We start from the raw sequence: 70,000 nt of genomic DNA, 5'->3' as shown, positions 1-70,000 counted from the left end.
CACACACACACACAGTGAGACACACACACACAGTGACACACACACAGTGACACACACACACAGTGACACACACACAGTGACACACACACACACACACACACACAGTGAGACACACACACACAGTGAGAGACACACACAGTGAGACACACACACACACACACACACACACACACACAGTGAGAGACACACACAGTGAGAGACACACACACAGTGAGAGACACACACAGTGAGAGACACACACACACACACACACACACACACAGTGAGATACACACACACATTGAGAGACACACACAGTGACACACACAGTGAGACACACACACACACACAGTGAGACACACACACACACACACACACACACACTGAGAGACACAAACAGTGAGACACACACACACACACACACACACAGTGAGACACACACACACAGTGAGACACACACACGTCACCTATCCTTCCGTGCGCCGCCATCTTAGGTGCCGCGTGTCCCCCGCCGGGGAGGGAGGTGAGTGCGGGAGGAGGTGAGTGCGGGAGGGAGGTGAGTGCGGGAGGGAGGTGAGTGCGGGAGGGAGGTGAGTGCGGGAGGGAGGTGAGTGCGGGAGGGAGGTGAGTGCGGGAGGGAGGTGAGTGCGGGAGGGAGGTGAGTGCGGGAGGGAGGTGAGTGCGGGAGGGAGGTGAGTGCGGGAGGGAGGTGAGTGCGGGAGGGAGGTGAGTGCGGGAGGGAGGTGAGTGCGGGAGGGAGGTGAGTGCGGGAGGGAGGTGAGTACGGGAGGGAGGTGAGTGCGGGAGGGAGGTGAGAGCGGGAGGGAGGTGAGAGCGGGAGGGAGGTGAGAGCGAGAGCGGGAGGGAGGTGAGAGCGGGAGGGAGGTGAGAGCGGGAGGGAGGTGAGAGCGGAGGGAGTGGTGCGGCTTCCGGGCGCGTCTTAGGTGGCCGCGTGTGCCCCCGCCGGGGAGGGAGTGGAGCGGGAGGGAGGTGAGTGGAGCGGGAGGGAGGTGAGTGGAGCGGGAGGGAGGTGAGTGGAGCGGGAGGGAGGTGAGTGGAGCGGGAGGGAGGTGAGTGGAGCGGGAGGGAGGTGAGTGGAGCGGGAGGGAGGTGAGTGGAGCGGGAGGGAGGTGAGTGTAGCGGGAGGGAGGGGAGTGGAGCGGGAGGTGAGTGGAGTGGGAGGGAGGTGAGTGTACCGGGAGGGAGGTGAGTGGAGCGGGAGGGAGGGAGGTGAGTGGAGCGGGAGGGAGGGGAGTGGAGCGGGAGGTAGTGGAGCGGGAGGTGAGTGGAGTGGGAGGGAGGTGAGTGTAGCGGGAGGGAGGGAGTGGAGCGGGAGGGAGGTGAGTGGAGCGGGAGGGAGTGGAGCGGCTTCCGGGCGCCTATTAGGTGGCCGCGTGTGCCCCCGCCGGGGAGGGAGTGGAGCGGGAGGGAATGGAGTGGAGCGGGAGGGAGGTGAGTGGAGCGGGAGGGAGGTGAGTGGAGCGGGAGGTGAGTGGAGCGGGAGGGAGTGGAGCGGGAGGGAGGTGAGTGGAGCGGGAGGGAGTGGAGCGGCTTCGGGCACCTATTAGGTGGCCGCGTGTGCCCCCGCCGGGGAGGGAGTGGAGCGGGAGGGAATGGAGTGGAGCGGGAGGAGGTGAGTGGAGCGGGAGGGAGGTGAGTGGAGCGGGAGGGAGTGGAGCGGGAGGGAGTGGAGCGGGAGGGAGGTGAGTGGAGCGGGAGGGAGTGGAGCGGGAGGGAGGTGAGTGGAGCGGGAGGGAGTGGAGCGGGAGGGAGGTGAGTGGAGCAGGAGGGAGTGGAGCGGGAGGGAGGTGAGTGGAGCGGGAGGGAGTGGAGCGGGAGGGAGGTGAGTGGAGCGGGAGGGAGTGGAGCGGGAGGGAGGTGAGTGGAGCAGGAGGGAGTGGAGCGGGAGGGAGTGTAGCGGGAGGGAGGTGAGTGGAGCGGCTTCCGGGCGCCTCTTAGGTGGCCGCGTGTGCCCCCGCTGGGGAGGGAGTGGAGTGGGAGGGAGTGGGAGGTGAGTGGAGCGGGAGGGAGGTGAGTGGAGCGGCTTCCGGGCGCCTCTTAGGTGAGGGAGTGGAGCGGGAGTGGAGCACCGGGGAGGGGGGGAGGTGAGTGTGATGGGGGTGGGGGGAGAGGACAGAGAGAGAGAGGTGTGTGTGTGTGTCGTGTGTGTCGTGTGTGTCGTGTGTGTCGTGTGTGTCGTGTGTGTCGTGTGTGTCGTGTGTGTGTCCGCCCCGTCACTCCGCCTCAGGCCAATGAGAGGTGTGGGGGGCGGGCCAAGGGGGTGGTGTGAGTGTGTGTGTGTGTGTGTCCGCCCCTTTGGCCCGTCACTCCGCCTCAGGCCAATGAGAGGTGTGGGGGGTGGGCCAAGGGGGGTGGTGTGAGTGTGTGAGGCCAATGAGAGGTGTGCGGGGGCGGGCGGCCCAAGGGACCAATGAGATTGCCGCTAGGGACACAGGCCATGCAGACATACAGTGCTTTCAGAAATATATAGTAGATATTGTGTATGTCTATATACTGTGTTTGTCTATATACTGTGTGTGTGTGTGTGTGTGTGTGTGTGTGTGTGTGTGTGTGTGTGTGTGTGTGTGTGTGTGTGTGTGTGTGTGTGTATACTGTGTGTGTGTGTGTGTGTGTGTATACTGTGTGTGTGTGTGTGTGTGTATACTGTGTGTGTGTGTGTGTGTGTGTGTGTATACTGGGTGTGTTTATACTGTGTGTGTGTGTGTGTGTGTGTGTGTGTGTGTGTGTGTGTGTGTGTGTGTGTGTGTATACTGGGTGTGTTTATACTGTGTGTGTGTGTGTGTGTGTGTGTGTGTGTATATACTGTGTGTGTGTGTGTGTGTGTATATACTGTGTGTGTGTGTGTGTGTATACTGTGTATGATTATATAGTAACCCCTGTCTCCCCTCTCTCCCCTCTCAGACGTTCCCCTCGCAGGCAACCGCCTCCCTGCCCCCTGGCTCGCTGCATCTTCTATAAGTATAACACTGAGGGTCTCTTCCAGCGCAATCTCTTCAACCTGCAGATATACAACGTGGTGGGCTTCCTGTGGTGCCTGAACTTTGTCATCGCGCTGGGGCAGTGCGTGCTCGCCGGGGCCTTCGCGTCCTATTACTGGGCCTTCCACAAACCCAAGGATATCCCCGCCTTCCCCGTCGCGGGCTCCTTCATGCGGACACTGCGGTAATGCGCCCCCTATATCCCCTATATCCCAGCCTTCCCCGTCGCGGGCTCCTTCATGCGGACACTGCGGTAATGCGCCCCCTATATCCCCTATATCCCAGCCTTCCCCGTCGCGGGCTCCTTCATGCGGACACTGCGGTAATGCGCCCCCTATATCCCCTATATCCCAGCCTTCCCCGTCGCGGGCTCCTTCATGCGGACACTGCGGTAATGCGCCCCCTATATCCCCTATATCCCAGCCTTCCCCGTCGCGGGCTCCTTCATGCGGACACTGCGGTAATGCGGCCCCTATATCCCCCTATATCCCCGCCTTCCCCGTCGCAGGCGCCTTCATGCGGACACTGCGGTAATGCGCCCCCTATATCCCCCTATATCCCCGGTGTGTACAGTAATGAGACGTCTATAGGGTCTGATTCTGACCTTTTTTTTAAATTTCCCCTCTCTCTCCCTGCCCCCTCTCTCTCCCCTCTCTCCCCCCTCTCCCCTTCTCTCTCTCCTCTCTCTCCCCTCTCTCCCTCCCGCCTCTCTCTCCCCCCTCCCCCTCTCTCTCCCCTCTCTCTCTCTCCCCCCTCTCTCCCCCCATCCCTCCCTCTGTCCCCTCTCTCTCTGTCCCCTCTCTCTCTGTCCCCTCTCTCTCTGTCCCCTCCCCTCTCTCTATCCCCTCTCTCTCTCCCCCTCCCCCTCTCTCTCCCCATCCCTCCTTCTGTCCCCTCTCTCTCTGTCCCCTCTCTCTCTCTCTCTGTCCTCTCTCTCTCTCTCTCTCTCTCTCTCTCTCTCTCTCTCTCTCTCTCTCTCTCTCTCTCTCCCCTCTCTCTCTCCCCTCTCTCTCTCCCCTCTCTCTCTCTGTCCCCTCTCTCTCTCTCTGTCCCCTCTCTCTCTCTCTGTCCCCTCTCTCTCTGTCCCCTCTCTCTCTGTCCCCTCTCTCTCCCTCCCCCCTCTCTCTCCCTCCCCCCTCTCTCTCCCTCTCTCTCCCCTCCCCCTCTCTCCTCATCCCTCTCTCTCTCTCTCATCATCCCTCCCTCCTCATCCCTCTCTCCCCTCTCTCTGTCCCCTCTCTCTCCCTCCCCCTCTCTCTCCCTCCCCCTCTCTCTCTCTCCCCCTCTCTCTCTCCCCCTCCCCCTCTCTCTCTCCCCTCCTTCCCTCTTCTCTCTAACCCTCTCCCTCTCTCTCTCTCCCCTCTCCTTCTCTCTCCCCCCTCTCTCTCTCTTCTCTCTCCCCTCCCCCCTCTCTCTCTCCCCAGGTATCACACTGGATCCCTTGCGTTTGGCTCTCTCATTCTCACCATTGTTCAGCTCATCCGAATTATCCTGGAATATCTGGACCACAAACTCAAAGGTAAAGTCTCCCCTTTAGGGCGCTGTATATAGAGTACCTCCCCCTTATAGAGAGCTGTATATATGATACCCCCATAGGGTGTGGTACATATGTTCATTTCCCCTATAGAGTGCTGTACTATGTATGCATTTCATCTCGCCAGCAGAGGTGCTGGATATAGATTATATCTCACTTTATGACACTGTATATAACGTGTGTGCCTCTCTTATAGGGTGCCTAGCCCTGTTAGGGGCTGTATGTAGGGCAACTCCCTTTATAGGGTGCCTTCCTTGTAAGGCGGTGTATATAAGGTTAATCTCCTGTACAGGGGTGCTGTATATAGTAACCCTCCTATATGGCCCTGTATATATAATGTGCCTCGCTCATCTATATGGAGCTGTATGTGGTGCTTTTATAGGTTGCGCTATATAAGGTTAATCTCCTCTGTAGGGTGCTATATATAGGAGCAGCACACGCTTCCTCTATAAGAGGTGCGTGTGTATGCGTGCACATATATATCTCCCCCATGTAGGAGCACAGAACCCGTGCACACGCTTCCTCATGTGCTTGCCTCCGATGAGTTAATATTAACCCCTTACTCAATTGCAATCATATCTACTGCATACGCTGCCACCACCGGAGAAATGAAGCAGATAAAAGATGCGCAATGAATATCTGCCAGGGTCTCATTATTAATGAGAAACCTATACACTTAAACCACACATCTGTTGTAGCCAAATGTATCTGAAAATGTAAATACTCTCTCTCCAGAGCGGGCAATCGGTTCATTCAGAGCCCGAAGCATCACTTTTATTAACAGAGGAGTATCTGTTCACCGATTCCTGCCACTATTATACTTCTGTATGCAATAGACAAAGCAAATTGGTCCAGTATCAATTGGAGAAAAAGAACCCAGTCTTATAGCACTCATTCACAACAAATGTATAGTGATAAATTTAAAATACTTTATTAATAACTATGAATAAAAAATAGGGTGTTAAAACGTAATTAAATACTGTACAGAACAGCACGTGACTGTATCCTTTAGTAACCCACCCTGGTATAGGTGGGTAGATATGGTGTGATCCCTGATTAGTACTTGAGATCAGATGCTATAGATTATAGCTACCTAAAATATAGGAGAGGAGCCAAAGAGAGCCCACCGAAAGGACTGTCTCTATGTGAGTGTATCTAGGCGTGTAGTGCGCTCTAGAAGGATACACTCATAATAATAAGGCATGTACTGCGCTTGGTTAGACCTATAAGTATCTCCCCCAGATAGAGATTGCACTGGTTTCTATGTAAGTTCACCAGCACTATCAGAGCTAAATCTCTATTAGTGACATATATTGCCCGTTCTCTTGGGTGCAGACTATTAGGCAAGCACTCAAGTATATTGTCTAGTGTTAGCAAGCTAGAGCAGCTAGAGGAGATCACCAAACCACCTTGGAGGTGATGTGAGCCCAGATAGGCACTCCTTCAGTACTGTAAGTATGGTATTGGTGATGTCTGCTGTTCTACAGGTGTTGGTGCATTGCCCCTTACAGTTATAGCACAGTATAAGCTTGGCTGCCACACATATACACTTTGCGCACATAGGTAATCACCCTTAGCATAACAGGGTCATATAGTGCGCAGAAGGTGGAGGCTAATGTAGGAGCAACCTCCACAGTGTTGCGTGGGTGAGTATGATAGTTGCGCTAACTGTTAGGGTTAATATATGCACATAAACAGCTTTGAAGCTACTCAGCAGGTAAAAAATGGATGCACTTGCCAACAATAACAGCTATTACTGGAGTAGGGTACACAGGGGGTTAATAGTAAAGTGAGGTCAATGCCCCAAAACACCCCATCCCCCCTCTCTAGGAGTATAGAGCAATAGTATGCACAGAGTTGTGAAGTGGGGAGCCGGTCTAACTGATGATCGCAATGTCCCTGTGACAGAGTGAAGTCAACTCCTATCAGTTACGCCTGGGAGACATATGTCTGAGTGCTTCATCCAGCACTCATAAGGGTTAACTCAGTTGGAAGTTAGGAAATCAGAACTCTTTAGCTGACACCTGAGAGCCAGCAAGGTAGATAAAGGATCATGTGACTGGCAGTAGCTGCCAGAGAGAGAGAGAGAGAGTGAGAAGCACACTGCTGCGTGAGCCCTTAGCCAGAGGGATTTCACCAAAGACTACTTCAACTAAAGTAAGGATTATTCATTTGTTTACTGACTGCTTAAAGTACCCTTATGGTTTGGTTCTGGTTTAGCCAGCCAGCCTGCTAGATAGGTCTACTGTGTTATTAGTCAGTTTTTCTCCCAAAGTGGAGCAGGATTTATTTTGTTAAAGGGACAGTGTACCCACATGTTATGTTACTGTGGAGAAATAAAGCCACTGAACGTTTTTATTTATCCTGAAACTATACGTGTGGACTGTTCCCTGACCTCGGCTACAGGCCGTCCTGCCACAGGTGGTGTCAGAAGTGGGATGTCGGACGGCCCCTGTATCTGAAGGGCCACACAAAAAAAAATGGAGAAATTTTTTTCTCAGTTCCTTGAGCAACAGCTCCAGCTAGTAGAGAAGCAAGCAGAGCGACAAGCCCAGCAAGATGAGCGACAAGCCCAGCAAGCTGAGCGACAAGCCCAGCAAGATGAGCAACAGGCCCGGCGAGAGGAAAAGCTACTCCAACTGCTGGTCGAAGGCCCAACCCCAGGCAGACCAGGGATTCCAAATAACCCACCGGTGATGCTGCCTAAAATGAAGCCAAACGAAGACCCAGAGGCATTTCTCCTCACTTTTGAAAGGGTAGCCACGGCCCACGGCTGGACAGTTGATCGCTGGGTAACGACTCTGGCTCCACTCCTCATAGGGGAAGCTCAGGCAGCCTACCAGGCTCTTCCAGCGGACGAGGCCATGGACTATCAGCAACTAAAGGCTGCTATTCTGGATCGCCTAGGCCTCACGCCAGAGACCTACCGACAGCGGTTCCGGACAGTCAAATATACAAACCGAGACAGACCCCGGGTCGTAGCCCACCGCTTAGTAGACTTATGTGCCAGGTGGATACAACCGGAAAAACATGACAAGGCAGAGATCCTTGAACAGTTTGTGCTCGAGCAGTTCATACAGATACTGCCCCCCTCCTCCCGCTCCTGGGTAAAAAGACATGCTGCATTTTCCCTGGATTCAGCGGTCCGCTTGGTGGAAAACTTCCTGGGCGACGACACCCAACAGGATAGCTGGGAACGGCCGGTGCAAACACCAGTTGCTTCCGGTGATGCTCGAGGCAGGAGAGCAGACAATCGAGGGGGCTACAACCCGCCAGCTCGGGAGATCCAGTCAACCCGATCGGAAGACCCTTTCCCATCTCGGAGGGTTCCTGGTACAAACTCCCGCAGAGACGCCCATCCTGGGTCCGAGGCCACTGGATCACTCAAGGGAGGCCGCCACCCACAGTATTCCCCAAGAACCTGGACTCCTGTCACCCACTCGGTGGAGAGGATAACCCCACCAACCAGAAGGGAGGACCCCATCCAACAGCGGAGAGGTCCAAACACCGAGCCCCGTCGAGAGCTTCCGCGGACGACCGAGTTTGCGGACTCAGGAGATGAGGAAATGGACTGTTCATATGGCAGAACCACTGCCACAGCTTGTCCCCGAGGGGACCACAATCCGTGGTTAGTCCCAGCATCTCTGGAGGGGACAAAAGTAAACGCCATGCTGGACTCGGGCTCTGGAAAAACCCTGATCCTAGAGGGCCTAATTCCAAGCAATAGACTTTCTTATGACTCTCCTTGGAATATCGAGCGTATCCATGGGGATACAAAGAGATACCCGACGGCGAACGTTACACTGCGTATCCAGGATCAAGAGGCTAGCCTACTAGTGGGAGTTGCTCCCTGGCTACCTGCTCCTGTTCTATTTGGCCGAGACTGGCCCTACCTCGAAACATTGTTGGCCCCTACTCCTACAGAGCCTACTTCTCTGGTACCGGAGAAGCCCAGAGACTTGTTCCCTTTTTCCCCAGAGATTTTCCCCCATGGACACCATGTCCCAAAGACACGTAAACAGAGACGTGCGGAAAAAGAGGACTGGTTAAGAAAGGCTGGGACTTTTGGTAACATTAGTCAGCCCAAAGGACTGCAGGTCATGGCCGGGGATGACCAGGGTGGGGAACAGATAGATACGGGAGTGTTGCCAGACCTGGATCTTCCTGACTTCCGTCAGAGGCAGAGGGAGGACCCAGCTCTGGCTAGACAATATGAGAAGGTGGTACAGGTCAACAACAAGATAATAGATGAACAAGGTGTAAAAGTGTTTCCACATTTTGAACTGTTGAATGACATACTATATCGTGTGAATAAGGTTACACAAACAGGGGAGGTCATTTGACAGATGCTAGTCCCTAAAGGGTTGATTAAAACAGTGTTTACCCTAGCCCATTCTCTCCCATGGGGTGGTCATTTGGGCAGAGATAAGACCATGGACCGCATCTCGTCCCGGTTTTACTGGCTAGGCATACATGGTGACATCATGAAACTATGTGAGACATGTCCTGAATGCCAGTTAACTAGCCAAAAAGGACAGAAGCCGGCTCCTTTGGTTCCTCTGCCCTTGGTAGCCGTCCCATTCGAGAGAATTGGGGTAGATCTGGTCGGACCTTTAGAACCCTCTGCGAAGGGACATAAATTTATACTCGTTGTTGTTGATTATGCCACCAGGTATCCTGAGGCCTTCCCTCTGAGATCAGCCACTGCTAAACAGGTTGCTCACAGGCTGTTAGAACTGTTTTCTAGGGTAGGACTTCCACAAGTAATGTTAACTGACCAGGGAACAAATTTCATGGCAAAGTTAATGCAGGATGTCCTGAAGTTATTGGAGGTAAAATCCGTCCGGACCTCGGTCTACCATCCTCAGACTGATGGATTGGTAGAGAGGTTTAACCGTACTTTAAAAACTATGCTTAGGAAGTTTGTGGACACTGAAAAGCGAGCTTGGGATGAACTTCTCCCTTTCCTGTTGTTTGCGGTACGAGAAGTTCCCCAATCATCCACAGGGTTCTCCCCATTTGAGCTCCTATATGGACGCCAACCTCGGGGTATTCTCGACCTACTGAAGGAATCCTGGGAGGAGGAGCCCTCCCCCTCCAAGAATAGCCTTCAGTATGTCATAGACCTTAGAAACCGCCTAGACATGATAGGTCGGTTTGCGAAGGAAAACCTCAAATCTGCTCAAGAACGTCAAGAGAGGCAGTACAACCAAAATGCTCGCTTGAGGGTCTTCCAACCTGGGGACCAAGTGATGCTACTACTACCGACATCAGAGAGTAAACTCCTTGCGAAGTGGCAGGGTCCTTTCCAAGTTCTCCGCCACACCGGGGAGGTGAACTATGAGATCTCTAAACCAGGGTCCAGGAAGGGTAAACAAATCTACCACGAGCACCTCCTGAAACCCTGGAAAACGATGAGATCGCTGTTCATTCACCCTCGGGAAGGAGAGACGGATTTGGGTCCAAAGCTTCCAAAGGGTAGTACGTACACTGACCATCAGGTTCCCATGGGAGAGCAGTTAACAACGGAACAAAGGTCAGACCTACTTGATGTATGTGACCAGTTCCCAGATGTTTTTTCTGAGCTGCCAGGGCAGACTGATTTAGTGTCCCATAGGATTGAGACAGAACCTGGCGTAAAAGTACGGTCCCGTCCCTATAGATTGCCAGAGGGCCGAAAAGACCTGGTAGAGAGGGAGATAATAGACATGTTGGAATTGGGCGTGATCGAGGAGTCCCACAGCGAATGGTGTAGCCCTATCGTGTTGGTCCCTAAACCAGATGGGAAGGTGAGGTTTTTGCGTGGATCTGCGAAAGGTAAATGCTGTATCCAGATTTGATGCATACCCAATGCCTAGGGTGGATGAATTGCTTGACTCGCTTGGTAAAGCAGAGTATATCTCCACCCTAGATCTCACGAAAGGATATTGGCAGATACCTCTAGCGGAAGAATCCAAATGCAAAACTGCCTTCGCCACCCCTCTCGGTTTATACCAATTCGTCACTATGCCATTTGGGTTACATGGGGCTCCAGCCACGTTCCAAAGGTTAATGGACAAGGTACTACGACCCCATAGGGCATATGCCGCGGCCTACTTGGATGACATTGTCATCTGTAGCAGACACTGGCAGTCTCATATAAAAAGGTTAAGGGCAGTCCTAACGTCCTTAAGAGAAGCAGGGCTCACTGCAAATCCAAAAAAATGTGCCCTGGGTAAATCCACTACAAAGTACTTGGGCTATGCCGTTGGGGGAGGGATAGTAAGGCCACTAGCTAGCAAGGTGGCCGCCATAAAGGAAGTCCCAACCCCACAGACAAAGACACAGGTCCGCTCCCTTTTGGGGTTAGCAGGGTATTACCGGCGGTTTATCCCCAATTTTTCAGAAATATCTGCACCCCTAACAGATCTGACAAAAAAGAGTGCCCCGACCCAAGTTAAATGGTCTTGGGAGTGCCAAGACGCCTTTGACATGCTAAAAAAGTGCCTGTCAGAGGGCCCCGCTCTTCGGAGCCCAGATTTTAAAGAGCCCTTCATCATCCAGATGGATGCCTCGGAGGTAGGACTGAGAGCAGTGCTGTCTCAGCAATTTGATGGTGTTGGACACCCCATACTGTTCATCAGCCGGAAGCTGTTCCCAAGGGAAGTGAGGTATTCCGTTATTGAGAAGGAGTGCCTCGCTGTAAAATGGGCAATTGAGGCCTTGAGACATTATGTCGCCGGAGTACACTTCACCCTGGTCACTGATCATGCGCCCTTGAAGTAGATAAACACCATGAAGGACACAAATCCAAGGTTGACCAGGTGGTATTTTGCCCTCCAACCCTTCTCTTTTGATATTCAGCATAGACCTGGAAAGGACCATGGAAATACTGATTTTTTGTCAAGGGAAGGAGTGGAGGGTCGGGCTTCAGCCGTGTGGGACACTAGCCACACACAAACAGGGGAGGTATGTGACAGAGTGAAGTCAACTCCTATCAGTTACGCCTGGGAGACATATGTCTGAGTGCTTCATCCAGCACTCATAAGGGTTAACTCAGGTGGAAGTTAGGAAATCAGAACTCTTTAGCTGACACCTGAGAGCCAGCAAGGTAGATAAAGGATCATGTGACTGGCAGTAGCTGCCAGAGAGAGAGAGAGAGAGAAGCACACTGCTGCGTGAGCCCTTAGCCAGAGGGATTTCACCAAAGACTACTTCAACTAAAGTAAGGATTATTCATTTGTTTACTGACTGCTTAAAGTACCCTTATGGTTTGGTTCTACCATAAATAGAGCACCAGTGTCTGTATTAGAGAGGGTTTGTGAGGCTCAGAGTGTCCATCGGGGCACTTTGAGAGCCTGTATATCCACACGAGCAGGGAACCGCATCACCTCGCAGTTTGAGACTGTGAATGCGGTGAAGATCAGACCCCTCCAACGTGCACGCCCCGATGGACACTCTGAGCCTCACAAACCCTCTCTAATACAGACACTGGTGCTCTATTTATGGTAGAGGTTCTATGTACTTATTAGGTCCCCTGCTTCACAGCTAGCTGCATTGGACACTATTGCAATTCAGGGATTCCCTGACAGCAGCTTATGGGGACTCTCAAGTTAACAACAGCACTCAGACTGTTTATATATGCAATTTGACTTCACAGATCCCTGGTTTTAGGAGGTATCAGTTACTATACAGGAGGATACCTGTCCTCAGGGTTACCTTATTCACAGTCTATTACCAATTAAACAGCTGAGAGCTTGCTATTGCCGAATATCGCCTTTGATTTTTATTGTGTACCAGCTCATGTACTTCGATACACTTATTGTTTCTCTGGTTGCCACCCACAGCTATAGGTGTTAGTGTGCTCTTGCCTGCATTAGCCTGCACACAGTGCTATTAACCTATGTACACCACCACTGAGGTTATTAGAGGTCATACCCTCACTACTACTCTACACTAAAGCAGGGCACTACAGGTCAACCTGACCAAGCACCGCACCTATCTTATAAGGATACTACAATTATTGACTGGAGTCATAACTCCTTACTTACCTTATAAGTACTGTGAGTGACCAGTAGCTACTTACCTGATATTCCCTGAGCACACAATAATTATCTAGCCCTACCTGGTTCGTTATAGGCGGTTGCGGCCCTTAGTACTCACCTCAGAGCCAGTGAGTATAGATTGGTTTGATCCTCATAAGGATTTATGTTTAGTGTGCTACCTGTATTTACAGAACACACTTACACTCTAGACCCTAAACCTATATGGTTCTAGTATTGAAGGTCACTATTCCTTCAGGTCGTCAGTTTTTAACACCCATTATTTTATATATTTGGTACAGTTAATAAAGTTATGTTTTAAATCATTAACTTTACACACAGAGCGTGAACCTGAGTGCTGTATTTGGGTTCTATCTCTACCCCACCTTCTATTCTGCTGTGTTATTAGTCAGTTTTTCTCCCAAAGTGCAGCAGGATTTATTTTGTTAAAGGGACAGTGTACCCGCATGTTATGTTACTGTGGAGAAATAAAGCCATTGAACATTTTTATTTATCCTGAAACTATACGTGTGGACTGTTCCCTGACCTCGGCTACAGGCCGTCCTGCCACAGTCCCCTACATCAGCACTGATCCTGGTTATGTCAGTGCCGATGTGCTCGAGGACATGCCTGTCTATTAGGTGAGTGGATCAAAGACTCCTGGGAGCATGGAGGGTCCCGCGATAGTAGTATATAGCGCGATCCCAGATGAAAACATGCACACCAGGGGAAGCTTAAATGCATTAACGCGGATCAATATCCTTGAGCTTTAATGTTTAAATAAACAAGCTTCCCGCGTGTGCAGGGAGAGAATTGCCGACATGCGCGTTTCACGTATTAAAACGCTTCTTCAGGGCACGTAGGGGGAGGTCCCTGCGTGTGGAGGTAGGTTTTTATAGTCAACGTGAGAATTGGCTGTTGCTTCACTTAACCCCTTCATTACTGGTGCATGACTGATAGAATATCCCACTTCTAGGAGTGCACTTATCGTGGTATGCACACATGTAACCGCCTGGTTGCCAGATTCAATGTGTCCATGCACTGCTGCAAATGTATCAGAGTAAATGCAAAAGTGTTATGGGCTGAATAACTATGGCTTTGATGATGTTCGGGTATGGGATGCTTTAATGTCATAATTGCTCACATAGGCTATGGGGTAATGTGTTATGTCAAATTTAATATTCATTGAGATTTGTGATGGTTAGTCACTGATAGTGATAAGGCATATTTTAGGGTCCTAGATTATACCTGTTGTAAATACACTGTAATCCATCAATTTGATTGTGAAAAGAAATAAATGAATTAAATAAATTGAAAATGTTTAAAACACACTTTGTCATTTTTTCATCATTTTGTTAATTCTTGATTTTAATAATATGATATATTATTGAATGTAGGTATGGGCGGCTGCTCTAATGTGAAATATATGTTGTATTAGATACATTGCTGTATACATGGGAGTTTTTCCATACATATATCCCTTCTAGGGGGGTGGGGGGGGGGGATAGTTGTGGTTTAATATGTACTAGGGTTATTGCATTTATATGAAGGGGCTGAAAACAAAGCCCTCATTCACTCCCCATGGGCTCAATGTTCCCAAGGTATATATCCACCTTGATTCAATCTTCAATAATTCATTGTCCCAGTCCCCACGTCTAATTCCTGGAGAAAATTGGTCTATCCCCATAAAGGTGATAGCTTTTGGGTCTCCCGGTTGACACTTATTTGCATGGGTAGCCACTGGAGTATCCAGTTTGTTTCGGATTGAGCCCACATGTTCCAGTATCCGTGTCTTTAGGGGACGACGGGTCTTTCCCACGTACTTTTTCCCACATTTGCATGTTCCCATGTAAATTACTCCCGGTGTTTTGCAATTTATGAATTTGCGTATGGTATAGTGTTTCTTATTGTTGTGGTTACTGAATGTTTTTGAAACTGTCATGTACTGGCAAGCCTTACATCTTTGGCAATGATAGGTTCCATTTACACGAGGTGGTAACCATGTGGCCCTTGGTGTTGCCACATTGTAGTGGCTATGGACCAGATGATCTCTCAAATTTTTGGCCCGTCTACTGACCATTGCTGGATAGGGTGGTATGGAGTCACATAGATCTTCGTCCGCCCTGAGGACGTGCCAGTGTTTCTGTAAGACTTCCCTGGCCACCCTCCATTGTTTATTGAAGGTGCCTATGAATCTAACTGTTCTTTGTTCTGGCTGCGGTCTCTTGTCCATGACCAGTTCTGATCTTGCTTTCTGCTTTGCCCATTTGTATGCTCTTTTTATAGTTTTTTGACTATATCCCCTCGCGGTAAATCTGTCCTTCATGTCCCTTGCCTTTTCTTCAAAGTCTTCGTCCTTACTGCAATTTCTCCTTAAGCGAAGAAATTGCCCCACCGGTATTCCCTTAATCAGTAATTTTGGGTGATGGCTACTCGCTAGGAGTATGCTGTTGGTGGCTGTCTTTTTGCGATAGATTGTTGTTTCCAGATTGCCATAGGCACCTTCAATAAACAATGGAAGGTGGCCAGGGAAGTCTTACAGAAACACTGGCACGTCCTCAGGGCGGACGAAGATCTATGTGACTCCATACCACCCTATCCAGCAATGGTCAGTAGACGGGCCAAAAATTTGAGAGATCATCTGGTCCATAGCCACTACAATGTGGCAACACCAAGGGCCACATGGTTACCACCTCGTGTAAATGGAACCTATCATTGCCAAAGATGTAAGGCTTGCCAGTACATGACAGTTTCAAAAACATTCAGTAACCACAACAATAAGAAACACTATACCATACGCAAATTCATAAATTGCAAAACACCGGGAGTAATTTACATGGGAACATGCAAATGTGGGAAAAGTACGTGGCAAAGACCCGTCGTCCCCTAAAGACACGGATACTGGAACATGTGGGCTCAATCCGAAACAAACTGGATACTCCAGTGGCTACCCATGCAAATAGGTGTCAACCGGGAGACCCAAAAGCTATCACCTTTATGGGGATAGACCAATTTTCTCCAGGAATTAGACGTGGGGACTGGGACAATGAATTATTGAAGATTGAATCAAGGTGGATATATACCTTGGGAACATTGAGCCCATGGGGACTGAATGAGGGCTTTGTTTTCAGCCCCTTCATATAAATGCAATAACCCTAGTACATATTAAACCACAACTATCCCCCCCCACCCCCCTAGAAGGGATATATGTATGGAAAAACTCCCATGTATACAGCAATGTATCTAATACAACATATATTTCGCATTAGAGCAGCCGCCCATACCTACATTCAATAATATATCATATTATTAAAATCAAGTATTAACAAAATGATGAAAAAATGACAAAGTGTGTTTTAAACATTTTCAATTTATTTAATTCATTTATTTCTTTTCACAATCAAATTGATGGATTACAGTGTATTTACAACAGGTATAATCTAGGACCCTAAGATATGCCTTATCACTATCAGTGACTAACCATCACAAATCTCAATGAATATTAAATTTGACATAACACATTACCCCATAGCCTATGTGAGCAATTATGACATTAAAGCATCACATACCCGAACATCATCAAAGCCATAGTTATTCAGCCCATAACACTTTTGCATTTACTCTGATACATTTGCAGCAGTGCATGGACACATTGAATCTGGCAACCAGGCTGTTACATGTGTGCATACCACGATAAGTGCACTCCTAGAAGTGGGATATTCTATCAGTCATGCACCAGTAATGAAGGGGTTAAGTGAAGCAACAGCCAATTCTCACGTTGACTATAAAAACCTACCTCCACACGCAGGGACCTCCCCCTACGTGCCCTGAAGAAGCGTTTTAATACGTGAAACGCGCGTGTCGGCAATTCTCTCCCTGCACACGCGGGAAGCTTGTTTATTTAAACATTACAGCTCAAGGATATTGATCCGCGTTAATGCATTTAAGCTTCCCCTGGTGTGCATGTTTTCATCTGGGATCGCGCTATATACTACTATCGCGGGACCCTCCATGCTCCCAGGAGTCTTTGATCCGCTCACCTGACAGACAGGCATGTCCTCGAGCACATCGGCACTGACATAACCAGGATCAGTGCTGATGTAGGGGACATTGCGATCATCAGTTAGACCGGCTCCCCACTTCACAACTCTGTGCATACTATTGCTCTATACTCCTAGAGAGGGGGGGTGGGGTGTTTTGGGGCATTGACCTCACTTTACTATTAACCCCCTGTGTACCCTACTCCAGTAATAGCTGTTTTGTTGGCAAGTGCATCTTTTTCCTACCTGCTGAGTAGCTTCTCAGCTGTTTATGTGCATATATTAACCCTAACAGTTAGCGCAACTATCATACTCACCCACGCAACACTGTGGAGGTTGCTCCTACATTAGCCTCCACCTTCTGCGCACTATATGACCCTGTTATGCTAAGGGTGATTACCCATGTGCGCAAAGTGTATATGTGTGGCAGCCAAGATTATACTGTGCTATAACTGTAAGGGGCAATGCACCAACACCTGTAGAACAGCAGACATCACCAATACCCTACTTACAGTACTGAAGGAGTGCCTATCTGGGCTCACATCACCTCCAAGGTGTTTTGGTGATCTCCTCTAGCTGCTCTAGCTTGCTAACACTAGACAATATACTTGAGTGCTTGCCTAATAGTCTGCACCCAAGAGAACGGGCAATATATGTCACTAATAGAGATTTAGCTCTGATAGTGCTGGTGAACTTACATAGAAACCAGTGCAATCTCTATCTGGGGGAGATACTTATAGGTCTAACCAAGCGCAGTACATGCCTTATTATTATGAGTGTATCCTTCTAGAGCGCACTACACGCCTAGATACACTCACATAGAGACAGTCCTTTCGGTGGGCTCTCTTTGGCTCCTCTCCTATATTTTAGGTAGCTATAATCTATAGCATCTGATCTCAAGTACTAATCAGGGATCACACCATATCTACCCACCTATACCAGGGTGGGTTACTAAAGGATACAGTCACGTGCTGTTCTGTACAGTATTTAATTACGTTTTAACACCCTATTTTTTATTCATAGTTATTAATAAAGTATTTTAAATTTATGACTATACATTTGTTGTGAATGAGTGCTATAAGACTGGGTTCTTTTTCTCCAATTGATACTATCACGTCTCCATCCAGTCAGCACCTCACAGGTTAACAGCAGCAGTGCGGGTTCTCTTTATGTGATGCAAATTGGTCCCCAGCTGTTCCAAGCAGCTCACAGATTGTCTCCCGTGAAAGTGTTTTATATATATATATATCTCTGCTCTCCCATGTAGGACAGCAGAACCTGTCTGTGTGTGTGTGTGTGTGTGTGTGTGTGTGTGTGTGTACATACATATGTATATATCTCTGATCTCTCCCACATAGGAGCACAGAACCCGTGCCCACGCTTCCTCATGTGCTGTATGTGTGTGTATATGTATGTGTGTACATACATATGTATATATCTCTGATCTCTCCCACATAGGAGCACAGAACCCGTGCCCACGCTTCCTCATGTGCTGTATGTGTGTGTATATGTATGTGTGTACATACATATGTATATATATGATCTGTCCCATGTAAGGGCACAGACCCCGTGCACACGCTTCCTCATGTGCTGTATGTGTGTGTATATGTATGTGTGTACATACATATGTATATATATATATGATCTGTCCCATGTAGGGGCACAGAACCCCTGCACACGCTTCCTCATGTGCTGTATGTGTGTGTATATGTATGTGTGTGTGTACATACATATGTATATATATCTGATCTGTCCCATGTAGGGGCACAGACCCCGTGCACACGCTTCCTCATGTGCTGTATGTGTGTGTATATGTATGTGTGTACATACATATGTATATATATCTGATCTCTCCCATGTAGGGGCACAGAACCCCTGCACACGCTTCCTCATGTGCTGTATGTATGTGTATATGTATGTGTGTACATACATATGTATATATATCTGATCTCTCCCATGTAGGGGCACAGAACCCATGCACACGCTTCCTCATGTGCTGTATGTATGTGTATATGTATGTGTGTACATACATATGTATGTATATCTGATCTCTCCCATGTAGGGGCACAGAACCCGTGCACACGCTTCCCCATGTGCTGTGTGTGTGTATATGTATGTGTGTACATACATATGTATATATATCTGATCTCTCCCATGTAGGAGCACAGAACCCCTGCACATGCTTCCTCGTGTGCTGTATGTGTGTGTATATGTATGTGTGTACATACATATGTATATCTATATATCTGATCTCTCCCATGTAGGGGCACAGAACCCGTGCACACGCTTCCTCATGTGCTGTATGTATGTGTATATGTATGTGTGTACATACATATGTATATATATATCTGATCTCTCCCATGTAGGGGCACAGAACCCGTGCACACGCTTCCTCATGTGCTGTGTGTGTGTGTATGTGTGTGTGTACATACATATGTATATATATCTGATCTCTCCCATGTAGGGGCACAGAACCCCTGCACACGCTTCCTCATGTGCTGTATGTGTGTGTATATGTATTTGTGTACATACATATGTGTATATATCTGATTTCTCCCATGTAGGGGCACAGAACCCGTGCACACGCTTCCTCATGTGCTGTATGTGTGTGTATATGTATGTGTGTACATACATATGTATATATATCTGATCTCTCCCATGTAGGGGCACAGAACCCCTGCACACGCTTCCTCATGTGCTGTATGTGTGTGTATATGTATGTGTGTACATACATATGTATATATATCTGATCTCTCCCATGTAGGGGCACAGACCCCGTGCACACGCTTCCTCATGTGCTGTATGTATGTGTATATGTATGTGTGTACATACATATGTATATATATCTGATCTCTCCCATGTAGGGGCACAGAACCCCTGCACACGCTTCCTCATGTGCTGTATGTGTGTGTATGTATGTGTGTACATACATATGTATATATATCTGATCTCTCCCATGTAGGGGCACAGAAACCCTGCACACGCTTCCCCGTGTGCTGTGTGTGTGTGTATATGTATGTGTGTACATACATATGTATATATATATGTGATCTCTCCCATGTAGGGGCACAGAACCCGTGCACACGCTTCCTCATGTGCTGTATGTATGTGTATGTATGTGTGTACATACATATGTATATATATCTGATCTCTCCCATGTAGGAGCACAGAACCCCTGCACATGCTTCCTCGTGTGCTGTATGTGTGTGTATATGTATGTGTGTACATACATATGTATATCTATATATCTGATCTCTCCCATGTAGGGGCACAGAACCCGTGCACACGCTTCCTCATGTGCTGTGTGTGTGTGTATATGTATGTGTGTACATACATATGTATATATATCTGATCTCTCCCATGTAGGGGCACAGAACCCGTGCACACACTTCCTCATGTGCTGTGTGTGTGTGTATGTGTGTGTGTACATACATATGTATATATATCTGATCTCTCCCATGTAGGGGCACAGAACCCCTGCACACGCTTCCTCATGTGCTGTATGTGTGTGTATATGTATGTGTGTACATACATATGTATATATATCTGATCTCTCCCATGTAGGGGCACAGAACCCGTGCACACGCTTCCTCATGTGCTGTGTGTGTGTGTATGTGTGTGTGTACATACATATGTATATATATCTGATCTCTCCCATGTAGGGGCACAGAACCCGTGCACACGCTTCCTCATGTGCTGTATGTATGTGTATATGTATGTGTGTACATACATATGTATATATATCTGATCTCTCCCATGTAGGGGCACAGAACCCGTGCACACGCTTCCTCATGTGCTGTGTGTGTGTGTATGTGTGTGTGTACATACATATGTATATATATCTGATCTCTCCCATGTAGGGGCACAGAACCCCTGCACACGCTTCCTCATGTGCTGTGTGTGTGTGTATGTATGTGTGTACATACATATGTATATATATCTGATCTCTCCCATGTAGGGACACAGAACCCGTGCACACGCTTCCTCATGTGCTGTATGTGTGTGTATATGTATGTGTGTATATATATATGATCTGTCCCATGTAGGGGCACAGACCCCGTGCACACGCTTCCTCATGTGCTGTATGTGTGTGTATATGTATGTGTGTGTGTACATACATATGTATATATATCTGATCTGTCCCATGTAGGGGCACAGACCCCGTGCACACGCTTCCTCATGTGCTGTATGTGTGTGTATATGTATGTGTGTACATACATATGTATATATATCTGATCTCTCCCATGTAGGGGCACAGAACCCCTGCACACGCTTCCTCATGTGCTGTATGTGTGTGTATATGTATGTGTGTACATACATATGTATATATATATGTGATCTCTCCCATGTAGGGGCACAGAACCCGTGCACACGCTTCCTCATGTGCTGTATGTGTTTGTATATGTATGTGTGTACATACATATGTATATATATCTGATCTCTCCCATGTAGGGGCACAGAACCCGTGCACACGCTTCCTCATGTGCTGTATGTGTGTGTATATGTATGTGTGTACATACATATGTATATATATCTGATCTCTCCCATGTAGGGGCACAGAACCCGTGCACACGCTTCCTCATGTGCTGTATGTGTGTGTATATGTATGTGTGTACATACATATGTATATATATCTGATCTCTCCCATGTAGGGGCACAGAACCCATGCACACGCTTCCTCATGTGCTGTATGTGTGTGTATATGTATGTGTGTACATACATATGTATATATATCTGATCTCTCCCATGTAGGGGCACAGAACCCGTGCACACGCTTCCTCATGTGCTGTATGTATGTGTATATGTATGTGTGTACATACATATGTATATATATCTGATCTCTCCCATGTAGGGGCACAGAACCCCTGCACACGCTTCCTCATGTGCTGTATGTGTGTGTATATGTATGTGTGTACATACATATGTATATATATCTGATCTCTCCCATGTAGGGGCACAGAACCCGTGCACACGCTTCCTCATGTGCTGTATGTGTGTGTATATGTATGTGTGTACATACATATGTATATATATCTGATCTCTCCCATGTAGGGGCACAGAACCCGTGCACACGCTTCCTCATGTGCTGTATGTGTGTGTATATGTATGTGTGTACATACATATGTATATATATCTGATCTCTCCCATGTAGGGGCACAGAACCCGTGCACACGCATCCTCATGTGCTGTATGTGTGTGTATATGTATGTGTGTACATACATATGTATATATATCTGATCTCTCCCATGTAGGGGCACAGAACCCGTGCACACGCTTCCTCATGTGCTGTATGTGTGTGTATATGTATGTGTGTACATACATATGTATATATATCTGATCTCTCCCATGTAGGGGCACAGAACCCGTGCACACGCTTCCTCATGTGCTGTATGTGTGTGTATATGTATGTGTGTACATACATATGTATATATATCTGATCTCTCCCATGTAGGGGCACAGAACCCATGCACACGCTTCCTCATGTGCTGTATGTGTGTGTATATGTATGTGTGTACATACATATGTATATATATCTGATCTCTCCCATGTAGGGGCACAGAACCCGTGCACACGCTTCCTCATGTGCTGTATGTGTGTGTATATGTATGTGTGTACATACATATGTATATATATCTGATCTCTCCCATGTAGGGGCACAGAACCCCTGCACACGCTTCCTCATGTGCTGTATGTATGTGTATATGTATGTGTGTGTACATACATATGTATATATATATGTGATCTCTCCCATGTAGGGGCACAGAACCCGTGCACACGCTTCCTCATGTGCTGTATGTGTGTGTATATGTATGTGTGTACATACATATGTATATATATCTGATCTCTCCCATGTAGGGGCACAGAACCCCTGCACACGCTTCCTCATGTGCTGTATGTATGTGTATATGTATGTGTGTGTACATACATATGTATATATATATGTGATCTCTCCCATGTAGGGGCACAGAACCCGTGCACACGCTTCCTCATGTGCTGTTTGAAATGCTGCTTCTGGTGTCTGGAGAAGTTCATCAAATTCCTAAACCGCAACGCGTATATCATGGTAACACCTCTATGTATAGTATATCATGGTAACACCTCTATGTATAGTATATCATGGTAACACCTCTATGTATAGTATATTATAGCCTCTATGTGTAGTATATCATGGTAACACCTCTATGTATAGTATATTATAGCCTCTATGTATAGTATATCGTGGTAACACCTCTATGTATAGTATATTATAGCCTCTATGTATAGTATATCGTGGTAACACCTCTATGTATAGTATATTATAGCCTCTATGTATAGTATATCGTGGTAACACCTCTATGTATAGTATATTATAGCCTCTATGTATAGTATATCACGGTACCACCTCTATGTATAGTATATTATAGCCTCTATGTATAGTATATCATGGTGGCACCTCTATGTGTAGTATATCATGGTAACGCCTCTATGTATAGTATATTATAGCCTCTATGTATAGTATATCACGGTACCACCTCTATGTATAGTATATCACGGTAACGCCTCTATGTATAGTTCATCACGGTAACGCCTCTATGTATAGTACATCACGGTAACACCTCTATGTATAGTACATCACGGTAACGCCTCTATGTATAGTACATCACGGTAACGCCTCTATGTATAGTACATCACGGTAACGCCTCTATGTATAGTACATCACGGTAACGCCTCTATGTATAGTACATCACGGTAACGCCTCTATGTATAGTACATCACGGTAACGCCTCTATGTATAGTACATCACGGTAACGCCTCTATGTATAGTACATCACGGTAACGCCTCTATGTATAGTACATCACGGTAACGCCTCTATGTATAGTACATCACGGTGACGCCTCTATGTATAGTACATCACGGTAACGCCTCTATGTATAGTACATCACGGTAACGCCTCTATGTATAGTACATCACGGTAACGCCTCTATGTATAGTACATCACGGTAACGCCTCTATGTATAGTACATCACGGTAACGCCTCTATGTATAGTACATCACGGTAACGCCTCTATGTATAGTACATCACGGTAACGCCTCTATGTATAGTACATCACGGTGACGCCTCTATGTATAGTACATCACGGTAACGCCTCTATGTATAGTACATCACGGTAACGCCTCTATGTATAGTACATCACGGTAACGCCTCTATGTATAGTACATCACGGTAACGCCTCTATGTATAGTACATCACGGTAACGCCTCTATGTATAGTACATCACGGTAACGCCTCTATGTATAGTACATCACGGTAACGCCTCTATGTATAGTACATCACGGTAACGCCTCTATGTATAGTACATCACGGTAACGCCTCTATGTATAGTACATCACGGTAACGCCTCTATGTATAGTACATCACGGTGACGCCTCTATGTATAGTACATCACGGTAACGCCTCTATGTATAGTACATCACGGTGACGCCTCTATGTATAGTACATCACGGTAACGCCTCTATGTATAGTACATCACGGTAACGCCTCTATGTATAGTACATCACGGTAACGCCTCTATGTATAGTACATCACGGTAACGCCTCTATGTATAGTACATCACGGTAACGCCTCTATGTATAGTACATCACGGTAACGCCTCTATGTATAGTACATCACGGTGACGCCTCTATGTATAGTACATCACGGTGACGCCTCTATGTATAGTACATCACGGTGACGCCTCTATGTATAGTAGATAACGGTAACGCCTCTATGTATAGTACATCACGGTAACGCCTCTATGTATAGTAGATCACGGTAACGCCTCTATGTATAGTACATCACGGTAACGCCTCTATGTATAGTACAGCACGGTAACGCCTCTATGTATAGTACATCACGGTAACGCCTCTATGTATAGTACAGCACGGTAACGCCTCTATGTATAGTACATCACGGTAACGCCTCTATGTATAGTACATCACGGTAACGCCTCTATGTATAGTACATCACGGTAACGCCTCTATGTATAGTACATCACGGTAACGCCTCTATGTATAGTACATCACGGTAACGCCTCTATGTATAGTACATCACGGTAACGCCTCTATGTATAGTACATCACGGTAACGCCTCTATGTATAGTACATCACGGTAACGCCTCTATGTATAGTACATCACGGTAACGCCTCTATGTATAGTACATCACGGTAACGCCTCTATGTATAGTACATCACGGTAACGCCTCTATGTATAGTACATCACGGTAACCCCTCTATGTATAGTACATCACGGTAACGCCTCTATGTATAGTACATCACGGTAACGCCTCTATGTATAGTACATCACGGTAACGCCTCTATGTATAGTACATCACGGTAACGCCTCTATGTATAGTACATCACGGTAACGCCTCTATGTATAGTACATCACGGTAACGCCTCTATGTATAGTACATCACGGTAACCCCTCTATGTATAGTACATCACGGTAACGCCTCTATGTATAGTACATCACGGTAACGCCTCTATGTATAGTACATCACGGTAACGCCTCTATGTATAGTACATCACGGTAACGCCTCTATGTATAGTACATCACGGTAACGCCTCTATGTATAGTACATCACGGTAACGCCTCTATGTATAGTACATCACGGTAACCCCTCTATGTATAGTACATCACGGTAACGCCTCTATGTATAGTACATCACGGTAACGCCTCTATGTATAGTACATCACGGTAACGCCTCTATGTATAGTACATCACGGTAACGCCTCTATGTATAGTACATCACGGTAACGCCTCTATTTATAGTACATCACGGTAACGCCTCTATGTATAGTACATCACGGTAACCCCTCTATGTATAGTACATCACGGTAACGCCTCTATGTATAGTACATCACGGTAACGCCTCTATGTATAGTACATCACGGTAACGCCTCTATGTATAGTACATCACGGTAACGCCTCTATGTATAGTACATCACGGTAACGCCTCTATGTATAGTACATCACGGTAACGCCTCTATGTATAGTACATCACGGTAACGCCTCTATGTATAGTACATCACGGTAACGCCTCTATGTATAGTACATCACGGTAACGCCTCTATGTATAGTACATCACGGTAACGCCTCTATGTATAGTACATCACGGTAACGCCTCTATGTATAGTACATCACGGTAACGCCTCTATGTATAGTACATCACGGTAACGCCTCCCTCTGCGTGTCCCAGATCGCGGTGTACGGGAAGAATTTCTGCGTGTCGGCTAAGAACGCCTTCAAGCTGCTGATGAGGAACATTGTGAGGTGAGATCCCGTGTGCTTCTCATGTGCTTCCGTGTTACCAATGTGTGCACACGTGTACTGGCTGCTCGTGACATGGCTCATGTGTCCAGGTCTGCGGGTGTCATTCTCACCTGTGACCCCCGCCTGTTGTCTTCTTGGTATGTCCTTCAGTGTGCATTGCATGTTCTTGCCGTGTTGTATGTATCCGTGTTCTGGATGTCTGCTCGTCACCTTGGCGTGTTAGAAAGTTACCGTTGCCTGTTACTATCACCCGATCTTTATATGTAATGCCTTCTTGCCTTGGCGTGTTGCTTGCATGCTTGGGGCGTGTTTGTGGCGTGTCCTTACCGTGTCTCTCTCCGCAGGGTGGTGGTTCTGGATAAAGTCACCGACCTGCTCATATTTTTTGGAAAATTGATTGTGGTTGGAGGAGTCGGTGAGAAGGGGGGGAGAGGGAGAGGGAGAGGGGAGAGGAGGAGGGGGGAGGGGAGAGGAGGGGGGAGAGATGGAGAGGAGAGGGGGGAGAGGGAGAGGAGGAGGAGGAGGGGGGGGAGAGGAGGAGGGGGGAGGGGGAGAGGGAGAGGAGGGGGGGGGAGAGGGAGAGGAGGGGGGGAGAGATAGAGAGGAGGAGGGGGAGAGGAGGAGGAGGGGGGGAGAGGAGGAGGAGGGGGGTAGATGTATATGTATTTGTTGCAAACAATTCAACACATTTGTTTGTATTTCTCTCCTCTCCCTCCTCCTTCTCCCCCCGTTCTCCCTTCTTCCTCCTCCTTTCTCCCTTCTTTCTCTCCCCTTTTCTCCCTTCTTTCTCTCTCCCATTTTCTCCCTTCTTTCTCTCCCATTTTCTCCCTTCTTTCTCTCCCCTTTTCTCCCCTTTTCTCCCTTCTTTCTCTCCCCCCCTTCACCCTCCCCCTTTTCCCTTCTCTCCCCCCCTTCTCCCCCCTTTTCCCTTGTCTCTCCCTCTTCTCTCTGCCCATCTCTCTCCCCCTTTCTCTCTTCTCTCTCTCCCCCTTTCTCTCTTCTCTCCCCCCTTTCTCTCTCCTCTTCCCCCCCCCCCCTTTCTCTCTTCTCTCCCCCCCCCTTTCTCTCTTCTCTCCCCCCCCGTGTCTCTTCTCTCCCCCCGTGTCTCTTCTCTCCCCCCCGTGTCTCTTCTCTCCCCCCGTGTCTCTTCTCTCTCTCCCCCCTTCTCTCTCTCCCCCCTTCTTTCTCTCCCCCCCCCCCCATCCCAGGAGTCCTGGCGTTCTTCTTTTTCTCCGGGCGCCTCCCGATTCCGGGCGAAACCTTCAAGTCTCCAGCGCTGAACTATTACTGGATTCCCATCCTGGTGAGTGCAGAACAGCGACACTGTGTGGTCACCGCGGGTACTGCAGGGGGCGGGGGCGTTACAGACAGACGCAGACCGACTGGCGCAAACATGCAGATATAAATTAGCGAGTCGTTCACATGTTAATTACATGTATGTTGTTTGCAGACGGTGGTTCTTGGGTCATACATGATCGCTCAGGGCTTCTTTAGCGTTTATAACATGTGCGTGGACACGCTGTTCCTGTGCTTCTGTAAGTACCGTGTTATTTTGAGGACATGTTCTTATAAGGGGGGTGTTCTTATAACAGGGGTTCCTCGCATAGGAAGGGGCACGTCAGGGCTGTGAGGAGGTGTTCTTATAAGGGGGTGTTCTTATAACAGGGGTTCCCCCCATAGGAAGGGGCACGTCAGGGCTGTGAGGAGATGTTCTTATAAGGGGGTGTTCTTATAACAGGGGTTCCCCCCCATAGGAAGGGGCACGTCAGGGCTGTGAGGAGATGTTCTTATAAGGGGGTGTTCTTATAACAGGGGTTCCCCCCATAGGAAGGGGCACGTCAGGGCTGTGAGGAGGTGTTCTTATAAGGGGGATGTTCTTATAACAGGGGATCCCCCCATAGGAAGGGGAACATCAGGGCTGTGAGGAGATGTTCTTATAAGGGGGGTGTTCTTATAACAGGGTTTCCCCCCATAGGAAGGGGCACGTCAGGGCTGTGAGGAGGTGTTGTTATAAGGGGGTGTTCTTATAACAGGGGTTCCTCCCATAGGAAGGGGCACGTCAGGGCTGTGAGGAGGTGTTCTTATAAGGGGGGTGTTCTTATAACAGGGTTTCCCCCCATAGGAAGGGGCACGTCAGGGCTGTGAGGAGGTGTTCTTATAAGGGGGTGTTCTTATATCAGGGGTTCCCCCCATAGGAAGGGGCATGTCAGGGCTGTGAGGAGATGTTCTTATAAGGGGGGTGTTCTTATAACAGGGGTTCCCCCCATAGGAAGGGGCATGTCAGGGCTGTGAGGAGATGTTCTTATAAGGGGGGTGTTCTTAGAACGAGGGCGACCATTTTGCATTGTGTTCCCAGTGGAGGATCTGGAACGTAATGACGGGTCCGCGGAGAAGCCATATTATATGCCCAAATCCCTCATGTCCATCCTCAACAAGAAGAATCGACCCCAGGCCGAGAAGAAATAACTACCTGTCATCGCTTCCTGTTTCGTTTACCATGACTTCCTGTCAGAATCAACCCGACTTCCTGCCTGATCAGACATCATTTCCTGTTCAACGCAGAGAGTTTGCTGCTGTGATTTTATCTATTATTTTAATTTGCTTCCTATTTGTACCCAGATCACTTCCTGCTGTCGCCGACCGACTTCCTGTGACTGTCGAGGCGGCCATTTTGTTTACATTTCATTGATTTAACACTCCCCTTGATAAACAGGGCGATTGAGAAAGAGGGGTTTGGTACAACGCACTACAGACTCCTCTATGACCTCACTTCCTGCAACAACTGGCTTATTTCCTGCCTGTACGACACCTGACTTCCTGACCGGTCTTCATTTCCTTCCGGTCTCTCGCCTCTCTTCCTATTTTATTGTTTCGCTGTGACCTCACTTCCTTTGCCCGTTCCTTTAACGTCCCTTGCTTCCTGTCCGCATTTGAAGTCCTTTTCCTGTACATATCACATGGCACTTGCTTCCTTTCTATTATCCCCTCACTTCCTGTCTGCATGTGACATCACTTCCTGTCTTGCCCCCGGTTCAATTCTACCCGACGGAACATTCCAAATAATATTATTATGTTAAAGAGCCAAAGTGACAAAAAGTAGCCCCACAACAACCCCAGGGGCATCATGGGAAATAGCCAAGTGAGAGGAGTTAGGTAGAGCCATAACTGTGAGTGACGGCCAAGCGGCACTATAAGGCCTATTTATAATATATTGTAGATGTTTATTAATATAGACGGCTGATTTTATCTGATTATCAGATTTTTAAATAACTTATCAAATCAGATTCCTGGTGTATACTCCATGAGAATGTGTGTGTGTGTGTGTGTGTGTGTGTGTGTGTGTGTGTGTGTGTGTGTGTGTGTGTGTGTGTGTGTGTGTGTGTTGAGAGAGAGAATGTAGATGTGTGTGTGTGTGTGTGTGTTGAGAGAGAGAATGTAGATGTGTGTGTGTGTGTGTGTGTGTGTGTGTGTGTGTGTGTGTGTGTACACATCTGAAATGGACTCTATTTTCTATAAATGGTTCAATAAATTTAATAAATCTAAGTGTGTTTTGTCTACAGAGTTTTTTGTACTGTGTGTGTGTATGTATATACACACACACACACACACACACACACACACACACACACACACATATACATGCATGCATACATACATACATACATACATACATACACATATATATCTATATATATACACACACACACACACACATATATATACATGCATACATACACACACATACATACACATACACATATATGCACACGCGCGCGCGTGTACATATATCATGTTTCATTTTAAATGTAACATTTAGCCAAATAATACTCCTGCAGGAACCTTTCCCTTGTTCCTTTCCTCTCTCGCCTGCGGGTAACCTCTCAGCTCCCAGAACCCTCTGCTCTCGGTGCTCCTGCTCGCCTCCATCACCCCATGTCCCGTGGAATTGCTTAGCAGTGTGATTTAGGCGCGAGGTAACTTTCTCCGTTAGCTGAACATCATTTATACCCCTAATTACTTCTCTTGTAGAGGGAGGCTGCGGGTTTCCCCGCCCCACCCCCCACGCCACTGCCCACCAAGCTGCCGTTAGCACATGTGACACTAGTTTGAGCGTGTAGTGGTTCCATTGGTTTGGCTAAAATTGGGTCTAATGGGGACTGTAATACACACAACATCCTTTTATTCATGTCAATGTTATTCCCCAGTAGTATTGCTGGGCAGAACCACCAAATGTGAGCTAAATCTCCTGTCTGTCCCCAACACCTCTCGGATGCCACTGGGTACATCTGTTTGAGTCTCTTGTTGGTGTAATACCACCCAAGCATGCGCTTGTACCTGTTTTTTCTTGTGTTGCTGTACATATGGAGCTCTTACCCGCATTATACCATATATTTTCCCAGTCCTCTCTTGATATTCATGTTTGGAGACCCATAGCCCACTTTTCCATGTATTTATGGTGTAGTGCTGGGGAGCGGCGGTTACAGAGGCCCCATGCTCTTCCCCAAGGCATTTAAATTAAGTGCCGGGGGATCGCCTGAGGCCTCTGCCACTTCCCTTACCTTGTCTTCAGCAACACGTGACCCCACTGCGTCATTTGACGCCGGAGACAAGGTAAGGAAGGGGGCACAGACTGGTCTAGAGTATCTCTCATCGGAGCTAGGCCTTGATACAGGGATGATATTAACCCCTTTTTTTTTGTACCTTCTGATCCTACATAATTCCTCAAATAGTGTGAGTTTTGGGAATTTCCCCCCCTAAAACGCCCACATTACATCTCTCATCCTCAAACTGCATTCGTTTATCCCTCCTCCAGTACGTCTCCCACCGCCAAGATCCCCCCATCTTTCCAACCATCGAATCCCTGTCCTTGCATGCCGGGGGTAAATCGTGGATTACCAAACAGAGAAGGGGAGCCTGGAAGGGTCTGACAACACCTGATGTTTTTTTGAGGGGCAATCTGCCAGATTTCCAGAGCAAACCCGATCACTGCTGTCTCCCTTTCCTAGGACCAATTCCCGACCACAGTAGAGGGCAGCCCGATCCGTTTCTTGAGTGAGCTTTCCAACCTCGCAGCCCCCTCGGAGAGGGCCAGTAACCACCCGTTTCATATGCGACACTATATAATATTTCAGAATATTCGCGACCGCCAGCCTCCCCCTTCTCTGGTATCCAAACATGGTTGTCCCGGCTATTCTTGGCTAATTATTCCTCCAGATAAATTGCATTATCCGGTTTTGAACGGCCTTTATATATTTTTTATTTGCGGGATAGGGATCGGGACACGATAGGGAAGCCTGGGGGGAATATTCATTTTAGCCGCTGTTATACGCCCTACCCACAAGAGGGTGGGAGTTGCAGGATTGTAAATCTTTCTTAATTTGGGTAAATCGTTCCGGGTAATTGGGTTTTATATAATGAGTGGTAATCTCTTGTAAGCTATGCCCCTGGGTATTTTAGATGAGCCTCTCTCTGCTTATTGAAATGTAATTTGAGATCTTCCCTTCGTCTGAGCGTGTTATGTTTAAAGCCTCGGACAGGGATGTTATTTACCTTATATCCAGATAAACTACCAAATTCGCCAAGTGTGGACTGTAGGTTCTGGAGAGATGTCAGTGGGTTTGTTAGCGTGAATATAATATAATTTTCAAACAGCGACGATTTATATTATATATATCTTTTATTTTGACCCATTGTATAGTGGGGGAGCCTCTAATGGTAGCCGCCAATGGTTCAATTGTTAGCACAAACAACAGGGGAGAAAGAGGGCATGTCTGTCTTGTCCCATTCTTAATTGTTATTCGATTTCTATCCACGCCTGGCAGTTTCAGTGTGGCTATCGGAATCTGGTAGAGCACCTGGACTCCCTGCAAGAACACTATGGATTTTATTTATATATATATGTCATTCATATCCCCCCCGGCTGCCATTCATATCCCCCCCCCTGTGACAGTGTAACCAGGCTCACAATAAAAGTTTTGGTCTGGTTACCCCTGATCCTTGTATTGGGGTTCGGGAGTGTCAGCTCTTGGACTCAGTGTTTGTCTATGCTGCCGGCGAGCAGTGATCGCTGGCTGCCAGCGAGCAGGGATTGCTGGGCTATAAGATTCAAGGGGGGGTTTGCGGAGAAAGTCTTGTCAGAATGTGCCTAGGTAGTCGGGGTCCAGAGTTGCTGGATACCCCAAAAATGTACCCGGGAATCAGGTCGGAATCCCTGATACATATAGGCACATTGCTACGGCAAAATCTCCCCTTGAAAACGTTTGAGCGACTCACCGCTAGGATTCCCTGCTTCAGCACAGACCGGATAGGTAAATGGGTCATAGGGCCGTGTGGTATCTGTGAAACGGTAAAGGGGTCCTACTATAAGTGGGGATGCCCAGTTAATGCCCTGATCACTCAGGACCTGGTATAGGGGTTCTGGGGGTACTCCAACAGTATATAAGGTTGCAAGGAGTTTTAAAATCTAAGCCCGCTATAGTGTGTGGGGATAAGGCCGGTGAGAATAAAAGTGCAGGATACTTATTCTATTCCCCATAACCGTAAGACTTAGAAATATTCAAAGTGTATATTTTATTAAACCAGTATGTTTAAAGAGTATCAATGCTTGTGCACGGTATATGAGCTGGGACTTCCAGGTCCGTGGTTCTGAGAGACCATGTGGCTACCCAGCCTGGTGCCATCAAGTCTGCTCGGGTCCCGGACATGAAAGCCTCAGGAGGTAGCCAGGTGTTAAAGCTATTTGGGCCGCGTAGTTAGCCTCGAGTACTCATGTCCTGGGGTGAATGGAAGTCATCTGACCGCCATTTGCCCCAACCCAGACCTTGAGGAGCCTAACTCCACGGGGGGCTTCTGTCTGACAAGTGGCAGAGGTGCCAGGTTGGCGCACGCCCTTGGCAGAATCTGAATCCACGCTTGCCCGGCTTAGATGGACTGGCAGCGTTCTGATTGGCTGGAAGGATTCTCCCACGCTCGGATTGGCTGTAGTATTTCATGAATGAACTCTGACATACTATAAGAATCCCTGCAGCCAATCCGGACGCGAGATTCTGAGCGCCAGAACAGCAACGGCAAATATCGAAATCACCAAGAGATGCTCTCGGAGAAATAGCAGCGCGCCGGCTTCAGGAATTTCAGGTCGAGAAATGTTCTAAGTCCCGACTTTAGCGCCCGAGTTCCCGGAATAGAAGGTCGCAGTCGCACCCGGGATTGCAGCCGAATATACTGCTGCGACACACTTTATTCGAGCAAATACCCAGTATGTACCTGGCAGATACCTGGAATGCGCCGCTCCTCACCTCTGACAAGCCCCGTTGCGTTTGCCTTCCCAGCCTGGGTTCGTGCCTGGCTGACGGGCGGCTGATCTGTTAAATGATAATGATTAGGATTTAATAGGCTGCAATGCTTCGCGTGTCTACCAGATGGCATAAATTCATGAATTGTAATGCAGTATATATATATATACTGTGCAGTATTGCAGCCAGCGGGAATAAAATGCTTCAATCCCTGCCTGGAAAATACCTCAATGCACTCGGGCAGAAAACAGTCACAAACCTCAATACACCCGGGTATACCCGAATTCGTGGGACTAGCCGAGCTCGAATAAAGTGTGTCGCCAGTGTAGTTCCAGGGCGTTTGGAGCTAAGTCGCAGTCAAGTTATTTCAGCGCCTCCGGAGCGGATACAGCGGCGGCGTCAGGATCTTGCTGCCAATTTGGGTTCCAGGATATTTCGGGCCAAGTCCCGGTCAACCCAAATACTTTGTTTTCTGTTCTGTTTCCCCGAGGAAAGGCCCGACTTGCAGCCCAGACCCCCCCCCCCCCCAGTAAGTGTCTTCTCCTGTATTCTGTAATCCACGGTGTGTACGTCTGCTCCACCGGAATAAATGGCAATTTGTTTAACTATTTGGTTTTGCTCAGTGATGTGATCCCGGAATAAAGGTGTAAATACCGGTTCTCCCGGGACGCCCCCCCCCCCCCCACCGCCATTCATATCCCCCCCGACCGCCATTCATGGTTTATGATCGTGTGTATTCATCTCTCCCTTACACGCGGTATGTTATTCAGTGTGACACAGAGAAAGTAGCGCACTGCGACGCCACAAATAACCAGATCGGTTCTCAGTCGCAGTTACTCCCGGTGTCTCAAAGCGGGATCCAAGGGTTTAAATGTAGTAATGGTTGTGAAGGAAGTGCGCAGGGATCGGCGAGGAAAGCGCGCAGTGATCGGCGAGGGAAGCGCGCAGTGATCGGCGAGGGAAGCGCGCAGGGATCGGCGAGGGAAGCGCGGGGGGATCGGCGAGGGAAGCGCGCTGGGATCGGCGAGGGAAGCGCGGGGGAAGCGCGCGGGGATCGGAGAGGGAAGCGCGCAGGGATCGGCGAGGGAAGCGCGCAGGGATCGGCGAGGGAAGCGCGCGGGGATCGGCGAGGGAAGCGCGCGGGGATCGGCGAGGGAAGCGCGGGGGGATCGGCGAGGGAAGCGCGCGGGGATCGGCGAGGGAAGAGCGCGGGGATCGGCAAGGGAAGCGCGGGGGGATCGGCGAGGGAAGCGCGCGGGGATCGGCGAGATAAGAGCGGGGGAAGCGCGCAGGGATCGGAGAGGGAAGCGCGCGGGGAGCGGCGAGGGAAGCGCGCAGGGATCGGCGAGGGAAGCGCGCAGGGATCGGCGAAGGAAGCGCGCAGGGATCGGCGAGGGAAGCGCGCAGGGATCGGCGAGGGAAGCGCGCGGGGATCGGCGAGGGAAGCGCGCGGGGATCGGCGAGGGAAGCGCGGGGGGATCGGCGAGGGAAGCGCGCGGGGATCGGCAAGGGAAGCGCGGGGGAAGCGCGCGGGGATCGGAGAGGGAAGCGCGCAGGGATCGGCGAGGGAAGCGCGCAGGGATCGGCGAGGGAAGCGCGCGGGGATCGGCGAGGGAAGCGCGGGGGAAGCGCGCGGTGATCGGAGAGGGAAGCGCGCATGGATCGGCGAGGGAAGCACGCGGGGATCGGAGAGGGAAGCGCGCGGGGATCGGAGAGGGAAGCGCGCGGGGATCGGAGAAGGAAGCGCGCAGGGATCGGCGAGGGAAGCGCGCGGGGATCGGCGAGGGAAGCGCGCGGGGATCGGCGAGGGAAGCGCGCGGGGATCGGCAAGGGAAGCGCGGGGGGATCGGCGAGGGAAGCGCGCGGGGATCAGCGAGAGAAGAGCGGGGGAAGCGCGCGGGGATCGGAGAGGGAAGCGCGCGGGGAGCGGCGAGGGAAGCGCGCAGGGATCGGCAAGGGAAGCGCGCAGGGATCGGCGAGGGAAGCACGCAGGGATCGGCGAGGGAAGCGCGCGGGGATCGGCGAGGGAAGCGCGGGGGGATCGGCGAGGGAAGCGCGCGGGGATCGGCGAGGGAAGCACGCGGGGATCGGCAAGGGAAGCGTGGGGAAGCGCGCGGGGATCAGAGAGGGAAGCGCGCAGGGATCGGCGAGGGAAGCGCGCAGGGATCGGCGAGGGAAGCGCGGGGGGATCGGCGAGGGAAGCGCGGGGGAAGCGCGCGGGGATCGGAGAGGGAAGCGCGCAGGGATCGGCGAGGGAAGCGTGCGGGGATCGGAGAGGGAAGCGTGCGGGCATCGGAGAGGGAAGCGCGCGGGGATCGCGAGGGAAGCGCGCGGGGATCAGAGAGGGAAGCGCGGGGGGATCGGCGAGGGAAGCGCGCGGGGATCGGCGAGGGAAGCACGCGGGGATCGGAGAGGGAAGCGCGGGGGGATCGGCGAGGGAAGCGCGGGGGGATCGGCGAGGGAAGCGCGGGGGGATCGGCGAGGGAAGCGCGCGGGGATCGGAGAGGGAAGCGCGCAGGGATCGGCGAGGGAAGCGCGCAGGGATCGGCGAGGGAAGCGCGAGGGAAGCGCGAGGGAAGCGCGGGGGAAGCGCGCGGGGATCGGAGAGGGAAGCGCGCGGGGATCGGAGAGGGAAGCGCGCGGGGATCGGCGAGGGAAGCGCGCGGGGATTGGAGAGGGAAGCGCACAGGGATCGGCGAGGGAAGCGCGGGGGGATCGGCGAGGGAATCGCGCAGGGATCGGCGAGAGAAGCGCGGGGGAAGGGCGCGGGGATCGGCGAGGGAAGCGCGCAGGGATCGGCGAGGGAAGCGCGGCGGAAGCGCGCGGGGATCGGAGAGGGAAGCGCGCAGGGATCGGCGAGGGAAGCGCACAGGGATTGGCGAGGGAAGCGCGGGGGGATCGGCGAGGGAAGCGCGCGGGGATCGGCGAGGGAAGCGCGGGGGAAGCTCGCGGGGATCGGAGAGGGAAGCGCGCATGGATCGGCGAGGGAAGCGCGCGGGGATCGGAGAGGGAAGCGCGCGGGGATCGGAGAGTGAAGCGCGCAGGGATCGGCGAGGGAAGCGTGCGGGGATCGGAGAGGGAAGCGCGCGGGGATCGGCGAGGGAAGCGCGCGCGGGGATCGGCGAGGGAAGCGCGAGGGGATCAGAGAGGGAAGCGCGGGGGGATCGGCGAGGGAAGCGCGCGGGGATCGGAGAGGGAAGCGTGCAGGGATCGGCGAGGGAAGCGCGGGGGGATCGGCGAGGGAAGCGCGGGGGAAGCGCGCGGGGATCGGAGAGGGAAGCGCGCAGGGATCGGCGAGGGAAGCGCGCAGGGATCGGCGAGGGAAGCGCGGGGGGATCGGCGAGGGAAGCACGGGGGAAGCGCGCGGGGATCGGAGAGGGAAGCGCGCAGGGATCGGAGAGGGAAGCGCGCGGGGATCAGCGAGAGAAGAGCGGGGGAAGCGCGCGGGGATCGGAGAGGGAAGCGCGCGGGGAGCGGCGAGGGAAGCGCGCAGGGATCGGCGAGGGAAGCACGCAGGGATCGGCGAGGGAAGCGCGCGGGGATCGGCGAGGGAAGCGCGGGGGGATCGGCGAGGGAAGCGCGCGGGGATCGGCGAGGGAAGCACGCGGGGATCGGCAAGGGAAGCGTGGGGAAGCGCGCGGGGATCAGAGAGGGAAGCGCGCAGGGATCGGCGAGGGAAGCGCGCAGGGATCGGCGAGGGAAGCGCGGGGGGATCGGCGAGGGAAGCGCGGGGGAAGCGCGCGGGGATCGGAGAGGGAAGCGCGCGGGGAGCGGCGAGGGAAGCGCGCAGGGATCGGCGAGGGAAGCACGCAGGGATCGGCGAGGGAAGCGCGCGGGGATCGGCGAGGGAAGCGCGGGGGGATCGGCGAGGGAAGCGCGCGGGGATCGGCGAGGGAAGCACGCGGGGATCGGCAAGGGAAGCGTGGGGAAGCGCGCGGGGATCAGAGAGGGAAGCGCGCAGGGATCGGCGAGGGAAGCGCGCAGGGATCGGCGAGGGAAGCGCGGGGGGATCGGCGAGGGAAGCGCGGGGGAAGCGCGCGGGGATCGGAGAGGGAAGCGCGCAGGGATCGGCGAGGGAAGCGTGCGGGGATCGGAGAGGGAAGCGTGCGGGCATCGGAGAGGGAAGCGCGCGGGGATCGCGAGGGAAGCGCGCGGGGATCAGAGAGGGAAGCGCGGGGGGATCGGCGAGGGAAGCGCGCGGGGATCGGCGAGGGAAGCACGCGGGGATCGGAGAGGGAAGCGCGGGGGGATCGGCGAGGGAAGCGCGGGGGGATCGGCGAGGGAAGCGCGGGGGGATCGGCAAGGGAAGCGCGGGGGAAGCGCGCGGGGATCGGAGAGGGAAGCGCGCAGGGATCGGCGAGGGAAGCGCGCAGGGATCGGCGAGGGAAGCGCGAGGGAAGCGCGAGGGAAGCGCGGGGGAAGCGCGCGGGGATCGGAGAGGGAAGCGCGCGGGGATCGGAGAGGGAAGCGCGCGGGGATCGGCGAGGGAAGCGCGCGGGGATTGGAGAGGGAAGCGCACAGGGATCGGCGAGGGAAGCGCGGGGGGATCGGCGAGGGAATCGCGCAGGGATCGGCGAGAGAAGCGCGGGGGAAGGGCGCGGGGATCGGCGAGGGAAGCGCGCAGGGATCGGAGAGGGAAGCGCGGCGGAAGCGCGCGGGGATCGGAGAGGGAAGCGCGCAGGGATCGGCGAGGGAAGCGCACAGGGATTGGCGAGGGAAGCGCGGGGGGATCGGCGAGGGAAGCGTGCGGGGATCGGCGAGGGAAGCGCGGGGGAAGCTCGCGGGGATCGGAGAGGGAAGCGCGCATGGATCGGCGAGGGAAGCGCGCGGGGATCGGAGAGGGAAGCGCGCGGGGATCGGAGAGTGAAGCGCGCAGGGATCGGCGAGGGAAGCGTGCGGGGATCGGAGAGGGAAGCGCGCGGGGATCGGCGAGGGAAGCGCGCGGGGATCAGCGAGGGAAGCGTGCGGGGATCGGAGAGGGAAGCGCGCAGGGATCGGCGAGGGAAGCGCGCGGGGATCGGCGAGGGAAGCGCGAGGGGATCAGAGAGGGAAGCGCGGGGGGATCGGCGAGGGAAGCGCGCGGGGATCGGAGAGGGAAGCGTGCAGGGATCGGCGAGGGAAGCGCGGGGGGATCGGCGAGGGAAGCGCGGGGGAAGCGCGCGGGGATCGGAGAGGGAAGCGCGCGGGGATCGGAGAGGGAAGCGCGCAGGGATCGGCGAGGGAAGCGCGCAGGGATCGGCGAGGGAAGCGCGGGGGAAGCGCGCGGGGATCGGAGAGGGAAGCGCGCAGGGATCGGAGAGGGAAGCGCGCAGGGATCGGCGAGGGAAGCGCGCAGGGATCGGCGAGGGAAGCGCGGGGGGATCGGCGAGGGAAGCACGGGGGAAGCGCGCGGGGATCGGAGAGGGAAGCGCGCAGGGATCGGCGAGGGAAGCGCGCGGGGATCGGCGAGGGAAGCACGCGGGGATCGGAGAGGGAAGCACGTGGGGATCGGAGAGGGAAGCGCGCGGGAATCGGAGAGGGAAGCGCGCGGGGATCGGAGAGGGAAGCGCGCGGGGATCGGCGAGGGAAGCGCGCGGGGATCTGCGAAGGAAGCGCGCGGGGATCGCCGAGGGAAGCGCGGGGGGATCGGCGAGGGAAGCGCGCGGGGATCGGAGAGGGAAGCGCGGGGGGATCGGCGAGGGAAGCGCGGGGGGATCGGCGAGGGAAGCGCGCGGGGATCGGAGAGGGAAGCGCGCGGGGATCGGCGAGGGAAGCGCGCGGGGATCGGCGAGGGAAGCGCGCGGGGATCGGCGAGGGAAGCGCGGGGGGATCGGCGAGGGAAGCGCGCGGGGATCGGCGAGGGAAGCGCGCGGGGATCGGCGAGGGAAGCGCGCGGGGATCGGCGAGGGAAGCGCGCGGGGACCGGAGAGGGAAGCGCGCAGGGATCGGAGAGGGAAGCGCGCGGGGATCGGCGAGGGAACCGTGCGGGGATCGGAGAGGGAAGCGCGCAGGGATCGGCGAGGGAAGCGCGCGGGGATCGGCGAGGGAAGCGCGCGGGGATCGGCAAGGGAAGCGCGCGGGGATCGGCGAGGGAAGCGCGCGGGGACCGGAGAGGGAAGCGCGCAGGGATCGGAGAGGGAAGCGCGCGGGGATCGGCGAGGGAAGCGTGCGGGGATCGGAGAGGGAAGCGCGCAGGGATCGGCGAGGGAAGCGCGCGGGGATCGGCGAGGGAAGCGCGAGGGGATCAGAGAGGGAAGCGCGGGGGGATCGGCGAGGGAAGCGCGCGGGGATCGGAGAGGGAAGCGTGCAGGGATCGGCGAGGGAAGCGCGGGGGGATCGGCGAGGGAAGCGCGGGGGAAGCGCGCGGGGATCGGAGAGGGAAGCGCGCGGGGATCGGAGAGGGAAGCGCGCAGGGATCGGCGAGGGAAGCGCGCAGGGATCGGCGAGGGAAGCGCGGGGGAAGCGCGCGGGGATCGGAGAGGGAAGCGCGCAGGGATCGGCGAGGGAAGCGCGCAGGGATCGGCGAGGGAAGCGCGGGGGGATCGGCGAGGGAAGCACGGGGGAAGCGCGCGGGGATCGGAGAGGGAAGCGCGCAGGGATCGGCGAGGGAAGCGCGCGGGGATCGGCGAGGGAAGCACGCGGGGATCGGAGAGGGAAGCACGTGGGGATCGGAGAGGGAAGCGCGCGGGAATCGGAGAGGGAAGCGCGCGAGGATCGGAGAGGGAAGCGCGCGGGGATCGGCGAGGGAAGCGCGCGGGGATCGGCGAGGGAAGCGCGCGGGGATCTGCGAAGGAAGCGCGCGGGGATCGCCGAGGGAAGCGCGGGGGGATCGGCGAGGGAAGCGCGCGGGGATCGGAGAGGGAAGCGCGGGGGGATCGGCGAGGGAAGCGCGCGGGGATCGGAGAGGGAAGCGCGCGGGGATCGGCGAGGGAAGCGCGGGGGGATCGGCGAGGGAAGCGCGCGGGGATCGGCGAGGGAAGCGCGCGGGGACCGGAGAGGGAAGCGCGCAGGGATCGGAGAGGGAAGCGCGCGGGGATCGGCGAGGGAAGCACGCGGGGATCGGAGAGGGAAGCGCGCAGGGATCGGCGAGGGAAGCGCGCAGGGATCGGCGAGGGAAGCGCGGGGGGATCGGCGAGGGAAGCGCGCGGGGATCGGCGAGGGAAGCGCGCGGGGATCAGAGAGGGAAGCACGTGGGGATCGGCGAGGGAAGCGCGCGGGGATCGGCGAGGGAAGCGCGCGGGGATCGGAGAGGGAAGCGCGCGGGGATCGGAGAGGGAAGCGCGCGGGGATCGGAGAGGGAAGCGCGCGGGGATCGGCGAGGGAAGCGCGCGGGGATCGGAGAGGGAAGCGCGCAGGGATCGGCGAGGGAAGCGCGCGGGGATCGGCGAGGGAAGCGCGGGGGAAGCGCGCGGGGATCGGAGAGGGAAGCGCGCATGGATCGGCGAGGAAAGCACGCGGGGATCGGAGAGGGAAGCGCGCGGGGATCGGAGAGGGAAGCGAGCAGGGATCGGCGAGGGAAGCGCGGGGGAAGCGCGCGGGGATCGGAGAGGGAAGCGCGCATGGATCGGCGAGGAAAGCACGTGGGGATCGGAGAGGGAAGCGCGCGGGGATCGGAGAGGGAAGCGAGCAGGGATCGGCGAGGGAAGTGCGCGGGGATTGGAGAGGGAAGCGCGCGGGGATCGGCGAGGGAAGCACGCGGGGATCAGCGAGGGAAGCGTGCGGGGATCGGAGAGGGAAGCGCGCGGGGATCGGCGAGGGAAGCGCGCGGGGATCGGAGAGGGAAGCGCGCAGGGATCGGCGAGGGAAGCGCGCGGGGATCGGCGAGGGAAGCGCGCGGGGATCGGCGAGGGAAGCGCGGGGGGATCGGCGAGGGAAGCGCGGGGGAAGCGCGCGGGGATCGGAGAGGGAAGCGCGCGGGGATCGGAGAGGGAAGCGCGCAGGGATCGGCGAGGGAAGCGCGCAGGGATCGGAGAGGGAAGCGCGCGGGGATCGGCGAGGGAAGCACGCGGGGATCAGCGAGGGAAGCGTGCGGGGATCGGAGAGGGAAGCGCGCGGGGATCGGCGAGGGAAGCGCGCGGGGATCGGCGAGGGAAGCGCGCGGGGATCGGCGAGGGAAGCGCGCGGGGATCGGCGAGGGAAGCGCGAGGGGATCAGAGAGGGAAGCGTGGGGGGATCGGCGAGGGAAGCGCGCGGGGATCGGAGAGGGAAGCGCGCAGGGATCGGCGAGGGAAGCGCGGGGGGATCGGCGAGGGAAGCGCGGGGGAAGCGCGCGGGGATCGGAGAGGGAAGCGCGCGTGGATCGGAGAGGGAAGCGCGCAGGGATCGGCGAGGGAAGCGCGCAGGGATCGGCGAGGGAAGCGCGGGGGAAGCGCGCGGGGATCGGAGAGGGAAGCGCGCAGGGATCGGCGAGGGAAGCGCGCGGGGATCGGAGAGGGAAGCGCGCAGGGATCGGCGAGGGAAGCGCGCAGGGATCGGCGAGGGAAGCGCGGGGGGATCGGCGAGGGAAGCGCGGGGGAAGCGCGCGGGGATCGGAGAGGGAAGCGCGCAGGGATCGGCGAGGGAAGCGCGCGGGGATCGGCGAGGGAAGCACGCGGGGATCGGAGAGGGAAGCACGTGGGGATCGGAGAGGGAAGCGCGCGGGAATCGGAGAGGGAAGCGCGCGGGGATCGGAGAGGGAAGCGCGCGGGGATCGGAGAGGGAAGCACGCGGGGATCGGAGAGGGAAGCGCGCGGGAATCGGAGAGGGAAGCGCGCGGGGATCGGAGAGGGAAGCGCGCGGGGATCGGCGAGGGAAGCGCGCGGGGATCGGCGAGGGAAGCGCGGGGGGATCGGCGAGGGAAGCGCGCGGGGATCGGAGAGGGAAGCGCGCGGGGATCGGAGAGGGAAGCGCGGGGGGATCGGCGAGGGAAGCGCGGGGGGATCGGCGAGGGAAGCGTGCGGGGATCGGAGAGGGAAGCGCGCGGGGATCGGCGAGGGAAGCACGGGGGGATCGGCGAGGGAAGCGCGCGGGGATCGGTGAGGGAAGCGCGCGGGGATCGGCGAGGGAAGCGCGCGGGGATCGGAGAGGGAAGCGCGCGGGGATCGGAGAGGGAAGCGCGCGGGGATCGGAGAGGGAAGCGCGCGGGGATCGGAGAGGGAAGCGCGCAGGGATCGGCGAGGGAAGCGCGCAGGGATCGGCGAGGGAAGCGCGCGGGGATCGGCGAGGGAAGCGCGGGGGAAGCGCGCGGGGATCGGAGAGGGAAGCGAGCAGGGATCGGAGAGGAAAGCGCGCGGGGATCGGAGAGGGAAGCGCGCGGGGATCGGCGAGGGAAGCGCGCGGGGATCGGAGAGGGAAGCGCGCAGGGATCGGCGAGGGAAGCGCGCAGGGATCGGCGAGGGAAGCGCGGGGGGATCGGCGAGGGAAGCGCGGGGGAAGCGCGCGGGGATCGGAGAGGGAAGCGCGCAGGGATCGGCGAGGGAAGCGTGCGGGGATCGGCGAGGGAAGCACGCGGGGATCGGAGAGGGAAGCACGTGGGGTTCGGAGAGGGAAGCGTGGGGGGATCGGCGAGGGAAGCGCGGGGGGATCGGCGAGGGAAGCGCGCGGGGATCGGAGAGGGAAGCGCGCGGGGATCGGCGAGGGAAGCACGGGGGGATCGGCGAGGGAAGCGCGCGGGGATCGGCGAGGGAAGCGCGCGGGGATCGGCGAGGGAAGCGCGCGGGGATCGGAGAGGGAAGCGCGCAGGGATCGGAGAGGGAAGCGCGCGGGGATCGGAGAGGGAAGCGCGCGGGGATCGGAGAGGGAAGCGCGCAGGGATCGGCGAGGGAAGCGCGCAGGGATCGGCGAGGGAAGCGCGCGGGGATCGGCGAGGGAAGCGCGGGGGAAGCGCGCGGGGATCGGAGAGGGAAGCGAGCAGGGATCGGAGAGGAAAGCGCGCGGGGATCGGAGAGGGAAGCGCGCGGGGATCGGCGAGGGAAGCACGCGGGGATCAGCGAGGGAAGCGTGCGGGGATCGGCGAGGGAAGCGCGCGGGGATCAGAGAGGGAAGCGCGGGGGGATCGGCGAGGGAAGCGCGCGGGGATCGGCGAGGGAAGCGCGCAGGGATCAGAGAGGGAAGCGCGGGGGGATCGGCGAGGGAAGCGCGCGGGGATCGGAGGGAAGCGCGCAGGGATCGGCGAGGGAAGCGCGGGGGGATCGGCGAGGGAAGCGCGGGGGGATCGGCGAGGGAAGCGCAGGGGAAGCGCGCGGGGATCGGAGAGGGAAGCGCGCAGGGATCGGCGAGGGAAGCGCGCAGGGATCGGCGAGGGAAGCGCGAGGGAAGCGCGGGGGAAGCGCGCGGGGATCGGAGAGGGAAGCGCGCGGGGATCGGAGAGGGAAGCGCGCAGGGATCGGCGAGAGAAGCGCGGGGGAAGGGCGCGGGGATCGGCGAGGGAAGCGCGCAGGGATCGCGAGGGAAGCGCGAGGGAAGCGCGGGGGAAGCGCGCGGGGATCGGAGAGGGAAGCGCGCAGGGATCGGCGAGGGAAGCGCGGGGGGATCGGCGAGGGAAGCGCGCGGGGATCAGCGAGGGAAGCGTGCGGGGATCGGCGAGGGAAGCGCGGGGGGATCGGCGAGGGAAGCGCGCGGGGATCGGAGAGGGAAGCGCGCAGGGATCGGCGAGGGAAGCGCGGTGGGATCGGCGAGGGAAGCGCGTAGAGACACACACACACACGCAGACACACACACGCAGAGACACACACACACACACGCAGAGACACACACACACGCAGAGACACACACACGCAGAGACACACACACAGAGACACACACACACACACACGCAGAGACACACACACACGCAGAGACACACACACACACGCAGAGGCACACACGCACGCACACAGAGAGACACACACACGCAGAGACACACACACACGCAGAGACACACACACACGCAGAGACACACGCAGAGACACACACGCAGAGACACACACACACGCAGAGACACACACACACGCAGAGACACACACACACGCAGAGACACACACACACACACGCAGAGACACACACACACGCAGAGACACACACACACGCAGAGACACACACACGCAGAGACACACACACGCAGAGACACACACACGCAGAGACACACACACGCAGAGACACACACACGCAGAGACACACGCAGAGACACACACACGCAGAGACACAGACACGCAGAGACACACACACACAGAGAGACACACACGCAGAGACACACACACACACGCAGAGACACACACACACGCAGAGACACACACACACGCAGAGACACACACACACGCAGAGACACACACACGCAGAGAGACACACACGCAGAGACACACACACACGCAGAGACACACACGCAGAGACACACACACACGCAGAGACACACACACACACACAGAGACACACACACGCAGAGACACACACACACGCAGAGACACACACGCAGAGACACACACACACGCAGAGACACACACACGCAGAGACACACAGACACACGCAGACACGCGCAGACACACACAGAGAGACACACACATAGAGACACACACACAGAGACACACACACGCAGACACACACACGCAGAGACACACACACACACACACGCAGAGATACGCACATGCAGAGACACACACACACGCAGAGACACACACACATGCAGAGACACACATGCAGAGACACACACGCAGAGACACACACGCAGAGACACACACACACGCAGAGACACACGCAGACACACGCAGACACGCAGACACACACACACACGCAGAGACACACACACGCAGAGACACACACACGCAGACACACACACGCAGAGACACACACACGCACGCAGAGACACGCACATGCAGAGACACACACACACGCAGAGACACACACACATGCAGAGACACACACGCAGAGACACACACGCAGAGACACACACACACGCAGAGACACACACACAGACACACGCAGACACGCAGACACACACACACACGCAGAGACACACACACACGCAGAGACACACACACGCAGAGACACACACACGCAGAGACACACACGCACACACGCAGACACACACACACACGCACACAGAGAGACACACACACACACGCAGAGACACACACACACGCAGAGACACACACACACGCAGAGACACACACACGCATAGACACACGTAGAGACACACACACACACGCAGACACACACACGCAGAGACACACACACACACACGCAGAGACACACACACACACGCAGAGACACACACACACACACGCAGAGACACACACGCAGAGACACACACACGCAGAGACACACACACACACGCAGAGGCACATACGCAAGCACACAGAGAGACACACACACGCAGAGACACACACACACGCAGAGACACACACGCACGCAGAGACACACACGCACGCAGAGACACACACACACGCAGAGACACACACACACGCAGAGACACACACACGCAGAGACACACACACGCAGAGACACACACACGCAGAGACACACACACGCAGAGACACACACACGCACGCAGAGACACACACACACGCACGCAGAGACACACACACACACACAGAGAGACACACACACGCAGACACACACACGCAGACACACACACACACACACGCAGAGACACACACACACGCAGACACACACACACACGCAGAGACAAGCAAGAGACACACACACACACACACAGAGACACACACACGCAGTCACACACACACGCAGACACACACATACGCAGACACACACACACGTAGAGACACACACACACGCAGAGACACACACACGCAGAGACACACACACACACGCAGAATACGATAATTATTTTTCTTTATTCACATATATTTAGATAATTGAATCGCAGAGACAATAATCCCGGTAATTACACACATACTGACCGTCCTAAGTATCCCAGCTCAGGTATACAGAACCGGGCACGAGAACCTCTGCGAGTATTAGGGTAATAGGGCGAGTAACAAGTTCTAACAGCCTCTCACACCCCGGTGCATGGCAGTAACGGGAGTATGTATACGGCAGTAACGGGAGTATGTATACGGCAGTAACGGGAGTATGTATACGGCAGTAACGGGAGTATGTATACGGCAGTAACGGGAGTATGTATACGGCAGTAACGGGAGTATGTATACGGCAGTAACGGGAGTATGTATACGGCAGTAACGGGAGTATGTATACAGCAGTATTGGGGTATTGGGGTATTACTTCCTGCCCTAATACTCTTACCTGTCTATAAAAGGACAGCTGCATATTAGGATGTTAAGGAGCAGAAGAGTAACAAATGTTTCCTGCCCTACTACCCCTGTACTCAGTAGATGGTAGTAACATAGTATTAGGCATTAGGGTGTTTCGTGCCCTGTATAGCATTGCCTTCTTCCTCTGTATATGGCAGTAACCTGGTATTAGGAGATATATATATATACTAATTAAAGTGCCTGTTCAGGTGACAAAATGCTACCACCCTCTCTTACCTCTTTATATGTGCAGTAACAAAGTATTAGGGTATGAAGTAACAGAGTAACAACGTGTGCATTTTAATCTTCCTGTAGTCCGTATTTGGCAGTAACACCGTATTAGAAGTCTGTTACCTGCCCTGTGCTCCTCTAATACTCTGTATATGGCAGTGACATGAGTATTAACAGGAGTATTAGGGCAATAGTGGTGTTACTCAGCCTATAGCCATATTATACCTGTGGATATGGCAATAAATACACAACACCCTCTTTCCTCTGCGTATAGCAGTATTAGGGGAAGAGAAAGTGTTACTAATACTCTCTCCTGCCTGTGTATAGGATAGTAACATAGTATTAGGAAATTCTGGAATATGTGTAGGAGTAACAAATATCATGCCCTTTGCCCTATTACCCCCCATATCCGTGCTTTCCTCTGTATATGGGGCAGTAACACAGTATTAGGATATACAGTAACAATAGTATTAGAGTAACAGAATGTATACTCCCTGCCTGTAATTCTCCGCATACTCCTTGTTTGGCAGTAACATAGTACTCAACGTCTGCTACCCGACCCATGATCCTCTAATGAATACTCTGCATTTGGTAGTAATATGATATTGGGATATGTAATAAAAGAGTACTAGAGTAACAAAATGTGTTCCCTACCTTTTGACCCTTTCACATAGTCGCTATTTGGCAGCAGCATACAGTACTATAAGGGAGTATTTTACCTGCCCTAGGATCCCCCAATACTCTGTATATGGCAGCAGTGTTGTAAGAACATGAGTATTGGAGTAATAGAATACACACCCGGTAAATACCCATCTATGAGCCGTCTCTTAACCCTGTACAGTTTAAGGCAGTAATATAGTATTAGGGTATCAAAGTTACCCTCCCCCCACCTTTTTATGGCAGTAATATAGGTATTATACAGTATTAATACCCCAGGTGATGTGTAGTGTTACTGACAGTATTACCCCCCTGGATATAGCGCTTACTTAACCCTAAACCCCAGATAACCCCTCCTAATAGCCATTCCCCCAGGGTAAGTATATGTACTGTATGGCACAGGTATGGACGTGGTAATGTTACTCGTTCACACCCCTCTGTGGGGCTGTTCTTGGGGCGCTGGGCGGGGGGATCCCAGCCCGAGAGCCGCCATTGTTGGTAGAAGATCATGGAACATCATGGGGGGAGAATGGAGGCGCCCAGGGGACAGCTCAAACTGTAGGAAAAAGAGAGAGTGAGTGGGTGAGAGTGGGTGAGAGTGAGTGGGTGAGAGAGAGTGAGTGGGTGAGAGAGAGTGAGTGGGTGAGAGAGAGTGAGTGGGTGAGAGAGAGTGAGTGGGTGAGAGAGAGTGAGTGGGTGAGAGAGAGTGAGTGGGTGAGAGAGAGTGAGTGGGTGAGAGAGAGTGAGTGGGTGAGAGAGAGAGTGGGTGAGAGAGAGAGTGGGTGAGACAGAGAGTGGGTGAGAGAGAGAGTGGGTGAGAGAGAGAGTGGGTGAGAGAGAGAGTGGGTGAGAGAGAGAGTGGGTGAGAGTATGACAGAGAGAGAGTGGGTGAGAGTATGAGAGAGAGAGAGTGGGTGAGAGTGGGTGAGAGTATGAGAGAGAGGAGGGGGGGAGTGAGCGAGACACAGGGGAGAGAGAGAGAGGGGGGGGAGAGAGTGCTGCACGTCTCACCCTCACAGTGTCGCTTTCATTCCCCCCCCTGGGCTCAGCGTCTCCTGCAGCCGTCTGATCGCTTCATCTCTGCTCTGGGATTCCTGCAACAGCTTCTAAACCAGGCAGGGGAGGGTTAATGGAGCGACGCTCTGCAGGGTCTCTGGCAGGGGAGGGGGTAATGGAGCGACGCTCTGCAGGGTCTCTGGCAGGGGAGGGGTTAATGGAGCGACGCTCTGCAGGGTCTCTGGCAGGGGAGGGGGTAATGGAGCGACACTCTGCAGGGTCTTTGGCAGGGGAGGGGTTAAAGAAGCGACGCTCTGCAGGGTCTCTGGCAGGGGAGGGGGTAATGGAGCGACGCTCTGCGGGGTCTCTGGCAGGGGAGGGGGTAATAGAGCGATGCTCTGCAGGGTCTCTGGCAGGGGAGGGGGTAATGGAGCGACGCTCTGCAGGGTCTCTGGCAGGGGAGGGGTTAATGGAGCGATGCTCTGCAGAGTCTCTGGCAGGGGAGGGGGTAATGGAGCGATGCTCTGCAGGTCTCTGGCAGGGGAGGGGGTAATGGAGCGATGCTCTGCGGGGTCTCTGGCAGGGGAGGGGGTTATGGAGCGATGCTCTGTAGGGTCTCTGGCAGGGGAGGGGGTAATGGAGCGACGCTCTGCAGATCTCTGGCAGGGGAGGGGGTAATGGAGCGTCGCTCTGCGGGGTCTCTGGCAGGGGAGGAGGTAATGGAGCGATGCTCTGCGGCGTCTCTGGCAGGGGAGGGGTTAATGGAGCGATGCTCTGCATGGTCTCTGGCAGGGGAGGGGGTAATGGAGGGACGCTCTGCAGGGTCTCTGGCAGGGGAGGGGTAATGGAGCGATGCTCTGCGGGGTCTCTGGCAGGGGAGGGGGTAATGGAGCGACGCTCTGGAGGGTCTCTGGCAGGGGAGGGGGTAATGGAGCGACGCTCTGCAGGGTCTCTGGCAGGGGAGGGGTTAAAGAAGCGACGCTCTGCAGGGTCTCTGGCAGGGGAGGGGTTAATGGAGCGACGCTCTGCGGGGTCACTGGCAGGGGAGGGGGTAATGGAGCGATGCTCTGCAGGGTCTCTGGCAGGGAAGGGGGTAATGGAGCGACGCTCTGCAGGGTCTCTGGCAGGGGAGGGGTTAATGGAGCGATGCTCTGCAGAGTCTCTGGCAGTGGAGGGGGTAATGGAGCGATGCTCTGCAGGTCTCTGGCAGGGGAGGGGGTAATGGAGCGATGCTCTGCAGGGTCTCTGGCAGGGGAGGGGGTTATGGAGCGACGCTCTGCAGGTCTCTGGCAGGGGAGGGGGTAATGGAGCGATGCTCTGCCGGGTCTCTGGCAGGGGAGGGGTAATGGAGCGATGCTCTGCAGGGTCTCGGGGAGGGTTAATGGAGCGATGCTCTGCGGGGTCTCGGGGAGGGGTTAATGGAGTGATGCTCTGCGGGGTCTCTGGCAGGGGAGGGGTAATGGAGCCATGCTCTGCAGGTCTCTGGCAGGGGAGGGGGTAATGGAGCGATGCTCTGCAGGTCTCTGGCAGGGGAGGGGGTAATGGAGCGACGCCCTGCGGGGTCTCTGGCAGGGGGGGTAATGGAGCGATGCTCTGCGGGGTCTCTGGCAGGGGAGGGGGTAATGGAGCGACGCTCTGTAGGTCTCTGGCAGGGGAGGGGGTAATGGAGCGATGCTCTGCAGGGGAGGGGTAATGGAGCGATGCTCTGCAGGGTCTCTGGCAGGGGAGGGGGTAATGGAGCGACGCTCTGCGGGGTCTCTGGCAGGGGAGGGGGTAATAGAGCGATGCTCTGCAGGGTCTCTGGCAGGGGAAGGGGTAATGGAGCGATGTTCTGCAGGTCTTTGGCAGGGGAGGGGTTAATGGAGCGATGCTCTGCGGAGTCTCTGTCAGGGGAGGGGTTAATGGAGCGATGCTCTGCGGGGTCTCTGGCAGGGGAGGGGTTAATGGAGCGATGCTCTGCAGGGTCTCTGGTAGGGGAGGGGGTAATGGAGCGATGCTCTGCAGGGTCTCTGGCAGGGGAGGGATAATGGAGCGATGCTCTGCAGGGTCTCTGGCAGGGGGGGGGTAATGGAGCGATGCTCTGCAGGGTCTCTGGCAGGGGAGGGGGTAATGGAGCGACGCTCTGCAGATCTATGGCAGGGGAGGGGGTAATGGAGCGATGCTCTGCGGGGTCTCTGGCAGGGAGGGGTTAATGGAGTGATGCTCTGCAGGGTCTCTGGCAGGGGAGGGGGGAATGGAGCGACGCTCTGCAGGGTCTTTGGCAGGGGAGGGGTAATGGAGCGACGCTCTGCAGGGTCTCTGGCAGGGGAGGGGGGAATGGAGCGACGCTCTGCAGGGTCTTTGGCAGGGGAGGGGTAATGGAGCGACGCTCTGCAGATCTCTGGCAGGGGAGGGGGTAATGGAGCGATGCTCTGCAGATCTCTGGCAGGGGAGCGGGTAATGGAGCGACGCTCTGCCGGTTGCGTTACCTGCGTGTGCTTGTCCCGCTCCCGCACTGAGCCGTAGAGCTGTGACATCTCCGTGTGCGTCTCTCGCATGTCACACGCGTGACGCTGGCGCTCTGCTCTTAGTTCTGCCTCCCGCAGCCGCAGAGCATCACGCAATCTCTGCACCTCCGGAGCGCCGCCCTGGAGGCGTTCTCTGCAGTGACGCAGCTGCTCCTGTAATGGGACAGCGCAGTGCCACGCTTAGATACAGCGCAGTGCCACGCTTAGATACAGCGCGGTGCCACGCTTAGATACAGCGCGGTGCCACGCTTAGATACAGTGCAGTGCCACGCTTAGATACAGCGCAGTGCCACGCTTAGATACAGTGCAGTGCCACGCTTAGATACAGTGCAGTGCCACGCTTAGATACAGCGCAGTGCCACGCTTAGATACAGCGCAGTGCCACGCTTAGATACAGCGCGGTGCCACGCTTAGATACAGCGCAGTGCCACGCTTAGATACAGCGCGGTGCCACGCTTAGATACAGCGCGGTGCCACGCTTAGATACAGTGCAGTGCCACGCTTAGATACAGTGCAGTGCCACGCTTAGATACAGCGCAGTGCCACGCTTAGATACAGCGCAGTGCCACGCTTAGATACAGCGCAGTGCCACGCTTAGATACAGCGCAGTGCCACGCTTATATACAGCGCAGTGCCATGCTTAGATACAGCGCAGTGCCACGCTTAGATACAGCGCAGTGCCACGCTTAGATACAGCGCGGTGCCACGCTTAGATACAGCGCGGTGCCACGCTTAGATACAGCGCGGTGCCACGCTTAGATACAGCGCGGTGCCACGCTTAGATACAGTGCGGTGCCACGCTTAGATACCGCGCGGTGCCACGCTTAGATACAGCGCGGTGCCACGCTTAGATACAGCGCGGTGCCACGCTTAGATACAGTGCGGTGCCACGCTTAGATACAGCGCAGTGCCACGCTTAGATACAGCGCAGTGCCACGCATAGATACAGCGCAGTGCCATGCTTAGATACAGCGCAGTGCCACGCTTAGATACAGCGCAGTGCCACGCTTAGATACAGCACAGTGCCACGCTTAGATATAGTGCGGTGTAATGTTATATAATGCAGTGTCACGCTTATATATAGTGCGGTGTGATGTTATACAATGCAGTGCCACGCTTATATATAGTGCGGTGTAATGTTATACCTTGCAGTGCCACGCTTATATATAGTGCGGTGTAATGTTATATAATGCAGTGCCACGCTTATATATAGTGCGGTGTAATGTTATATAATGCAGTGTCACGCTTATATATAGTGCGGTGTAATGTTATACAATGCAGTGTCACGCTTATATATAGTGCGGTGTAATGTTATACAATGCAGTGTCACGCTTATATATAGTGCGGTGTAATGTTATACAATGCAGTGTCACGCTTATATATAGTGCGGTGTAATGTTATACAATGCAGTGTCACGCTTATATATAGTGCGGTGTGATGTTATATAATGCAGTGCCACGCTTATATATAGTGCGGTGTGATGTTATACAATGCAGTGTCACGCTTATATATAGTGCGGTGTAATGTTATACAATGCAGTGCCACAACTTATATATAGTGCGGTGTAATGTTATACAATGCAGTGTCACGCTTATATATAGTGCGGTGTAATGTTATACAATGCAGTGCCACGCTTATATATAGTGCGGTGTAATGTTATACAATGCAGTGTCACGCTTATATATAGTGCGGTGTAATGTTATACAATGCAGTGCCACGCTTATATATAGTGCGGTGTAATGTTATATAATGCAGTGCCACGCTTATATATAGTGCGGTGTAATGTTATATAATGCAGTGTCACGCTTATATATAGTGCGGTGTAATGTTATACAATGCAGTGTCACGCTTATATATAGTGCGGTGTAATGTTATACAATGCAGTGTCACGCTTATATATAGTGCGGTGTAATGTTATACAATGCAGTGTCACGCTTATATATAGTGCGGTGTGATGTTATATAATGCAGTGCCACGCTTATATATAGTGCGGTGTAATGTTATACAATGCAGTGTCACGCTTATATATAGTGCGGTGTAATGTTATACAATGCAGTGCCACAACTTATATATAGTGCGGTGTAATGTTATACAATGCAGTGTCACGCTTATATATAGTGCGTTGTGATGTTATACAATGCAGTGCCACGCTTATATATAGTGCGGTGTAATGTTATACAATGCAGTGTCACGCTTATATATAGTGCGGTGTAATGTTATACAATGCAGTGTCACGCTTATATATAGTGCGGTGTAATGTTATACAATGCAGTGTCACGCTTATATATAGTGCGGTGTAATGTTATATAATGCAGTGTCACGCTTATATATAGTGCAGTGTAATGTTATACAATGCAGTGTCACGCTTATATATAGTGCGGTGTAATGTTATACAATGCAGTGTCACGCTTATATATAGTGCAGTGTAATGTTATACAATGCAGTGCCACGCTTATATATAGTGCGGTGTACTGTTATACAATGCAGTGTCACGCTTATATATAGTGCGGTGTAATGTTATATAATGCAGTGTCACGCTTATATATAGTGCAGTGTAATGTTATACAATGCAGTGCCACGCTTATATATAGTGCGGTGTGATGTTATACAATGCAGTGTCACGCTTATATATAGTGCAGTGTAATGTTATACAATGCAGTGCCACGCTTATATATAGTGCGGTGTAATGTTATACAATGCAGTGTCACGCTTATATATAGTGCAGTGTAATGTTATATAATGCAGTGTCACGCTTATATATAGTGCGGTGTGATGTTATATAATGCAGTGCCACGCTTATATATAGTGCGGTGTGATGTTATACAATGCAGTGCCACAACTTATATATAGTGCGGTGTAATGTTATACAATGCAGTGTCACGCTTATATATAGTGCGTTGTGATGTTATACAATGCAGTGCCACGCTTATATATAGTGCGGTGTAATGTTATACAATGCAGTGTCACGCTTATATATAGTGCAGTGTAATGTTATACAATGCAGTGCCACGCTTATATATAGTGCGGTGTGATGTTATACATTGCAGTGCCACGCTTATATATAGTGCGGTGTAATGTTATACAATGCAGTGTCACGCTTATATATAGTGCGGTGTGATGTTATACAATGCAGTGCCACAACTTATATATAGTGCGGTGTAATGTTATACAATGCAGTGCCACGCTTATATATAGTGCGGTGTGATATTATACAATGCAGTGCCACGCTTATATATAGTGCGGTGTAATGTTATATAATGCAGTGTCACGCTTATATATAGTGCAGTGTAATGTTATACAATGCAGTGTCACGCTTATATATAGTGCGGTGTAATGTTATATAATGCAGCGTCACGCTTATATATAGTGCGGTGTAATGTTATACAATGCAGTGTCACGCTTATATATAGTGCAGTGTAATGTTATACAATGCAGTGTCACGCTTATATATAGTGCGGTGTAATGTTATATAATGCAGTGTCACGCTTATATATAGTGCGGTGTAATGTTATATAATGCAGTGCCATGCCTATTTATAGTGCGGTGTGATGTTATACAATGCAGTGTCACGCTTATATATAGTGCAGTGTAATGTTATACAATGCAGTGTCACGCTTATATATAGTGCAGTGTAATGTTATATAATGCAGTGTCACGCTTATATATAGTGCGGTGTAATGTTATATAATGCAGTGTCACGCTTATATATAGTGCAGTGTAATGTTATATAATGCAGTATCACGCTTATATATAGTGCGGTGTAATGTTATACAATGCAGTGCCACGCTTATATATAGTGCGGTGTAATGTTATACAATGCAGTGCCACGCTTATATATAGTGCGGTGTAATGTTATACAATGCAGTGCCACGCTTAGATATAGTGCGGTGTAATGTTATACAATGCAGTGCCACGCTTATATATAGTGCGGTGTAATGTTATACAATGCAGTGTCACGCTTATGTATAGTGCGGTGTAATGTTATACAATGCAGTGTCACGCTTATGTATAGTGCGGTGTAATGTTATATAATGCAGTGCCACGCTTATATATAGTGCGGTGTAATGTTATACAATGCAGTGCCACGCTTATATATAGTGCGGTGTAATGTTATACAATGCAGTGCCACGCTTATATATAGTGCAGTGTAATGTTATACAATGCAGTGCCACGCTTATATATAGTGCGGTGTAATGTTATACAATGCAGTGTCACGCTTATATATAGTGCGGTGTAATGTTATATAATGCAGTGTCACGCTTACATATAGTGCGGTGTAATGTTATACAATGCAGTGCCTCGCTTACATATAGTGCGGTGTAATGTTATACAATGCAGTGCCACGCTTATATATAGTGCGGTGTAATGTTATACAATGCAGTGCCACGCTTATATATAGTGCGGTGTAATGTTATATATTGCAGTGCCACGCTTATATATAGTGCGGTGTGATGTTATACAATGCAGTGTCACGCTTATATATAGTGCGGTGTAATGTTATATATTGCAGTGCCACGCTTATATATAGTGCGGTGTGATGTTATACAATGCAGTGTCACGCTTATATATAGTGCAGTGTAATGTTATACAATGCAGTGCCACGCTTATATATAGTGCGGTGTAATGTTATACAATGCAGTGCCACGCTTATATATAGTGCGGTGTAATGTTATATAATGCAGTGTCATGCTTATATATAGTGCAGTGTAATGTTATACAATGCAGTGCCACGCTTATATATAGTGCGGTGTAATGTTATATAATGCAGTGCCACGCTTATATATAGTGCGGTGTAATGTTATACAATGCAGTGTCACGCTTATATATAGTGCAGTGTAATGTTATACAATGCAGTGCCACGCTTATATATAGTGCGGTGTGATATTATACAATGCAGTGCCACGCTTATATATAGTGCGGTGTAATGTTATATAATGCAGTGCCACGCTTATATATAGTGCGGTGTAATGTTATATAATGCAGTGTCACGCTTATATATAGTGCGGTGTAATGTTATATAATGCAGTGCCACGCTTATATATAGTGCGGTGTAATGTTATATAATGCAGTGTCACGCTTATATATAGTGCGGTGTAATGTTATATAATGCAGTGCCACGCTTATATATAGTGCGGTGTAATGTTATACAATGCAGTGTCACGCTTATATATAGTGCGGTGTAATGTTATACAATGCAGTGTCACGCTTATATATAGTGCGGTGTAATGTTATATAATGCAGTGTCACGCTTATATATAGTGCGGTGTAATGTTATATAATGCAGTGTCACGCTTATATATAGTGCGGTGTAATGTTATACAATGCAGTGCCACGCTTATATATAGTGCGGTGTAATGTTATACAATGCAGTGTCACGCTTATATATAGTGCGGTGTAATGTTATACAATGCAGTGTCACGCTTATATATAGTGCGGTGTAATGTTATACAATGCAGTGTCACGCTTATATATAGTGCGGTGTAATGTTATATAATGCAGTGCCACGCTTATATATAGTGCGGTGTAATGTTATACAATGCAGTGCCATGCTTATATATAGTGCGGTGTAATGTTATACAATGCAGTGTCACGCTAATATATAGTGCGGTGTGATGTTATACACTGCAGTGTCACGCTTATATATAGTGCGGTGTGATGTTATACAATGCAGTGCCACGCTTATATATAGTGCGGTGTAATGTTATACAATGCAGTGCCACGCTTATATATAGTGCGGTGTAATGTTATATAATGCAGTGTCACGCTTATATATAGTGCGGTGTAATGTTATATAATGCAGTGTCACGCTTATATATAGTGCGGTGTAATGTTATATAATGCAGTGTCACGCTTATATATAGTGCAGTGTAATTTTATACAATGCAGTGTCACGCTTATATATAGTGCGGTGTAATGTTATACAATGCAGTGTCACGCTTATATATAGTGCAGTGTAATGTTATATAATGCAGTGTCACGCTTATATATAGTGCAGTGTAATGTTATATAATGCAGTGTCACGCTTATATATAGTGCGGTGTGATGTTATATAATGCAGTGTCACGCTTATATATAGTGCGGTGTGATGTTATATAATGCAGTGTCACGCTTATATATAGTGCGGTGTAATGTTATACAATGCAGTGCCACGCTTATATATAGTGCGGTGTAATGTTATACAATGCAGTGCCACGCTTATATATAGTGCGGTGTAATGTTATACAATGCAGTGTCACGCTTAGATATAGTGCGGTGTAATGTTATACAATGCAGTGCCACGCTTATATATAGTGCGGTGTAATGTTATACAATGCAGTGCCACGCTTATATATAGTGCGGTGTAATGTTATACAATGCAGTGCCACGCTTATATATAGTGCGGTGTAATGTTATACAATGCAGTGTCACGCTTATATATAGTGCGGTGTAATGTTATATAATGCAGTGCCACGCTTATATATAGTGCGGTGTAATGTTATACAATGCAGTGCCACGCTTATATATAGTGCGGTGTAATGTTATACAATGCAGTGTCACGCTTATATATAGTGCGGTGTAATGTTATATATTGCAGTGCCACGCTTATATATAGTGCGGTGTAATGTTATACAATCCAGTGCCACGCTTATATATAGTGCGGTGTAATGTTATACAATGCAGTGTCACGCTTATATATAGTGCGGTGTAATGTTATACAATGCAGTGCCACGCTTATATATAGTGCGGTGTAATGTTATACAATGCAGTGTCACGCTTATATATAGTGCGGTGTAATGTTATATAATGCAGTGTCACGCTTATATATAGTGCGGTGTAATGTTATACAATGCAGTGTCACGCTTATATATAGTGCGGTGTAATGTTATATAATGCAGTGCCACGCTTATATATAGTGCGGTGTAATGTTATACAATGCAGTGCCACGCTTATATATAGTGCGGTGTAATGTTATACAATGCAGTGCCACTCTTATATATAGTGCGGTGTAATGTTATATAATGCAGTTCCACGCTTATATATAGTGCGGTGTAATGTTATACAATGCAGTGCCACTCTTATATATAGTGCGGTGTAATGTTATACAATGCAGTGTCACGCTTATATATAGTGCGGTGTAATGTTATACAATGCAGTGTCACGCTTATATATAGTGCGGTGTAATGTTATACAATGCAGTGCCACGCTTATATATAGTGCGGTGTAATGTTATATAATGCAGTGTCATGCTTATATATAGTGCGGTGTGATGTTATACATTGCAGTGCCACGCTTATATATAGTGCGGTGTAATGTTATACAATGCAGTGTCACGCTTATATATAGTGCGGTGTAATGTTATACAATGCAGTGTCACGCTTATATATAGTGCGGTGTAATGTTATACAATGCAGTGCCACGCTTATATATAGTGCGGTGTAATGTTATACAATGCAGTGCCACGCTTATATATAGTGCGGTGTAATGTTATACAATGCAGTGCCACGCTTATATATAGTGCGGTGTAATGTTATACAATGCAGTGTCACGCTTATATATAGTGCGGTGTAATGTTATACAATGCAGTGCCACGCTTATATATAGTGCGGTGTAATGTTATACAATGCAGTGCCACACTTATATATAGTGCGGTGTAATGTTATACAATGCAGTGTCACGCTTATATATAGTGCGGTGTAATGTTATACAATGCAGTGTCACGCTTATATATAGTGCGGTGTAATGTTATATAATGCAGTGCCACGCTTATATATAGTGCGGTGTAATGTTATACAATGCAGTGCCACGCTTATATATAGTGCGGTGTAATGTTATACAATGCAGTGCCACGCTTATATATAGTGCGGTGTAATGTTATACAATGCAGTGCCACGCTTATATATAGTGCGGTGTAATGTTATACAATGCAGTGCCACGCTTATATATAGTGCGGTGTAATGTTATACAATGCAGTGCCACGCTTATATATAGTGCGGTGTAATGTTATACAATGCAGTGTCACGCTTATATATAGTGCAGTGTAATGTTATACAATGCAGTGCCACGCTTATATATAGTGCGGTGTAATGTTATACAATGCAGTGCCACGCTTATATATAGTGCGGTGTAATGTTATACAATGCAGTGCCACGCTTATATATAGTGCGGTGTAATGTTATACAATGCAGTGCCACGCTTATATATAGTGCGGTGTAATGTTATACAATGCAGTGCCACGCTTATATATAGTGCGGTGTAATGTTATACAATGCAGTGCCACGCTTATATATAGTGCGGTGTAATGTTATACAATGCAGTGTCACGCTTATATATAGTGTGGTGTAATGTTATATAATGCAACAGCATACAGCTCTGCAGAGCGGCACAGAACGCGTCGGGACGCCATAGAACGCGTCGGGACGGCACAGAACGCGTCGGGACGGCACAGAACGCCTCGGGACGGCGCAGAACGCAGCGTGTGGGATAATTAGGAGGGTCCCTGCCCTGCGCTCACCTGCAGCAGAGTCTGACTGTCACTGAGAGCGCTCAGCAGCTCGTGGATGTCTCGCTGGTGCTGAGCGCTCTGCCTCTGACTCTCTGTATGAGCCTGGGACAGGAGGCGCCCCTTCTCCTGCAGCTGAGAGAGGAGGGGTCCGGGGGAGCCAGCGGGGGGGAGACAGCCCCCCAAATCATCCAACCCCTGAGAGAGGAGGGAGTCTGCGAGGGCCTGGGGGGGGGACATAGAGACAGGGGGGGGACATAGAGACAGGGGGGAGAGAGACGGAGGGGAGAGAGACGGGGGGGGGAGAGAGACGGGGGGGGAGAGAGACGGGGGGGAGAGAGACGGGGGGGAGAGAGACGGGGGGGGAGAGAGACGGGGGGGGAGAGACGGGGGAGAGAGAGTTAGTCAGTGCTGCCTTTGCCCTCCCTCACTGAGGCACGCAGCCCTCCCTCACTCAGGCGCGCAGCCCTCCCTCACTCAGGCGCGCAGCCCTCCCTCACTCAGGCACGCAGCCCTCCCTCACGCAGCCCTCCCTCACTCAGGCACGCAGCCCTCCCTCGCGCAGCCCTCCCTCACTCAGCCCTCACTCACTCAGCCCTCACTCACTCACCTCCACATCCTGGTTACTGCTGCTCAGCGCTCCCTGCACCGCGAAGATCAGCGCGTCTTTCTCACGCAGAGCAGAGAGGCGCAGCGCGTCCTGTGAGGCTGCAGAGCGCACAGCAGAGCCAAGCGCCACCTCCAACTGCTGCACCGCAAACTCCTTCTCACCCAGGAGGTCCCGCACAGCCTGGGGAGAGGGGGACTGTGTCACTACAACACTCTGCTATTCCTGTACTAACACACACACACAGCTCTGTCACTGCACCTCCATCCTGCCCTGCAGCCCACTCTGCTATTCCGGTACTGACCCCCCACACACAAACACACACAGCTCTGTCACTGCACCTCCATCCTGCCCTGCAGCCCTCTCTGCTATTCCTGTACTGCCCCCCCCCCCCACACACACACACACACAGCTCTGTCACTGCACCTCCATCCTGCCCTGCAGCCCTCTCTACTATTCCTGTACTGTCCCCCACCCCCACACACACAGCTCTGTCACTGCACCTCCATCCTGCCCTGCAGCCCTCTCTGCTATTCCTGTACTGACCCCCCCCCCCCCACACACACACAGCTCTGTCACTGCACCTCCATCCTGCCCTGCAGCCCTCTCTGCTATTCCTGTACTGTCCTCCCCCCCCCCACACACACAGCTCTGTCACTGCACCTCCATCCTGCCCTGCAGCCCTCTCTACTATTCCTGTACTGTCCCCCACCCCCACACACACAGCTCTGTCACTGCACCTCCATCCTGCCCTGCAGCACTCTCTGCTATTCCTGTACTGCCCCCCCCCACACACACACACAGCTCTGTCACTGCACCTCCATCCTGCCCTGCAGCCCTCTCTGCTATTCCTGTACTGACCCCCCCCCCACACACACACACAGCTCTGTCACTACACCTCCATCCTGCCCTGCAGCCCTCTCTGCTGTTCCTGTACTGACCCCCCCCCCCCCCACACACACAGCTCTGTCACTGCACCTCCATCCTGCCCTGCATTCCTCTGCTATTCCTGTACTGACCCCCCCCCACACACACACACAGCTCTGTCACTGCACCTCCATCCTGCCCTGCAGCCCTCTCTGCTATTCCTGTACTGACCACCCCCCCCCCCACACACACACACACACAGCTCTGTCACTGCACCTCCATCCTGCCCTGCAGCCCTCTCTGCTATTCCTGTACTGACCCCCCCCCCCCCACACACACACACAGCTCTGTCACTGCACCTCCATCCTGCCCTGCAGCCCTCTCTGCTATTCCTGTACTGACCCCCCCCCCCCACACACACACACACAGCTCTGTCACTGCACCTCCATCCTGCCCTGCAGCCCTCTCTGCTATTCCTGTACTGACCCCCCACACACACACAGCTCTGTCACTGCACCTCCATCCTGCCCTGCAGCCCTCTCTGCTATTCCTGTACTGACCCTCCCCCCCCACTCACACACACACAGCTCTGTCACTGCACCTCCATCCTGCCCTGCAGCCCTCTCTGCTATTCCTGTACTGACCCCCCCCCCCCCACACACACACACAGCTCTGTCACTGCACCTCCATCCTGCCCTGCAGCCCTCTCTGCTATTCCTGTACTGACCCCCCCCCCACACACACACACACAGCTCTGTCACTGCACCCCCATCCTGCCCTGCAGCCCTCTCTGCTATTCCTGTACTGACCCCCACACACACACAGCTCTGTCACTGCACCTCCATCCTGCCCTGCAGCCCTCTCTGCTATTCCTGTACTGACCCTCCCCCCCCACTCACACACACACAGCTCTGTCACTGCACCTCCATCCTGCCCTGCAGCCCTCTCTGCTATTCCTGTACTGACCCCCCCACACACACACAGCTCTGTCACTGCACCTCCATCCTGCCCTGCAGCCCTCTCTGCTATTCCTGTACTGACCCCCCACACACACACACACTTACACCTCCCCCTGCGCTTCCCACTCACAGTGATGGTGTCCTGGTTCTCGCACAGCACCCTCTGCAGCCGTGCCAGGTCCCCGTCTTTCTCTCTCAGCTCAAGCTGCAGACGCTGCACCTCCGCGTCCCTCTGCCGCACCAACTCTGCCTCCTCGTCCTTTTCTCTCTGCATAGTCAGGATGCAGTGTCAGCGCGGGGGGAGGGGAGAGATAGCGCAGGGTGCAGTGTCAGCGCGGGGGGAGGGGAGAGATAGCGCAGGGTGCAGTATCAGAGCGGGGGGAGGGGAGAGGTAGCGCAGGGTGCAGTATCAGCGCGGGGGGAGGGGAGAGGTAGCGCAGGGTACAGTGTCAGCGCGGGGGGAGGGGAGAGGTAGCGCAGGGTGCAGTATCAGTGCGGGGGGAGGGGAGAGATAGCGCAGGGTGCAGTGTCAGCGCGGGGGGAGGGGAGAGGTAGCGCAGGGGGCAGTATCAGCGCGGGGGGAGGGGAGAGGTAGCACAGGGTGCAGTATCAGCGCGGGGGGAGGGGAGAGGTAGCGCAGGGTGCAGTGTCAGCACGGGGGGAGGGGAGAGATGGCGCAGGGTGCAGTGTCAGCACGGGGGGAGGGGAGAGATAGCGCAGGGTGCAGTGTCAGCGCGGGGGGAGGGGAGAGGTAGCGCAGGGTGCAGTGTCAGCGCGAGGGGAGAGATAGCGCAGGGTGCAGTATCAGCGCAGGGGGAGGGGAGAGGTAGCGCAGGGTGCAGTATCAGCGCGGGGGGAGGGGAGAGGTAGCGCAGGGTGCAGTATCAGCGCGGGGGGAGGGGAGAGGTAGCGCAGGGGGCAGTATCAGCGCGGGGGGAGGGGAGAGGTAGCACAGGGTGCAGTATCAGCGTGGGGGGAGGGGAGAGGTAGCGCAGGGTGCAGTGTCAGCACGGGGGGAGGGGAGAGATAGCGCAGGGTGCAGTGTCAGCACGGGGGGAGGGGAGAGATAGCGCAGGGTGCAGTGTCAGCGCGGGGGGAGGGGAGAGGTAGCGCAGGGTGCAGTGTCAGCGCGAGGGGAGAGATAGCGCAGGGTGCAGTATCAGCGCAGGGGGAGGGGAGAGGTAGCGCAGGGTGCTGTATCAGCGCGGGGGGAGGGGAGAGGTAGCGCAGGGTGCAGTATCAGCGCGGGGGGAGGGGAGAGGTAGCGCAGGGTGCAGTATCAGCGCGGGGGGGAGGGGAGAGGTAGCACAGGGTGCAGTATCAGCGTGGGGGGAGGGGAGAGGTAGCACAGGGTGCAGTATCAGCGCGGGGGGAGGGGAGAGGTAGCGCAGGGTGCAGTATCAGCGCGAGGGGAGAGATAGCGCAGGGTGCAGTATCAGCGCAGGGGGAGGGGAGAGGTAGCGCAGGGTGCAGTATCAGCGCGGGGGGAGGGGAGAGGTAGCGCAGGGTGCAGTATCAGCGCGGGGGGAGGGGAGAGGTAGCGCAGGGTGCAGTATCAGCGCGGGGGGAGGGGAGAGGTAGCGCAGGGGGCAGTATCAGCGCGGGGGGGAGGGGAGAGGTAGCGCAGGGTGCAGTATCAGCGCGTGGGGAGGGGAGAGGTAGCGCGGGGGGAGGGGAGAGGTAGCACAGGGTGCAGTATCAGCGCGGGGGAGGGGAGAGGTAGCACAGGGTGCAGTATCAGCGCGGGGGGGAGGGGAGAGGTGGCACAGGGTGCAGTATCAACGCGGGGGGAGGGGAGAGGTAGCGCAGGGTGCAGTATCAGCGCGGGGGGAGGGGAGAGGTAGCGCAGGGTGCAGTATAAGCGTGGGGGGAGGGGAGAGGTAGCGCAGGGTGCAGTATCAGCGCGGGGGGGAGGGGAGAGGTAGCGCAGGGTGCAGTATCAGCGCGGGGGGGGGAGAGGTAGCGCAGGGTGCAGTATCAGCGTGGGGGGGAGGGGAGAGGTAGCGCAGGGTGCAGTGTCAGTGCGGGGGGGAGGGGAGAGGTGGCACAGGGTGCAGTATCAGCGCGGGGGGAGAGGAGAGGTAGCGCAGGGTGCAGTATCAGCGCGGGGGGAGGGGAGAGGTAGCGCAGGGTGCAGTATCAGCGCGGGGGGAGGGGAGAGGTAGCGCAGGGTGCAGTATCAGCGCGGGGGGAGGGGAGAGGTAGCGCAGGGTGCAGTATCAGCGCGAGGGGGAGGGGAGAGGTAGCGCAGGGTGCAGTATCAGCGCGGGGGGAGGGGACAGGTAGCGCAGGGTGCAGTATCAGCGCGGGGGGGAGGGGAGAGGTAGCGCAGGGTGCAGTATCAGCGCGGGGGGAGGGGAGAGGTAGCGCAGGGTGCAGTATCAGCGCAGGGGGAGGGGAGAGGTAGCGCAGGGTGCAGTGTCAGCGCGGGGGGAGGGGAGAGGTAGCGCAGGGTGCAGTATCAGCGCGGGGGGAGGGGAGAGGTAGCGCAGGGTGCAGTATCAGCGCGGGGGGAGGGGAGAGGTAGCGCAGGGTGCAGTATCAGCGCGGGGGGAGGGGAGAGGTAGCGCAGGGTGCAGTATCAGCGCGGGGGGAGGGGAGAGGTAGCGCAGGGTGCAGTATCAGCGCGGGGGGAGGGGAGAAGTAGCGCAGGGTGCAGTATCAGCGCAGGGGAGGGGAGAGGTAGCGCAGGGTGCAGTATCAGCGCGGGGGGAGGGGAGAGGTAGCACAGGGTGCAATATCAGCGCGGGGGGGAGGGGAGAGGTAGCACAGGGTGCAGTGTCAGCGTGGGGGGAGGGGAGAGGTAGCGCAGGGTGCAGTATCAGCGCGGGGGGAGGGGAGAGGTAGCGCAGGGTGCAGTATCAGCGCGGGGGGAGGGGAGAGGTAGCGCAGGGTGCAGTATCAGCGCGGGGGGAGGGGAGAGGTAGCGCAGGGTGCAGTATCAGCGCGGGGGGGAGGGGAGAGGTCACAGGGCAGGAATGTCGTCACAGGTTGGGGTGATGAGGTCATAGCAAAGTGAGGTCACAGGGCACAGTCACGACGTCACCATTTCCCGTGATGTCACGAGTCGCAGTGAAGGCGTCAGCATGCGCGCTGCTGTGTGATGTCATAGTACAGACGGGTGAGGTCACCGTGCCCAGTGTTACCTTAAGCTCCTCCTCTCGCTCCCTCAAGTTCCCAACCACGGGGTCACGGCCGGGGTCAGAGGTCCCTGGCTGGGTCAGGAGCAAGGTCAGGCAGTCCTAGAGGTGTGCGGGGGGAGAGAGTGAACAGGGCATCTCATATATACCTCTAGGACACTTCCAGACCCCCCATACACACCTCTAGGACACTTCCAGACCCCCCATACACACCTCTAGGACACTTCCAGACCCCCCATACACACCTCTAGGACACTTCCAGACCCCCCATACACACCTCTAGGACACTGTCATGATAGAGAGGATTTGGCCCGGGATTAAAGGGGTTACACCCCATTTGGCCACCCTCTACTCTCACCTGGGAAGCAAGGGGTTAACTGGACTGGGGTCCAGTAATGTGGTTTTACCTTGCTTCAGCCATCCAACTGTTTATTCCCCTGTAAAAATGTATTGTTTCTGTTCCAGTGACTGCACCACACACACACTGGGATCTATCCGGGAGGGCAAGGGTTAATAGTTGAATAGTGATTCTAGCCCTTTGTTTATGTTACCCTCAAAGATGCCTGCCTACTAAGGAATGTGACCAAATGTTTAGGAAGCTGGAGTGATTTGGGAGTGTTATAACTCACACTTACAAACCATAGTATCCTGCCAGACACTCCATTTGGTAGACTGGCCAAATGCCCCTGATTTAGGAGTGGGGCTACAGAATGAGTGACCTTATTAAATATAAGAATATTATGAGATGTCCTCGGCTGAACGTGCTAAAAGCTACATATGTGTATTTGTGGGACTGATTCGCACATAAGGATTACAGACACCTGATGTTTAGCCGGTCCTAAGAGACAGATATTAATATCTCTCTAAATTTTAGTATTACACGGTAATATTTAGTCTCATTGGGAGCGTCATGCGTGACGGAATGTATTAATATGTTTCGCGTGCCAGTAAGTACTACTGAACTGAAGCTATGAAGTTATTTACAGTGTATATGGAATTTTGGATATGCTCTGAAAAATGCAGACCCCCTCTGCTATGCTAATAGGGCAGGGAGAGCATCCTGCAAGAATTAACATAGCCCGGTGATGAAAAGGTAACTGCCCTAATTGTTTATACTAGGGGCAGGAACCAAGGAACTGAGTGTTTTTAAGTGTGATACTTCACACTTACAATGGAAGCCAAAATCTGCTTCAAAGAGATTTTTTCTAGCCAACTCGGCATCTTGAGTGCAAGAGAAGGGTTGAAATGGTATATAAGTCAGAGTCACCCTTACTCAAATATCTTCATGTATGATCTTCATGTATTGCTGTGATGTTAACATCTGAAACTGAATTATGGAAGAAATGGCCCATCCTGTATCCTGATGGCTTTTCTTGTCCTAACCTTTAAGTAAGTGCCCATATTTTGTCTTATTTGTATATCTCGTGTGTTCACCTTTTTCAAGGAATAAATTATATTTTATCATATCTAAGTTTCGTCCAGTTCAACCCAGTTATATCTTTGGTGGTGTATTATTATAGCCTGTCACAAAGCTCCCGTCACAGACACTTCCAGACCCCCCATACACACCTCTGGATACTTCCAGACCCCCCATACACACCTCTAGGACACTTCCAGATCCCCCATACACACCTCTAGGACACTTCCAGATCCCCCCTACACACCTCTAGGACACTTCCAGACCCTCCATACACACCTCTAGGACTTGCTCCTTGCAGTGTAAGCTCAGCACAAGTTCCCGGATCAGCTCTTCCTGGTCCTTGGGGGAGTCCTAGGGTAGAGAAGGGGGTCAGTGAGTGACCCTATTACCTTATAGGAATCCTGTGTGTGAGACGCCCCCTTATCCCATCACAGGGAGGCACCGCTGTCCCTATTACCTTATAGGAATCCCGTGTGTGAGACGCCCTCTTATCCCATCACAGGGGGGCGCCGCTGTCCCTGTTACCTTATAGGAATCCCGTGTGTGAGACGCCCCCTTATCCCATAACAGGGAGGCACCGCTGTCCCTATTACCTTATAGGAATCTGTGTGTGACGCCCTCTTATCCCATCACAGGGAGGCACCGCTGTCCCTATTATCTTATAGGAATCCTGTGTGTGAGATGCCCTCTTATCGCATCACAGGGAGGCACCGCTGTCCCTATTACCTTATAGGAATCCCCGTGTGTGAGACGCCCCCTTATCCCATAACAGGGAGGCACCACTGTCCCTATTACCTTATAGGAATCTGTGTGTGACGCCCTCTTATCCCATCACAGGGAGGCACCGCTGTCCCTATTATCTTATAGGAATCCTGTGTGTGAGACGCCCTCTTATCCCATCACAGGGAGGCGCCGCTGACCCTATTACCTTATAGGAATCCCGTGTGTGTGAGACGCCCCCTTATCCCATCACAGGGAGGCACCGCTGACCCTATTACCTTATAGGAATCCCCTGTGTGAGACGCCCTCTTATCCCATCACAGGGAGGCGCCGCTGATCCTATTACCATATAGGAATCCCGTGTGTGTGAGACGCCCCCTTATCCCATCACAGGGAGGCACCGCTGACCCTATTACCTTATAGGAATCCCGTGTGTGTGAGACGCCCCCTTATCCCATCACAGGGGGTGCACCGCTGTCCCTATTACCTTATAGGAATCCTGTGTGTGTGACGCCCTCTTATCCCATCACAGGGAGGCGCCGCTGACCCTATTACCTTATAGGAATCCCGTGTGTGTGAGACGCCCCCTTATCCCATCACAGGGAGGCACCGCTGACCCTATTACCTTATAGGAATCCCCTGTGTGAGACGCCCTCTTATCCCATCACAGGGAGGCGCCGCTGACCCTATTACCTTATAGGAATCCTGTGTGTGTGACGCCCTCTTATCCCATCACAGGGAGGCGCCGCTGACCCTATTACCTTATAGGAATCCTGTGTGTGAGACGCCCTCTTATCCCATCACAGGGAGGCGCCGCTGACCCTATTACCTTATAGGAATCCTGTGTGTGTGACACCCTCTTATCCCATCACAGGGAGGCACCGCTGACCCTATTACCTTATAGGAATCCCCTGTGTGAGACGCCCTCTTATCCCATCACAGGGAGGCGCCGCTGACCCTATTACCTTATAGGAATCCTGTGTGTGAGACGCCCCCTTATCCCATCACAGGGAGGCACTGCTGACCCTATTACCTTATTGGAATCCCGTGTGTGAGACGCCCTCTTATCCCATCACAGGGGGGGCACCGCTGTCCCTATTACCTTATAGGAATCCCGTGTGTGTGACGCCCTCTTATCCCATCACAGGGAGGCACCGCTGTCCCTATTATCTTATAGGAATCCCCTGTGTGAGATGGCCTCTTATCCCATCACAGGGCAGGCACCGCTGTCCCTATTACCTTATAGAAATCCCCTGTGTGAGACGCCCCCTTATCCCATCACAGGGAGGCACTGCTGACCCTATTACCTTATTGGAATCCCGTGTGTGAGACGCCCTCTTATCCCATCACAGGGGGGCACCGCTGTCCCTATTACCTTATAGGAATCCCGTGTGTGTGACGCCCTCTTATCCCATCACAGGGAGGCACCGCTGTCCCTATTACCTTATAGGAATCATGGTTGTGTGAGACGCCCTCTTATCCATCACAGGTAGGCACCGCTGACCCTATTACCTTATTGGAATCCCGTGTGTGAGACGCCCTCTTATCCCATCACAGGGAGGCACCGCTGTCCCTATTACCTTATAGGAATCCTGTGTGTGAGACGCCCTCTATCCATCACAGGGAGGCACCGCTGTCCCTATTACCTTATAGGAATCCTGTGTGTGTGAGACGCCCTCTTATCCCATCACAGGGAGGCACCGCTGTCCCTATTACCTTATAGGAATCCTGTGTGTGAGACGCCCTCTTATCCCATCACAGGGAGGCACCGCTGTCCCTATTACCTTATAGGAATCCCCTGTGTGTGAGACGCCCTCTTATCCCTCACAGGGAGGCACCGCTGTCCCTATTACCTTATAGGAATCCTGTGTGTAAGACGCCCTCTTATCCCATCACAGGGAGGCACCGCTGACCCTATTATCTTATAGGAATCCCCTGTGTGAGACGCCCTCTTATCCCATCACAGGGGGGCACCGCTGTCCCTATTATCTTATAGGAATCCCGTGTGTGAGACGCCCTCTTATCCCATCACAGGGGGGCACCGCTGTCCCTATTACCTTATAGGAATCCTGTGTGTGTGAGACGTCCTCTTATCCCATCACAGGGAGGCACCGCTGTCCCTATTACCTTATAGGAATCCCGTGTGTGAGACACCCTCTTATCCCATCACAGGGAGGCACCGCTGTCCCTATTACCTTATAGGAATCCCGTGTGTGAGACGCCCTCTTATCCCATCACAGGGGGGCACCGCTGTCCCTATTACCTTATAGAAATCCCCTGTGTGTGAGACGCCCTCTTATCCCCCATCACAGGGGGGCACCGCTGTCCCTATTACCTTATAGGAATCCCGTGTGTGAGACGCCCTCTTATCCCATCACAGGGGGGCACCGCTGACCCTATTACCTTATAGGAATCCCCTGTGTGTGAGACGCCCTCTTATCCCATCACAGGGGGGCACCGCTGTCCCTATTACCTTATAGGAATCCCGTGTGTGAGACGCTCTCTTACCTCTTGGGTTTGGGAGCTGCGAGACAGCTTCAGCTGCTCCTGTAACCAACTTATTGTGTCCCGGATACGAACAGAGCGAGAGAGATGAGTCCTGCAGACCTAAGAGAGAGCGAGAGAGAGAGAGTGAGAAGAAAGAGCGAGAGAGAGAGAGAGTGAGAAGAAAGAGCGAGAGAGAGAGTGAGAAGAAAGAGCGAGAGAGAGAGAGAGAGAGTGAGAAGAAAGAGCGAGAGAGAGAGACAGAGAGAGAGAGAGAGTGAGAAGAGAGCGAGAGAGAGTGAGAAGAGAGAGAGAGTGAGAAGAGAGAGTGAGGAGAGAGAGAGAGTGAGAAGAGAGAGAGAGTGAGAAGAGAGAGAGAGTGCGAAGAGAGAGAGAGTGAGGAGAGAGTGAGAAGAGAGAGAAGAGAGAGAAGAGAGAGAAGAGAGAGAAGAGAGAGAAGAGAGAGAAGAGTGAGAAAAGAGAGAGAAGAGAGAGAGTGAGAAGAAAGAGAGTGAGAAGAGAGAGAGTGAGAAGAGAGAGAGTGAGAAGAGAGAGAGTGAGAAGAGAGAGAGT

At 53.0% G+C, this 70,000-nt stretch overlaps 1 protein-coding gene across 1 annotated transcript; it reads right to left on the bottom strand.

Annotated features, from left to right (window-relative positions):
• Positions 1-45,924: 45,924 nt before the first annotated feature.
• Positions 45,925-69,550, bottom strand: LOC142486414 (uncharacterized; the record flags this gene model as incomplete). Its single annotated transcript, XM_075585002.1, has 9 exons — positions 45,925-47,804; positions 48,260-48,354; positions 50,713-50,904; positions 59,243-59,455; positions 59,841-60,020; positions 61,794-61,931; positions 64,810-64,905; positions 66,500-66,574; positions 69,452-69,550. Coding segments are annotated over 8 exons (1,086 nt in total), but the record flags the coding sequence as incomplete, so codon positions are not given.
• Positions 69,551-70,000: the final 450 nt, after the last annotated feature.

This window comes from Ascaphus truei, unplaced genomic scaffold (genome assembly GCF_040206685.1).
Source record: "Ascaphus truei isolate aAscTru1 unplaced genomic scaffold, aAscTru1.hap1 HAP1_SCAFFOLD_847, whole genome shotgun sequence".
Taxonomy (NCBI): Eukaryota; Metazoa; Chordata; class Amphibia; order Anura; family Ascaphidae; genus Ascaphus; species Ascaphus truei.
Note: the sequence above shows the minus strand (reverse complement) of the source record. Positions and strands in the feature narration are given on the sequence as shown.